The 72,089-nt window shown below is 32.1% G+C and overlaps 2 protein-coding genes across 6 annotated transcripts; both read right to left on the bottom strand.

Moving 5' to 3' along the window:
* Nucleotides 1-3,030: 3,030 nt before the first annotated feature.
* On the bottom strand, nucleotides 3,031-25,357 carry LOC148617485 (uncharacterized). The gene is made up of 7 exons (XM_088585199.1): nucleotides 25,217-25,357; nucleotides 17,819-17,936; nucleotides 16,572-16,707; nucleotides 15,175-15,255; nucleotides 12,541-12,585; nucleotides 10,266-10,298; nucleotides 3,031-6,778 (listed from the first exon to the last, which is right to left on the bottom strand). The coding sequence occupies exons 3-7, from the start codon at nucleotides 16,678-16,680 to the stop codon at nucleotides 6,342-6,344; spliced, it is 705 nt and encodes a 234-aa protein (XP_088441325.1). The 5' UTR covers nucleotides 16,681-16,707; nucleotides 17,819-17,936; nucleotides 25,217-25,357; the 3' UTR covers nucleotides 3,031-6,341.
* A 4,994-nt stretch (nucleotides 25,358-30,351) lies between these two features.
* Nucleotides 30,352-70,773, bottom strand: LOC148617484 (uncharacterized). Of its 5 annotated transcripts, none has more exons than XR_015922514.1 (12): nucleotides 70,679-70,758; nucleotides 59,537-60,558; nucleotides 58,796-58,907; nucleotides 57,802-57,949; nucleotides 56,220-56,294; nucleotides 50,783-50,998; nucleotides 46,354-46,589; nucleotides 44,103-44,340; nucleotides 42,999-43,034; nucleotides 42,222-42,245; nucleotides 32,176-36,999; nucleotides 30,352-31,704 (listed from the first exon to the last, which is right to left on the bottom strand). XR_015922514.1 is itself a non-coding variant. In XM_088585196.1 (12 exons), exons 5-12 carry the CDS (start codon nucleotides 57,890-57,892, stop codon nucleotides 36,557-36,559), a joined length of 1,359 nt encoding a protein of 452 aa, XP_088441322.1. In that variant the 5' UTR covers nucleotides 57,893-57,949; nucleotides 58,796-58,907; nucleotides 59,537-60,443; nucleotides 60,479-60,558; nucleotides 70,679-70,758; the 3' UTR covers nucleotides 30,352-36,556. The 5 variants fall into 5 exon arrangements, 4 of the variants coding, with proteins under 4 accessions (XP_088441322.1, XP_088441321.1, XP_088441324.1 ...); XM_088585196.1 differs by having other exon boundaries at nucleotides 30,352-36,999; nucleotides 59,537-60,443; nucleotides 60,479-60,558; XM_088585195.1 differs by having other exon boundaries at nucleotides 30,352-36,999; nucleotides 60,403-60,558.
* Between the last annotated feature and the right edge of the window lie 1,316 nt (nucleotides 70,774-72,089).

Raw genomic sequence — 72,089 nt, 5'->3', positions numbered from 1 at the left:
AGATGTTAGAGAAATTAGGTTTTTAGCAGAGTTATCTGCCCTTTGAAATGTTCATTTTCAGTGCATTTCAATTAAATTTATAACTCAACGCACCAACATGATTTGTATAGAAATATTGTCTTTTTTCATTGATTCTGATGTTGCAAATAGTCAAATTACACTATCAAAATGGTGTTTTTTTTCCATACCGTGTTTCACCTACTGCATGCCTGATTCTTACAGCGACAGACATTTAATTATTCCTCAAATTGTCCTTTATGTTTCCCTGCTGTCTGACGGTAACTATCACACATGAGACATATACTTTGTTCAAAAGCATTTAAAAATTCAAAATTTCTACAACAGATCATGGTTGAAAGTGGTCACATCATTAACAAAGATCAGTAAGTATTGTCAAAGGTGTGTAAATAGTAAGCTGTACAATCGAATTTTGTGTGAATGAACAATTGCACTATAAAATATCCACGTTGGTACTCGAGTTTTAATACGTATGAATCTAATCCCTTTTGTTGGGATACGGCACTGCATGGAGATATTTTTTTTGTTTTGACCACCGGGTAAAAAATATCTCCAGCGCCGAATCCCAAAAGAGATTAGTTTGAATCAACCCAACAATTTAGTTGGCTATTTATATTAGACTTATAGTTCAGAAGTAGGAAGACTTATTCATTTCAAATTCACAGGATATTGCTGTGTAGTACAATGTACTTGATATGTGAACGACTAGCTAGGTCGAGAGAAAAAGTGCATATGCACTGAAGATTGAAAAACTAAATACTGAAAAAAAATTATGTACACAGGTGTAAAATGGGATTTACCAAGAAGTGCAGGGATCAGTGTATATTAGATACATAGATATAATATAAAGTCCCTGAAAAGTGTATATAAAGCTCCTGCATGGATTGACTCCATCGTTATTCTTGGTATGCTGTCAAAGTTAACTCTAAAACTACTCCTACAATGTAAGCGGTTGGAATTCCGTTCCTCCATATATACCCCCATTTTAGGATGGCACCAAGTAAAAAATAGCTTGCCAGACAACCTCCAGCACTGCTGGAGTAACTCTAAAACAAGACCAATTATTCTTGCGGTCTTGACTATCCTAACGGATCTCCCACGACCGCCCCTTAAGTATTCTGTAAGTAAATATGTTAGTATGACATAAGACAGAAGAACTCAGAGTATGTCCTACTAGTGGCTGGACTACTCTGTTGACGCTCTGCTCTACTCCCAGACCCAATGTATCTGGGAGTACGCCAACGTGTAAAGTGCAGACCAATTACCCGACTGGTGGTTAATACGGTCTTGACTATACTTGCGGATCTCGCATGCACGATCGCCCCTTGCGGGATTGTGTTAGTAGTGGGAGGTAGCGAAGCCCAGCCTTCGGGGTACCTGACCGAAGAACTCAGTCAGGGTATATCATACTAGCGGCTGGGCTGCTCTGTTGATGCTCTGGCCGACTCCCAGACCCCACGTGGATCCGAGAGCATTTCCCCACTCTAACTATTTGGGAGTATGTCAACGTGTAGAGCGCAGACCAATCATGACGAATGATAGTATATACCTAAACACAGTGGGCATGTTTATAGACCAAAGATTAAATAAATTAATTTAATAGATAATAGTAAAAATATGGATATATTTTCTGGTTACCTATATGGAAACCAACAAGGCCATGTTCAGATTAGAAATAAAATGCTTTGTGGACTGCAGCTAGATACGCACACACAGGTCAAACCGGAAATACGGACTAAAATGGAAACTTGATACAGCACTGAATTCGATTCTTATTAAATATTAGACACACCATATATAAAAATAAAAAAGAAGCTTACACAAAACAAGATATGCACACTTTTCATAAAAATTGCTTGAAGGGTTTTGAAGTTATTGTACAATTGTGGGAAATCCCACCTTTTTCTGAATAAAGTTAAAAAAAACTGACGATCAGAAATTCATAACAATTAAAGATCGAGGAAGCTACCACCAATAGTGATAAACTTATTTCTAATGTTTCATGAAAATGGGTGCAACAACTAATGAGTTATAGTTAGAAAATGAAATCCCTTCTTAAAATCAATGAAGCCCCATAATTCTAAACATAAGATTTGAAATTTACGAAAATTGAAAAGGAGCTTACATCAATATAAAGTAGAAATACTGTGAGCAAGCTAACAAAGAAAATATCCCTTCTTCAAAAGCAGCGAAATATATATATATATATATATATATATATATATATATATATATATATATATATATATATATATATATATATGTATATGTATATGTATATAATCTGTTAGTTTATTATATCCCTTTGGAGTCTCCCAACAGTCCTTTATGAAGTTTTAACATGTAAAACGCTTTAGTTTTATCCTCCCCTTTGGAATGTTCTTATAGTAACTATGTTTTTTTTCATGCACAACTACATATGAGGCCGAACCTTCAAGTGAAGTTTCAACATAATCCCTTCAGCAGTTTAGAGGAGTTGCACTGATGATGTTTTAACATGATAAAAGCTTAAATTGGATTATCCCCTTTTGAGTGCTCCAGCAGTACGCAGGGTATCAAACCTTCCTGTAAAAGTTCATCAAAATCCATTGAGTGGTTTAGGAAGAGTTGGGCTGACAAAAATGTAGACAGATAAGTAGAAAGGACAGACAGTGGATGGGGTTATTCCTATATACCTCTTTGTTTGCAGGGTATAATAACAATTTAACAACATTTCAATGATATTGCTGCAAGAGTTTTACAGTATAACAGGTAGTCTATTTACATAAAATCCCAACACTTTTGTAAGAAAAAAGTTCCATAACTCAAAATCAAAAAAGGGGATATTTTTAAAAATCAAAAGGGTGTTTTTGAGTAAATGAACAAAATGTGAACGACTGACAAACTGACGGAAACCAATATACCATTATACATTCTGCCTACCACAGAAAACAGGCATATAAAAAATGACTGCTGCATAGTGAGGCTATTGCTACTCAAGAAACTAGGCATAAATATATTTCGATAACACGATGATGACTATAGTTATAATTATGTAAAGCATAACATCTAAAAATGATAAAAAATATATATAACATATACTGACTTTTCAAACAAAATATTTGTAGGATTAACCTCATGATTATTCACAATACAGAAAAGTCAGGGATTGTAGAGCTTTCAGAAAAAAAAATATGACTACTTGACAGAATAAAGTGTAGTAACCATATCCAAAATGCATGAAATTCCTTTAATTTTGTTTTAAATTCCTCACGGTCCAGCTTGATTCATCTGCAAAGGTCAAACCAGATTTTGACCAGATAGAAGTGTTCACAGCCCTTTAAATCTTGCAGTGAAATGTAAGAAATAAGTTGAAAAAAATACTCATTTCTGACCACTTTTTGGCCCTCATATCTAAAAGTTAAGGCCAATAACCCTTTACATATATCAAAACCTTCCTGTTGTGGTATGGAAGATAGTAGCATAATTCCATGGAGATTCATACATTTTTCCTTAAGTAATTCCCAGAAAACCAGAAAAAAAATGTTTGTTTTTGGCCTCAATTCCTTCATGAATAAAACAATCAACCCATAAAATCAATCCAAGCATTGCTTTGGTGGTATGGAACCTTGTGATACAATTTCAAAGAGATCCATACACATGCATTTAAGTTAAGTAAAATGCTTGCTTCTGGTTCCTTTTTCAATCTTTATTCATAGACTTTACGGATTATAATCTAAACCATCAAAACCTTCTTTTTGTGGTATGGAAACTTATAGTACAATTTTATGAAGATCCATAAACTTTTACTCTTGCAATTGCTTGCATAGAATCTAAAAAAAACTAAATGGCCCTTTATGGCCACTAATTCCAAAACGTTTCAGAAAGTACCCGGAAAACAAAAAATAAATCCGAGTTTGGCCTTTGTGGTACTGAACATTGTGATACAACACCTTAAAGATCTATATGCTTATACTTGAGCAATATAGTTAACTTTAATGAATTCTTGTTTTGGCCCCTAATTCCCAAATGGTTGGGACCTGAACCTCCAAAATTAATACTAACCTACTTTTGTAACTTGGCACAAAATTATGCATGACCCAGCAACTAATATTCAAGATAAATAAACAAAACAAAGCATCGACACAGATGACAATGTGGAAGACAACAGCACCATACTATTCTACAACTGTAAATGTAAATTGTAGCATCACAATGGCACAATAAATTATTAAGAACATACATGTATAAGGAAAACTTAATGGGTACAATACAAATAGCACATTGCAAAAAAATTATTATAGAGATTTTGACCATTCCTTTTTAAATTGTTCTATTCTTTAATTTTCATATCATTTCATTTCATAAAATAGCTGATGTCACAAATTTTAAAATTTAATCTTTATATAATATTTTATGTTTCATATTTAGCTTTTGGCTTTATCAGGCTTTATCTAGCTTTAAAAACTAGTCCTTCCCTCTGTCCCTCAACAATTTTTCTGAACACAACATTCAAAACTATATATATGTATATGTATATGGCTACAATTCTGTATACTTCTTTTTAACCATATATATTTACTTTAAAATTGCAGATAATGCTTCTATCACTGTGAAAAATCAATCCCAATAAAATGCTTTGCAAGGATAATGCAGCTTGATATGACCACATAAATAGAGCCTTGTACAATTGAGGCAACTATAGACACACCATTCAAGCTTGATACAGCTCTGAATTTTGATTGCAATTAAATATTTGATACAGGAAAATCAATCCCAGCTTTCCTTTGGTGCAATGGCACTTTGTTGTACAATTTCAAAGAGTATGGCACCTTCTGGTGCAATTTTAAAGAGATCCCTACACTTTTATCACAAGTAACTTTCTGGACACCAAATGTATATGGATGACTACAATGACCATGATACCAATTTACGAACATATGTTAAACTACAGAAGTATTTGGTACAAAGCCAAAATTTTGGGTTTTTTTGTTGTTGCTATAAGATACAGATGTAAAAGGAATAACAAAGGATAACCAATATATAAAAATCATCGTTATTACCATCACAGTCAAATTATAATGCATATCTTACATCATGAATCTATAAATAGTCATATCTGTTACATGTACCTAAAAATAAGCATTGTTAATAAGACTATAAAATGCAGCAAGGCCTTCCTGACTTATTCAATATTCTATAACAAACAAATACTTATAGTATCACACAAAATAAATCAAGTTCCATATTCCAGCCTTAAACATTTGTCAGGTTTTTTTTATCATACAAACATCCAAAAGTTTTCACTAATTAATTCAGAAATATGGCTGGAAAGTGACCAAAAAGTACAAAATTGACAGAATATCTGGAATTCGGTAAACTTCAAGCAATTCTTTAGTCCTTACAATGCAAAAATTATCACAAGTCTCTATGTTTTCTCATGTGTTAAAGATCCAGGTCTCCCAACTCACATACAAATCTTTTAACATTATATGATTAAATTACAATTGTATTTTTAGACCCTTTATCACCCTTTTGGTATACAATTATTTTTTGAATTTAGATATTCCCATACATTCTAATGCTGCAGCTGAATGGTAACTCCTTGAAACTTGTGTACAGCATATCAACATTTTCAATATATATGATTGGTATTTTTGTATTTAAATTAACAATACATAGTAAAGACAATAAAAGATAGAGAGTAATCTGTTTTAGCTGCCTCAAATCATCAGTAATCTGCTACCTGATTATGTTACATTACATGAGACTTCAGAAGAGCAGAAGATTCCAATACTTGCTAGATCAGAACTTTACCTGCTGGACTTATAACATTTAATCAATCTACTGGTAATTAAAATTAGACCTATCAATTGTTCTATTCAGTGAGTGCATCACATAATTGAAAAGTATAATTTTAATTCACCCTTTTGTGGTAAGTTGATGAGCACGCTCATTATAGACTTCAGCGAGGTAGGGCTTGGGTAGAACAAAAGAATTTTCCTTGCAGAATTGAATATTGAGCAGGCTCTGAGCATGCTTATCGACAATCCCACAATTAGAACAAATGGATCTACTAGATTGACATTTAATAAACAGTGTATTTTATGCTTTGATTATTTTGGTTATTTCTATTATTAAATATTTATATCTTGAATGCATAGTAACTTTGCCAACTATCTTCAAAAGAGTCTTAAAGTACACAAAGAAATCTCAGGCCACTAAATAAGAGCTCAACTGGCTTTGGTGACACATACAAATATGCAACTAATTTTCGAATAATGAATAAATGGATGTTTATCATGAAAAATGATGTAATTGTATGAAGGCAATATCTACATGTATTAAAAAAGCAAATACATTCTCCGCCCATTTGTAATAAGTTTCTGAAATTTTTTACAAAAACCATCTCTGTTCCCCTCTAGGTATTCAAAATACTTTAATGCTTCTAGTCCGCAGAGTGATTGCAAATTCACTCCACATTCCACTTCAACAGGTATGAGGCGATTATACTTTTCCTCTTCAGTAATAGTTTCTTTTAAATGAATGTCCTTAAAAAACAGTTCTAGTCTATCATTTTTTAAATTGTTGGTCATGAAAACCAACAGGAATCTGGATTGTTCAAAGATCTGCTCTGAACCTCCAAAAATAGATTGTCCTGGTGAAACCATCTCATCTCTTGATTGGAACTTTAACTTCAAATCAGGAAACTCTCTTTCCATGTTTGCGATAAATTGTAAAACTATTGCATTGTCTTCAGATGCATGTAAAATTACACCGTCTGAAAAAAAGATTCTTGTAAATACTTGAAGAAAAAGGTATTTTTCCAATTATATGTTTAGTGCATGGTCAATTAAAACAACAAAAAACTAGAGGCTACCAAGAGCCCAAATAACTCACCTGGTTTAATAGCATTTAAGAGTAATCAAGGGAACCAAGTTTCTAGCGAAAATCAAAAGAATGTAACCAAGGGACAAAGACCAAACATGGAAAACAGACATACACACAACAAAGAACATAAAATAACAAAAATAATATGTACAAAGCAACAAAAATAAATGACTCCACTATAAAACTCAGGGAGCATAGACATGGTGCACTGATAGGGTAAGCGTCCTATGCTTTTTTAGAAACACCCGCTGTGCTGCTCATAAAAAGTCAATGCAGGGGTAAAAAGTTGAATACGTGCAAAACCTAAAAATGGGTCAAGCACATTTGACTAAATTTGCACAGATGATATTTGTCATTATACTGAACATTTAAACATTAATTATCATTTTACTTATGTTAACAAAATAATATGCTAAAAGTGCAAAAAATCATTAAAAAATGCAATCAACAGATTTTTTTCCAAATTTGCACTAATCATAGATCTTTGCATACTTTTACATATATATTTTTTTGAAATTACCTTACTGCTATTGTTTAGTTAAAAACAGGCCAACACAGAGAAAATGACACTTTCTGGGACCATAATTCCAAGAGGTGTCAACAGATTTTTCTGAAATTGGCACAAAAAATATATATTGAAATACTTAACATTCAATCAATTCACAATTATAATCAATCTGACAAGAGGCAAAAACTGCCAAAAGAGTTAAATTAGCAAAAAAGGCAATAAATATTTATAATTATAATTGAAATTTTCAGGAAAAATAAATCTTTTTGAGCCAAAGAACCTCAGATTTCTTCTATCTGTTATGGGTTTTGAGATATAAACAAAATTATAAGGTTATACCCCTATGTTCTATTTTTTGTAACGGCAACCATGTTTTCTTGGCAAGGGAACACACATTTTCGCGAGAAGATAATGCCAAGGATGATTGTCACCAAGTTTTATCAAATTCTATTCAGTGGTTTCAGAGGAAAAGATTTTTAAAGAAAAGTTAACAAAGGAAGATGACAGACAACAACGACTACAACAAAGATGACAATGAAAGCCAAGTGATAATAAAAGTTCACATGGCCTTTTAGTACCCAATTAAATATATTCAGATCACTATGTGTGTCGTAAGTCTCCTTCTAGTTTCATTTTCCTTTCTGAAATTTACGATGCAGAATGTTTTGAAACCCGAAGAATGGTTTGTATTTTATTGTTTACTTCCAAGATCTAGAAACAATGCATTACAATGCAGTCTTCTACTATAATTATTTGTTTGGAATGTTTCCAAAATGTCTTATCCCAGATTGGCTAATGAAATTATTATTTTTCTTATAAGGTTTTTAAGCTGGTCTTCCGAATTGACACCTTTTGTTTTTTTAATAATTAAATATGTCTGACAATATGGACAAAGGGGATATTGGTGTGGAAACAAATAATGAAGTGTTGGATTGAGCAATAGAATAAAACACATGGTTAAAGATTGTTGTCAAAACATAGTCTTTCAAAATTAAAGTAATAAATTCAATACAGTTAGAACACTGTTTGACATTCTGGTAAAAAAAACCTCTGATTTATACTAATTCAGGTTAAGATTTTACCTTCAGTGGCAGATCCAGGATCCCCCCTTAGAAAATTAAAATTTTTAAAAATTATTGAAAAATTGTTCAAGATACCCACAGAATGCAGGATTTGAGGTAATTTATTTAAATATTTCTTGGGGGAGCATGCCCCCAAACCCCCTAGCAAATTTGGATCAATTCATGATCCTCACCATTGAAATCATCACAATTTTTCTTTGCTCCCCCCCCCTTACCTGAAACTATGGATCCACCACTGACCTTTAGACACTTTGGGAATAACCCTCAATTTGTAATTAGATGTTCTGGGAATTAAAGGTCTATTGGGGTAAAATTTACATTTAGACATTCTGGAATTAGACATTTTGGGCTATAACAATATATACCCATATTATGTAATATGGGGCTTAACCAATTATTGTAATGGTGTTTGAACCAATAAATATTTAGTATCAGTATTTCTGTTCTATGCTTTTCTCAAGGAGTTACATATAAAAATCTTTTGCTTTTCTTAACATTTTTTTAATGAAGGACTAGATATTTGTCAATTATATTGTTGATGTTTTGCTTTTAATAATGAACTCAATGCTATGTTAATGACGAATCAAATGTGCATTTGAATGGTAGTCAAGGACTCACTCTCATGAAACCACGAGATTTACATACCCTATAAATACACTCTTTATGTTTCTGTCCAAAACACACTTACCTACTACTGGATAAAGAGGGATTTTAAATTAGGTGTAAGGCCAAGGTTGTATTTACAATATCGGCACATATGACTCCAGCAGCAGATTGCCTAGTACTGGCAAACTTGTTCTTTGAGTGAACAGTTCAAAATATTAACAAAATACATATAAAATAGCAAGCACTGTGAGTTATCATAAGTATTGAGTGGTACCCACTTGCAATACTTAAAATGTTTACCCCTTAAATGGGATTATCCTTTTGCAAGGGTCTGTTGATAATAATCTTGCTACATGCATACTACTTATGAAGCCAAACCTTCATTTAAAGTTTCATCTTAGTCTACTGAAAGTTTTGCTATGACAAATTTTAACTCCTTTGAAAGTATTTTTTAATTGGATTAACTCCCTTTGCAAAAATTTAAGAATGATTATCTAACTGCATTAACATCTATATATGCCCAAGCATCCAACAATGATATGTGTGAAAATGCTTTTTATTCATGGGTTTCAATTTTTGTGGTTTGTTCAAACGTCATTAATTACTGGATGTAATTTGCAAATTAATGAATTTTAGTTAAGTCTTTTAAAAATTTAGACAGAAATTTTACATTTCTTTGTGAATTTGAATTCAAAGTTTACTGAAGAATACTACTATCTTGCTTCATGCATATCTATAGGTACATACAATACCAAACCTCAAAAAGTTACAAGAAATATCTACCTCAATTTCACAAAGACTTTAAGAAGAAGACCATGGCTGCTATATTTCAATAGCAAAAACAAGTTTTAAAAAATGTTAAAAGTCAAAGGACATCTAGTGACAAGGTTTAAACCAATTAATTTGAAAACACATGTAGATATAGCTCTGTAGCTGCTTCATTACATATTTTTATCACCATATCAATAGAATAAGCATCTTTCTCATCATTTTTTTATTGGTAGTAATAAATGCCAAGGTGATTCCAATATACCACCCACTTGTTGTGTATAATAATAGTCCCGATAATGGGAACCAAAAATTTCTAAGAATCAAAACAAACAGTACACATATCACTTTTTAATGTTTTTGCAAGATTTGAACTGAGAACCAAGAAACTTAAAATAGCCTAATTATCTCACCAATGATTGGTTCTGTCACATCAAAATCTACTTCTGAAAAACAAAAACAAGCATTCTGAGAGTATTGCAAAATAATACATAGTCCCATACCGGCTGTTTATATATTGACCCAAATACTACCTTGGATCATCAAGTATAAATGACAAACTGAGGAAATGGCCATGATTTTGAATAGAAGAAGGGATATGGACAAAGACAAGAAAGATGTTCGAATCCATTTAACAGGTGCAGATTTGCAAAGTTTGTTGCACAGACAATTGGACAAATTAGGTTTCAAATTACGGTTGACTGATTTCTCAAAAAAAGAACTCAATATCTAAGTCTTAAAAAAAGTGTAAAACTGAAATTTTGGTATAGCACGTAAAACTGAAAGTTGGTGCCTTTGGAAAAAATCAGCACAGCTGAACAAAATGTAAACTTGATCTGTAACTCATCAGGGTAGACTAACATAGAAAAAAATTAGCTCAATATCTGCAAGCCTTCAGAAAAAAGATTTGGAAAACTTAAATATCAGACAATTTTTCAAAGTTCAAGGGCCATAACTCATAAACTTGATCTGTAACTCATCAAGGTAGACTCGCATACCAAAAAATCAGCTCAATATCTGCATGGTTTAGAAATAAAGTGCGAAAAACTTTTTCCAGACAAACAAATGGATGGACAGACAGAAGGAACGCAAATCTTAAATCCTCTTCCGCTTAAGCCTGTAGGGGTCTAAAAAGTTAAATGTACATTCTACTACTTGCATTGGAGTCCAAAGAAGGGGCCTCATCCCATCATGTGATATCTCAAATATCTAGCTGTCAAAGACCAAATCATAGAGAAAAAGGTTTTATAATTTGTGAAATTAGAATATTGCAAAATATCAACTCATACTATTAATTTCAGAGGCTTGTTTGTAAAGATGTTGAAATTACTGTAAACGTAATTCGGTCAAGTGAACATATTCATGGGTATCAATTTTCGCAGTTTCAAAAAATGATTAGCGTGATAAAGTAATAAAAATAAATTTTGCATGTACTATTTTTCATGGTTTTCTGTCCACTGCGAAAACAGCAAAAATTAGTACAATATATAACATAAGTTGATATTTTGTGATATTCAACTTTCACTCATTATGAAACCTATATATGTATATTAACTGATCTTCAGGCTAAAAAGAGCATTTTTATACTGAAATGTTTATCAGAATCACAAGCAGTATGGTTGTTCACTTAATCAATAAACTCAACAGCTTAGATTGAATAGGCATGGAATATTTGCACACATGCAACAAACATTTCAATCAATCAAATTACCATGTTTGTAGTCTCAAAGCCTTTGTAGTGTATAATTTGAGAGTCAGTGATTAAACTCTACAAGATAAAGTGCTGCACAGTCTCCCAAAAATATCCCTGTCCTAACCAAGCTTGTCTTTGTACTTCAAATGAATACTATGATAAAATATGCTCAAATAGACCAAAAAACATGCCTGCACAGTATGTGTGTGTTCTGACATAGCAGTAATAGACCAACAGAGAATTCACTCATTTTTTGTATGAAAAAAGTCCTGTAGCTTGAAAAATTAAAATTGGAAAGTAGCTCACATTGATAAAAAAGAAACATTCCCAAAAGTTTCATGAAAATTAGTTTAAGTATTAATGATCTGAATGATGAAAGTATGGACAGACAGGAAATGGTATACCACAATACATGTACATCTTGCCTAGAAAAACAGTTAATGCTTTTCAGAAATATATGTGGCATAATACATGAATTCAAACTTGTCATTTTGCTCCGAATAACCCCAGATTTGTCTCCGAAAAACCTTTCTATGTCAATGAAAAAACAATGTAGTTTTAATTTGTGAGGACATTAACCTTTAAGTTGAATGAGAATTCAGTACGAAAACAACAGGAAAATGTATCATTTTTGTCAATGGCGTCCACAAGTGTAAATACATCTATTGAAGTAGACATTTATATGTCAATGACGTCCACAAGTGTAAATACATCTATTGAAGTAGACATTTATATGTCAATGGCGTCCACAAGTGTAAATACATCTATTGAAGTAGACATTTATATGTCAATGGCGTCCGCAAGTGTAAATACGTCTACTGAAGTAGACATTTATATGTCAATGACGTCCGCAAGTGTAAATACGTCTACTGAAGTAGACATTTATATGTCAATGGCGTCCACAAGTGTAAATACGTCTATTGAAGTACACATTTATATGTCAATGGCGTCCACAAGTGTAAATACATCTATTGAAGTAGACATTTATATCATACCTAAGTCATTTGAACATAAACTATTTCTCTCTTTCTTGCTAATAACTGAAATATAAGAAAAACTAAATGTATTCTGATTAATAAATTTGTTTAAAAATTGTATTAATATGTGCATTATGCAATAAACTAACAGATAATAGAAGAAAATTTCTATGCCATAAGTAGAATAACTACAAACGCTCACACAAAAAATGTCCCTATGACAGTTATGTCAAGAAGGTATGCAAATTATTCCTTGTATTCCATTTGACACTAACAGTTTAAATACAAATTTAAATTTGACATTTTGATGTAAGATGCATAAAAGGTTTCACATGTTGTTGTACTAGGCATGCACCTACTCATTGGTATCAGACACCACCCAAAATCACTAATGTATGCCTTATCTATAAAATAAACACAGACCAAAATGGAAATCAATCAATCTATTTGGAGATGTGATTTTTTTTTTTACAAATTTCAAACAGACAAAGGGATTCCAATATACTGCCCACTTGTTGAATAGGTGTATAATTAACACAGAATAGTCATGATAAGGCTAGTGGGAGCCATAAATTTCTACGAAACAAATATCAAAATAGTTGCATGTTTTATCATGCTAGGTATACCCACACTCTAACAGGAAAGAGTAATCAAGGAAACCAAGATTCTAGTGGAAATCAAAAAAATGTAATCAAGGGACAACATGGAAAACAGACAAACACAACAAAGAACATAAAATAACCAAAATAACACATACAAAGCAACAAAAGCAAACGAGCAACTCGGACTCCACTAAAAACTAGAGGCATGGACCAGGTGCACAGGTAGGGTAAGTTGATATAGGAAGTTAATAATACAAATCAACTGAAACTTATTATTTATGCCCTACCAATATAAAGCCACATTCAATTTTTAAAATCAATCTGTTCAGTTAGAGTCAAGATTTTTGTGACAAAAAGTTTCTCTGTCAATTCATTTAGTGAAAAAAAAAGGTTAAGTTCAACAAAAACAGGACTTTGATATTGGACAGCAACCCAATCCCATACAATTTATGTCCCATCCACCAAATTTTAAATCAATCCAACCATTAGGACTGCGATAATTGTAACAAAATTTTAACTTATATGAGGGGACTTCAAAACTGCCGGCCAGATTAAGATAAGTTTTTGGTTTATAAAGGGTTCAATTTAGTCAAGTTTCACTGTATAACATCAAAGCAGAATAACCACAACATTGAACATTTGGTATCAGTCTTGTATTACATATTCCTGAGCGGGTGTACGTCACAACATAAAAAATATAGTGCACTTCTTTTTTGCCTTATCCTGTTTTTGTTTCTTGGCAAACAACTATCATTTTTCATCACAAGTACAGGGTAAATATCAATCGATGACACAAAAAAATTGTTTTTGAGAAAAAAAGTATTTTCATGAAAAATAATGCTTCAGAAAAGGGGTCTATTTTATGAACTCAAAATTAAAGTGAAAGTAGAAAAAGTCTATTTTTAGTTTTACCTGTCCTGGTGTACCAAAGTTCGTGCCTTTTTTTTCTAAAATGGACCTAAAAATTATTTTTGACATTTCCTTAATTGAAAACATGGTCAAGAGTTAGATTAAAACTCCTTGTCTATTTTTAAAAAAATCATGAAAATTTAAGGTATACAATAGAAGCCTATGGGGCAAAGAATACAAGACTGAGACCATTTTTTAAAAAAATATGTAAATTGATTCAATAAAACTTTCACTTATGTAGCATTTCTAAGGACATGTGAAAAAATAATTTCCTGCAAAGAAAATAGGGTGAGTCCACGAAGATCGGACAGAAAAGTAGTCTTGAACTATAAATAGCCATTTTCCCTACTTTCACTTTCGTTTGCACTCACCAAACCAACCTTTTCAGTGGAACATTTTTATGATATTATATTAGATTTTCTTTTAGTGCATTTTCTTTTTGCCTCTCTACAAACTAATGTTTTGTCAAAAGATTTTAACAGTGACTTATAAAATGGAGTGAACCTTACACTGTAAGATGAAGAACTTTTTAAAAAGAAAATCTATGTTTGTTTGTTTGTTGGGGTTTATCATCCAACAAACAAACAAACATAGATTTTCTTTTAAAAAAGTTCTTTGTCTTACAGTGTGATGTTTGCTCTATTTTATAAGTCACTGTTCATATCTTTTGACAAAACATTAGTTTGTAGAGAGGCAAAAAGAAAATGCGCTATATTTTTATAGCATCCATGTTTTGACGTACACCCGCTCAGGGATATGCAATATGATACTGGTACCTGATATTACAAGCACAATTATCTCCCCTGGTACATAATACAAGCACAATTGTCTCCCCTGGTAACGTCAAATGCACTTTCCAATGTGGAGGTTGCCACAGGGAATTCAATTTCTTTTTGACAGCAAGCAGGTGTTTATAAGTTCACAAACATAATAGAAGCTGACCTTCATTTGGTAACCAAGAAATATCCATTCTGACAATGTAAATATTGTGTTGTTGGATTACTATATGAAACACCTATACCAAGCCTTAAACCAAATGTAAGCATTTTCAAAGAAAAGTGGAACAATCTTTTCAGATGAAGAGACAATATAACTACTCTGTCTGAGCAGTGGTAAAGTAAAATATATAAATTGTGCAAACCTGGTTTTATATTATCTTCTTTTCCTGCAAATCCATCGCCATTACCTAATGCTTCATTTCTGTTGTTATTTCTGTTTTTCACTGCAGAAGAAACTTGATTTAAACAATGAACATCAATGCCCCTTAAAAAATCAAGACTCTGCCACAGAGTTACTGCAAACCCGATGCAAACTTGCAGCCATCTTGATGTAATAAATTTTTTATGAAATTTCTCGAAACCAATCCACTAAGGTTAATGTGGCAAATAATTTGTACCATATATATAAATGCATGTGAGCATCTTAATAATTTCTGTGAATATGGAGTATTCTTTGGACCTGCATGCATTTGAATATCTTAGCAATGCATATACCTTCAGACTGGCTTCATTATATAAAATATAAAAAAAAATTACTTAAATGAAAAGTATTCCTTGGATACAATTATATTCAGCCTTAAAATTTCCAACAGTTTTCCTTATTGCAAGAAAACATGTCTACCTCCAAATCACAAATGATTTGTACAACATCTTTAGATTGCATTAAATCAGCTTTTTAGGTCACATGATTTGGTTTTCAGTTTCTGGCCCATTTCTGTCACACTTTTAGACAAAATGCCTTAATACATTAATTTCTCTGGCACTTGTATGGCTCTTTTAATAGGCATTGTAAAAATCTGTACCACAAGTTTGCCAGTAGTGGCACAGTCCTGCACACTAAAAAAATCTGGCACATTTATATAGTTGCTGTAAATGATACGCTGCAATTTTTTCATTTTCATTAGGAGCTGTAATGAGCTAAAATCATGTGTACTAAATATCCATCTTCAAATTGAAAACTTATTGTATTATTCCCATAGTATGATAATGTAAATTTTGTTATTCTTTACTGGCAATGATCAGGGGTGATTCCATAGATTTTTAAAAGGGGGTGGTGGGAGTTTCCAAAGTGGTTAAAAAAGTGTTTGTTCAATCAACCAGAACCGAAGAAAAATAAGTTATCAAAATGACTGTAGAGGTACAAATATATTAATTTTAAGGTACAATAGTTTTTGGATAAATAAGCATAAAAAATAGTAACCCTTTAATTTAGTTTTTACATCACAAAACACTTGATTATTTCATAATGGTAAAAACATTTTACAGACATATAATGGTACCATACTGTCGTCATCAGTTTGCTCAAAGTGAACATAGTTCAACATGCTACGGTTTTACCATGCTGCAATCAACAAAGCTCTTAATTTTTCAAAACAGTGAAAAATTGATAACCCAAAATATATTCATTTCACAGACTCAAAAAAAAAAAATTGACATCAGTGAATAATTATGTTTATAGTACTCTAACTTGGTTAAAATTGATCCCCCAATTTAAGCAAAACATTAATTTTCATAAGTTATACTTCAATTCACAAAGTACCTGTCTGTTTTTTCAGAATGTACCATGTTCCAATACCACCAGCTCCAGCACTTACACATGCAACCAGACCTACACCTATCACAAGCTCTTTGCTCAAAGCTTTTCCCATTCTGTTCCAATGTAATTACTTTGGTCCCTGAAAATGAAACTGATATTTCTCAGGTAGGTATAAGGAATTTATAAGACAATAGTTCAAGTTCCATAAAATTATATTTTGTGTTGCCATTTTGACAATTGTAAATGGTGTAGTGTCTTTTTCAGAAAACATTTATTTTTGTTTGGGTTAAGTCGTTTTTGTTTAACACAAAAATATGGCAGTTACTTTATTCAGAGGGTAGACTAAATTTTTTAGTGAATAACGGGGCTGGATACTGATGTATAACAAATATACCGCTTTACCTGTAAGCAGTTTCATTCAGACAACCTCAACAGTTCATACAAAAATAGGCCTAAAATAGGGCAATGGTCATTGAACATGCCATCATTTAGATTTGGAATTTATTTGGGGATTTAGAATACAAGATAACATGTACTTGTAAAACTAACCCCTACTGAGGAGGTAAGTCATGACATCATATGACTAAGGGGGTTTGTTATGATATCATATGACTAAGGCAATAAGTCATGACATCATATGACTATGGGGGTTTGTTATGACATCATATGACTAAGGCAATAAGTCCTGACATCACATGACTAAGGCAATAAGTCATGACATCATATGACTTAGGCAATAAGTCATTACATCATATGACTAAGGGGGTTAGTGTATCTTTTTGCCTTTACTGCCTTTAATATATGTTTAACTAACCTAATCCCTTAGCAATGAAGGCATGACTATCCCCTTAGTTTGGGCTATTTATTTAAATCATATTTTATATATTATATAGATACATGTAGCAGTGATTTATCAAATGTTTCCTGTTTAAAAAATTTAGATAATTCATACTGTGAAATAATTTCCATTATTTCACCTTCAGGCTTTATCCCACCAAATTAGATCACAACAGGAATACCAATCTGGTGATCATAAGATTTAAAATTCATGTTGGAAATAGCAATAAATTATGGAGCAATTTAACTTGTCTCTGAACTTGTAGCAAAAGTTCCCCAAACTCATTAAATCTAGGTGTACCTCGGCACTTGAGACCATATTCACTTTTACCAATTAAATATCATATCATAAACTCTTTCAACAGTGGAAATAAAAGAAATTCTGGGTAAAAAAAATTAAGAACAAGACTTACCTTGGATGCAATCTACACATGAATGTGTCTTATTTTGTCAGCTGGTATATATCTAACTCTGAGACACATATAAATATTTTCATATTCTTGTGTATCTAGACTTTAACTTTCTGTAACTCTGGAATTAAAAGATTTTAATTTAGCCAATGAAGTGCAGTATAAGATGGTAATTAACTACTTAAATTTTTTTTTTTATTTGTATATCACAAAGACCAAAATCTGATTTATTGTTATTTTTAATTTAAACATTGCTTGCAAAATATATGCTGTATTTTCTACATATATTGAATCAACGACTTTCCTACTCCTAACAATCTCCTTCATCAGCATCTATATAAAAAACGAAGTAGACTTGTTTTACAAATCATGTAAATAGGTTTGGGGTGAGGGATTTTAGGGGGTCTACTTATTGTATTAGTATAGGTTTATACAGTCAAAATTTCATATTTGTATCTATATTTGCGTTACTATTTATGTTTTAGTCACTGATATATTTGCTCCCATTCAAAGCCAGTGATAATAAATGCACATGACTTTTTAACCAATGAATGGTTATTAAATTTCTGCAGGAGTTTTTTTTCATTTAACAATTCCAAGGTTACTACAGATTTCACGGGAGAAACTGATTATCCTTATGCCTATTCTTGATCTGAATTATTCCTCTAATCTATAATATAAAATTAATATTTTAAAATGCTTAGTATAGCTGAAGTTCACATGCTAAAAATTTTTAATTTTACTGCTTTGACAGGGTATGACATTAAAGGTTGTCCTGTAGCCCGGAACAAGTGAAACTACAGACAAGTAAAAGTTAAGTTATACTTGCCCTGAGGACAACCAATTTTCATTCATTTTTCAACATTCATTTACTAATTTTCAAATTGGGACAGTGAAATTTTCATGCAGCAACTTGCCTTATAGGACAAGGTTCATAAAATGTTTATGTCATACCCTGCTTGAGTGGAGAAATAAAACTGAAGAATAATCTCTCTCTATATAATATATAATATGAAAGTACTCTAATCAGTGCATACCAATTTTCGTGAATTAGGGAAGATATAAAAGTTTGTAGATTCTTAAATTTGTGGTATTGAGGTTTTTACTATACACATCAATAGGAATCTGCCTTTCATTGGGAACAAAATTTTTTTGTTTGCACAACCGACAAAAACCATGAAAATTGGTACCCCACAAACAATAGTACTTTCACAGTATAAAATTATCAGTAACTGAAGCATAGAAAGTAACCCAAATATTTCAATTACCTTTGCGTAAACTAGTCCATGGGCTGGGAGGGTCCACCGTGCACCCCCCACTCATCAACTTTATGGTGATTTTTAGGTACCTTTGTACCTCCCATTACCAAATCAATTTGTTGCCAAAGAATATTCCCCGGCTTCTTTTTCAGTATAAGCCTATATTTGTACCCCTCTGGGTCAAAAAGCCAAGATTTTTGTGACTCAATTGTTTGAGAGTCTTAGCCTTCCTGGGATAGCATGTGTAAATAACCTAAACAAATATTGGTATCATCGTATAGCTCGATGTCTCAGGTTTACAATAGTACCAAGAAAGTTGTGGTAACACTTAGGCTTTTGCAGTAAAATGTGAAAAATGTACCCCAACCCTGCCAAAAAATCGCTTAAATTGACATATTTTTCAATGTCAAAACCCCTAGAGTATTAATGCTTCAGTAAAAAATTACTTATTTGGTATTTTCTATCTAGTATTATCACAATTTACACTTCTGGGGTTCTTTTGATGAAATGAAAAGAATTTTTGTATCACGCTAGAATTCTAACAGATAGGCTTCTGGAACACGGTTATGTGGCTACAAGATTGAAGTCATCATTACAGAAGTTTTATGGTCATCATCATTAACTCGTGGATCATTATGGTGTATCCATCTGTGCCATGAAAACTGATTTGTTCAACGTGTCATAGTTTTCCTTTCCTCTTTTGTCTACCACAGACTTGATTTTTTTATGAGCAACTCGGCCGGTGTTTCTAGAAGAGCAGAGGACGCTTACCCTACCAGTGCACCTGGTCCATGCTCCCAGTTTTTTAATGGAGTCTGAGTTGCTCATTTGTTTTTGTTACTTAGTATGTATGATTTTAGTTACTTTATGTTCTTTTTTGTGTATGTGTATGTGTGTTTTCCATGTCTTGTCTTTGTGCCTGGATTACATTCTTTTGATTACTGCTATAACCTTGGTTCCCTTGATTACTCTTTAAATCCTTCAAAATCTTTCTTTTGTTGGGTAGACTCAATTAGTAAAGTTTCAAAGATAACCATACTCTTTTACTTGTGCTATTGTCCAGAAACCAGGATTTATTTGGCAAGATTTGGTCCCTAATTCCTTTATGTTTATCATCCCCAAAATCAATCCATAGCCTGACATAGGTAGCAAGGTAGTCTGAAACCTTATGATACAATTTCATAGAGATTCATACACATAATTATACATACAGGTTATATCAATTTTGAACTGCAAGAGAATTTTTTCCAGATTGTCCTCATTATTGCTTGAACTATCCGGCTTTCCAAAGTTTAAAAAAAAATCATCCTTTAACACATGAAACATGTTCATTGTATCAACTTTCTCTACGTAGATATAAGAAAGTTTATGTTAGGTTTAGAATGTGTTAAAATGTTTTTACATCTAATATATTTTCATTAAGAAATCTTCTCCCATTCTAAGGTGTACATCCAAGTATGTGGTTTCAATATTTGAAATTTCATACATGAATTGAAATAAAAGAGCTTTGCAGAGCACAGCATGATATGACCACAGCATGTTAAACTTTGTTTATTTGGGGCGTGGACACAATATTAGTTTTTGTTACACTTCAGAATGGTAATTACAGTTCATTATGGACACAACAAGTGGTTTGGACACGATATAGTGCAAATTTTATTAAAGAACCTTAGTGAGCACTCACAAATCCCACATGTCCCCATTTGGATACTCAAGTAAGTTTGTTTGTAAGAGAAATACATCTAAAAAAGGAATAAGAGTGTTTTTTAGGCTTTAGACCTTTATCTTCTAACTTAATTCTGTTACTCAGAATGGTTTTTTCAAACTCCAGACTGTGATTTCTTTGGGTTTTAGTTAATCAAGAGTAAATATCATTGTAGCGGAATGAAAGTTAAACTTGACCAGTAACTTATCATGGTGAAATTATATACCAAAAATCGTGTCAATATCTGCAAGCGTTTAGAAAAAAAGTCTGGAAAACTGATGATGGACTGACGGACTGATGGACAGACTGACAGACCAGTCAAAAACATTATACCCTTCGCAACTTAGTTGCGTGGGGTATAAAAATTTAATTAAAGGTGAAAAGATCTGCTGTAAAGAAGCCTCAGATCCATGTGAATAAAAAACATGAGGCACTAATTTTCATAAGGAATCCATTAGAAAAGATATTTCGTAATCATACCAAAAATGAATAACATGCTTTACAGGGCTTGATACGACTCCAGGTTTCGAACCCTGAACAGTCAAATTAATGAAATCCTTAACTTTTACTAAATTTATTGCATGGATTATTGGATACATGGGAAATGCTAGTTTCAAGCCCTTTTAGTTCCTAATTTAAAAAAGGTTCATATCTTAACCTAAAAAAGTAAATCCAATCATCCTTTGGTGGTATGGCACCTTGTAATCCAATTTCATAGAGATCCATTCATAAATAGTCCAATTATTGTCTTGAAATCATGAAAATGCTGGTTTCTGGTTCTAAAGTTAGATTACTTGTATTATTACGTTTTTTTTAAAGTGTCTATGGCAAGCCGTTGTAGAATTTATTACTTACTTATTAATATTAATAAATTAATTATTGATATCAATAAATTGTCATTAATTGAAATCAATAAGTTTAGTATATTCACACGTTAACAAAAAAATATATATATCAATAAATGATTTATCAACATGTTAATAATTAATAATTGATATCAATAAATTGTGTGATCAACACGTTAATAAATATTTATTAACACATTATTAAATCGTTTATTGATTTAAATAAATAGACAAATTATTATTGGTGGCTAAATCATGATCTGAAAAGTGTTTGTAATTGCTTATTTTAATGGATATTACCTGGCAGGCATAATCCGGTAATCTCGGAAAGATTTTCGCAGAGCGAAGCGACTTTATAAAAAGTATGGTTCATGTTTGTTCAGAACCCGATTGAAAATGGCGGAAACTCACTATAAAAAAGTTATGGATGAGAATATTGCCAGATTGAATAGGGAGATGCAAGCAAAGATGAAGCATCTGAGACTGAATAAACCGAAGGATTTCTGGAAAATTTTCCGCCGTAGAAGTGGAAGAGAGAATACTAATATTCCACTTGATGATTTATTTGAATTTTTTAAGGAACTTAATAGAAATAAAACTGATAGTCAACATGATTATATTATCGATAATGATATTGATATAGAAAATAATATGATTTTAAATGATATAATTACCAAAGACGAAATATGTAAAGCAGTGCAGTCTGCTAAAAATAATAAGTCATCTGGCGATGACGGTGTTATAAATGAATACATTGCTGCGTCTTTTAATGATTTGAGTGATATACTTGTATTGTTATTTAATTTGATCTTTGATACAGGTCACGTGCCTGAGGCATGGTTGACGGGTATAGTAATACCTATCTATAAGAACAAAGGGGATAAGTTGGATCCAAAGAATTATAGACCAGTTACTTTATTGTCATGTCTTGGTAAAATTTTTACTTCTATACTAAATACTAGAATGAACAAATTTATTGAAGATTTATCTTTATTACATGAAAATCAGGCTGGATTCAGAAGTGGCTACGCCACAACTGATCATATTTTTTCTTTATATGCTCTTTTCGAACTTATATCGATGAGAAGAAAGAAACTTCATTGTGCTTTTATCGATTTTGAAAAAGCCTTTGATTCTATTCACAGAAACTCTTTATTTTATAAATTGATTGGTAATAGTATAAGCGGAAAATTTTTGTGTATTATTCAGAATATGTATGATAATGTGAAATCATATATTAGACATAATAATGAATGTTCAGATATTTTCAAGTGCGAAATAGGGGTTAGACAAGGTGAAAATCTATCACCTGTCTTGTTTTCTTTATACTTAAATGATTTACAATCATATCTAGAATCCTGTAACGTGAAAGGTCTAGAATCTATCGAAAGAGATATTGAAAATGAGTTGATGATGTATGTCAAGATATTGTTATTGTTATATGCTGATGATTCTATTCTGTTATCTGAGTCTGGAGCAGATTTACAATTGATGTTAAATAACTTCTCAGACTATTGTGAGATATGGAAATTGAAGATAAATGTTGGTAAAATGAAAATTCTTATCTTTGGAAAAGGTAGACAAAGAGATGACGAAAAGTTTTATTTAAATGGCGAAGAATTAGAAAAAGTTACAAGCTATAAATACTTGGGCGTTTTCTTTGCTAGAAGTGGTTCTTTTCTTACCACTAGAAAGTTTTTAAAAGAACAAGCTATTAAAGCTATGTACAGCTTAATACAGAATTGTCGTAGAAATAATATATCTATTGAATGTCAACTAGAGATGTTTGACAGAGCTATATTACCTATATTACTTTATGGGTCAGAAATTTGGGGTTTTGAGAATATTGACTTATTAGAGCAAGTGCATCTGCGCTTTTGCAAGACTATACCCAGATTGAAGCTTTCTACACCAAATATTATTATATATGGGGAATTGGGAAGATTTCCACTATCATTGGCAGTTAAGATACGTATGGTTAAGTTTTGGTGCCGATTAGAGAGTAGAGAAGATAACAAATTCTCTTCAATTCTGTATAAGTTACTGTATATCAATTTTGCTAACTATGGATTTAATAGTAAATGGATAGTTTTTATGAAAAATATTTTTGATAGTTGTGGTATGTCAAATGTTTGGACATCACCAAATCAATTCAATCCAGAATGGATTGCAAAAAGTGTTGAATTGAGATTGAAAGATCAATTTAAACAAGATTGGTTTTCAGAAATTTCAAATTCATCAAAGTGTTATTGTTATAAGATATTCAAGACTGAATTATGTTTTGAAAATTATTTTTCAATTTTACCTCCTTATTTTATGCATTTATTATGTAGATTTAGATATGGGTCACATCGTTTGCCTGTCGAAACGGGTAGGTGGAGAAATACACCTAGAAATGAACGTTTGTGTACTTTATGTGAAAGTCATGACATTGGAGATGAATTTCATTACATTTTTGAGTGCAACTTCTTCAATGAAGAAAGAAGAAAATTTCTTTCAAATCACTTTCATACAAGGGTTAATGTATTAAAATATAACCAGTTGTTTAATTCTAAAGATGTTATTGTATTAACAAACTTGGCAAAATTTGTAAAAATAATTATGTCCAAGGTCGTACCTCCTGGTTAGATTATTTATACTCTGTATACACATGCATTGTAAATGTTTATGTAAAATATGTGAATTTTCTCTGTACTTTATGTATGAGAAATAAAGTATTCACTAAGGTATAAGATTTAATAACATGTTAATCAATATTTATTAACATCTCAATGATTTGTTAAATTTATTGATATCAATAAATGATTTATTAACATGTTTATAAATATTTATCAACATGTTACTAATTCATCTACTTATTGATATCAATAAATCATTTATGAACATTTTGATAAATATTTATTAATATCAATAAATGGGGAATAAATTCCAGGATGGCTTGCCATACTATTAAGTTCTGCAATGCATGCAACATTTGTTGCTTTGCTCTGTACCCCTGAAATTTCTTTGATGATAAACTTAATGTGTAAATGTTCAGATGGGTCTGTGTCTTTAAAATTACATTTAATAGGAGAGTTTGCAAATCTCATTAGTGGTGTCATATTCACTAATTTGCATATCATTAAGTATCAAATTGGTTGGCAAATAAACAACTAAATAAACAATTGACAATTTCATGATTACAATCAAAACTTTATAACTTTGTTATTTTATATCAAATTTTAGTTTTGTTAAATGTTTCATTTAGATAAAATAATTTATATTTTGTATGTGTTTTTGTAACTCTTTTACTTGAAAATAATTTTGAAATGATACTATGTATATAATTATTTAAAAAAGACTTATGCTCATATAGATCTTAAGTCTAACCACTGAATATTTATTTGAAACTTCCAATGAAGAAAACCAGAAGATTTTTTTCAATTATCTTAAAAAATGAAAAAGTTATGTCGATTTAAAATAGATGCCCCAATGCCACTCAATGCATTTTTTTTTTGCCAACCATGACAAGTGTTAAAGTGATGACATCACGAAGATCTCTCCTATTCCACATACTTTAATTAACGATTTATAGGCTAAAAAGAGCGAATACCTTCTGTATAATGACAGTTGTAAATAGCTTTATCATCTACTGTATTATGTGTTTATCTTTGGCTACATGCTAAAAGTTCAGAAGTTATTTCACCAGGGGTATTTTACGAATAAAAACCTACTTTCGTTTTCAACATTGACAATTCACCCCTTAGTGTCGTCCTAACTTCGACAGATCTATCAATAATTGAAGTACTCTTATTATCAATGACAACAAAAACAGGGACGTAGCCAGGTTTTCTGAATGGATTGCGAACTGATCACTGATAAGCAATTTTACTTAGTTATCTGGTATGATTTCTCTTTAATTACAGGCTAAGATGTAAATCAAAGTTGGTTTTTTTCAAGAGGCGTGCGCGATCGCATCCGTCCCCTGGTTGCGGCCTCGAAAAGAGATGATTTTGATTTTCCTATTGTTAATTTTCAAATTCTAGTAGATAGTGATATTCTTGAAACACAGTTCTGTGGTATTTATATTTCGCAACTGTGAAACTAATTTAATAATAATAATAATAAAAACTTAACAGAGCTTTTAAAAGGGACCGTTCAATATTTCTCAAAATACTTGGTCGATGATTTTTTTTCCCAGCAGATTAATTGATCAATTGCAATCAGCAAATAATAAAAAATAATAACACAAAACTACAGGCCCAGTTAATTGTCAAAGCAGATTTTTTAAGGCCACCCAGTTATTGCCAAGACGTAGAAGTTGCATAAAGGTTACAGACCACCAATTCAACCAATGAGCATTTGGAACGTACGCAAAAATAGTCCTACGCAGAAATTACCCCTGTTCCTCATAGTGCTGTGAAAAAAGTTCTCATCTTATTTAAAAAATTTAAACAGTTTCTGAAAGGAAAAACATTTCTGTACATTTTATAGGTGCATTTTGCTTCTTGTGATGTGAAGCCTAATCTCCATAATGATTTTTAAATATACCCCTATCTTGTGAAAACACTGGGATTTCCCATGCTATTTATAGACCCTTCACTTCAGGTGACCAGTACTGCACTGCAAGTCTGCTAACCCCACATGCCATTCTGAGGATTGTGAGCTGACATATGTAGAATCATGCTGATATATAGTCCTCTGCAGGTTAAAGTTAAGGTAAAGTCCAGAGAAGCCATTGAATGTTGTGAAATTAGCATAGAAGCCTATGGGAAGTGGAATTAGTGGTTTTTAGCCTAAACAGTCACTTGTTGTTGACTTGGTTTTGGTGTTCCTCACGAGCACGTGTTCAATTCCAAAAAATGCCAATGTGAAAAAAAAATTATCCCAGTATACAGCAATCTGATCAATATTGAACAGTAACTAAGGATTGCTTCATGTTACAACGTGTACACAAACTTAAAAGATGGATGTATTGAAGAGTAATCAAGGAACCAAGATTCTAGGGAAAATCAAAAGAATGTAATCAAGGGACGAAGACCAGACATGGAAAACAGACAAACACAATAAAGAACATAAAATAACCAAAATAATACATACAAAGCAACAAAGTAATTCGCAAAATTCGCAAGTCAGACTCCACTAAAAATTGGAAGCATGAACTAGATGTACTGGTAGGGTAAGCGTCCTCTGCTATCCTAGAAACACGCACCGTGTTGCTCTTAAAAAGTCAAGTCTGTGGTGAGGAAAGAAAAACTATGACAAATTGAACAATTAAGTTTTCATGGTGCAGTGAATACAACGTAACGATCAACGAGTTCATGATGACGACCATGAAACTTCTGTAGTGAAGACAACTATCTTGTAGCAACATAAACCTGTAAGAATATTTAATTCTATAGCGCGATAAAAAAAAGTTTGGGTAGTTAGAGCAAGCTCTGGCATAACGTCGGAGTTGTGATATGAAAACTCAATACGCAGGTGCTGAAGGGAAGTTGCCACAGACGAAAAGAAAGTTGACAATACCATAAATGATTGAGATCTAAGAAGAAAAAAATATACTGCGCTTTTATCGATTTTGAAAAAAGCATTCGATATGGTGTGGAGACATGATCTCTTCTTCAAACTATTAATTAATGAGGTTAATGGCAAAATGTATAATGTTATATTCAATATGTATTATCAAATCATGTATTTTTATAACAATTGTTTATCGGATTACTTTAAATGTGAAGTTGGAGTAATACATGGAGAAAACTTGTCACCTTTTCAATTTTTCTGAATGATTTGGAAGATTTTCTTTTGACAAAAAAACATTTTTGGATTACAAACACGATTTACGGTGACCTTAGTATATACCCAATAGAAATTGATATGAAGTTAATTAAGGTGTATTGCATTTTGGAGAAGACTTGTATCGGGTAAACTGACAAAAATCTCATGCATATTATAAAGTCTCTGACAATACGGAATGAAAAGTCATCGTGTTTGTCATATAGTTTGGTCAATAGTTTGTCTTTATCATCGACCTCTAGGTGTATAGGTCAAGATATGAGGCTGACTTCACGGTGTTTAATTTGTAGTATCTTTCATCTCAAGTTCTTGGAGATGCGATGTAGAACATCGCCGAAACTAGGACTGTTTAACGATACTACGTCATGCATCGACATAGCGGAAAGTTGGATTCAAGGATACAGCTAAAAGATACATTTTCTTTTGGATCAGATCAGCTATAAAGTCAGCCTCATAAGTGTGAAGGAATAGGCCAGCAAGTAGAGGAGCATATTTTCTTCCGACCGTTTGTTGAAAAATGCGTCCACCACACTGAACAAATATGTTGTCGGTAAAAAAATTTGAAAACATCTTTTTCAGTATATTTGGAAGATGATTTTGAATTTATTTGATGATTTTTTTCAATTTTTTTCCTTGAAAATGGATAAAATGATCGATTTCCACCGTGCAAAAATGTTTAGATTACCCAAAATATTTGCAAAAATATAAAATGTAAAATCATGCGAAAAAAATTAAATTTGTCTACGGATGCAGATCTTTTTTTTCGGTTTAAAACCTTCAATTCGACGTATGGATGCTCTTTCGGGACATGATTTGAAATTTGGTGATCTTGACCGAAAAAAAATTGTGATTTTTAACTTGATGATTTCTTAATTTTTTTCCTTGAAAATGGATAAAATGGATAAAATGATCGATTTCCACCGTGCAAAAATGTTTAGATTACCCAAAATATCTGCAAAATAATAAATTGTAAAATCATGCGAAAAAAATTTAAATTTGTCTACGGATGCAGATCTTTTTTTTTTTCGGTTTAAAACCTTCAATTCGACGTATGGATGCTCTTTCGGGACATCATTTGAAATTTTGGGATTATGACCGAAAAAAATTGTGCTTTTCTATTTGACGATTTTTTCAATTTTTTTCCCTTGAAAATGGATAAAATAATCGATTTCCACCGTGCAAAAATGTTTAGAATACCCAAAATATCTGCAAAATAATAAATTGTAAAATCATGCGAAAAAAAAATTTTGGATTACAAACAGTTTCCTGTGAAGTAGAAAGAGAATTAGAAGTATACTTGAAAATATTTGTTCTTTTATATGCCGACGATACCGCTCTCTTAGCCGAATCACCAGAGGATCTTCAAGCTCAATTAAATGCCTTTCGGGAATATCGTGAAACATGGAAATTGACCGTAAATGCAAATAAAACAAAAGTCACGGTTTTTGGCAAAGACTTAAAATTCTCTTATGGAACCGCTGATATTGAAATTGTTAAAGAATTCAATTATCTTGGTATTGTCTTAACCAAAACATGTAATTTTGGTATGGCAAAAAACATTTGGCCGATAAAACTCTTAGAGCTATGTACATGTATGAGCTTCTTAAATTGATATGAAGTGAATTAAGGTGTATTGCATTTTGGAGAAGACTTGTATAGGGTAAACTGACAAAAATCTCATGCATATTATAAAGTCTCTGACAATACGGAATGAAAAGTCATCGTGTTTGTCATATAGTTTGGTCAATAGTTTGTCTTTATCATCGACCTCTAGGTGTATAGGTCAAGATATGAGGCTGACTTCACGGTGTTTAATTTGTAGTATCTTTCATCTCAAGTTCTTGGAGATGCGATGTAGAACATCGCCGAAACTAGGACTGTTTAACGATACTACGTCATGCATCGACATAGCGGAAAGTTGGATTCAAGGATACAGCTAAGAGATACATTTTCTTTTGGATCAGATCATCTATAAAGTCAGCCTCATAAGTGTGAAGAAATTGGTCAGCAAGTAGAGGAGCATATTTTCTTCCGACCGTTTGTTGAAAAATGCGTCCACCAAACTGAACAAATATGTTGTCGGGAAAAAAATTTGAAAATATCTTTTTCAGTATATTTGGAAGATGATTTTGAATTTATTTTTTTTTACAATATTTGAGGAATCTCTACGAAGAACCACAGGCCCTTGAGACCATGATTTTTTTATTTAGTGTTTTTTATCACAAAAAATATTATTAAATCATTTTGAGTTATTATATGTGTTCTCACTCTCAGACATATCCGCTTGCTATTAAATGCTGTTTATACCATGCCCAGTTTTTTGTCTATAATGTTTTTGAGTCGAAATTAGCACCTGCATGCAGTGCAATCAAATTACAGATTGCAAATTATAACACTCCATTCTGTATATGATTGGTAATATATTTGCAAATAGTTTTCTATATTTTACAAACCAGATGAGTAGATTTGAAATTCCTCTATCATTTTATCATTTGCATATTTAAAATTAATCTGTTATCATTAGTTTTGCTGTGAGCTCTATATGTACTTCATGGCTGAAACTTTTTGAGTATCTCTTATCCAAAACTGAATCCAGTTTTTCTGTTCATAAAGTTGTACAGAATTCTCCAACTCATAATAGGAATTAATTTTCACATTTATTGCTATTTGTTTAATGTAAGAATTCCTTGTAATGAAAACCTTGTAATGAGTGGAGTCAGATGAGTAAAATATGAGTTTCCCTTTGAGCCATGGGATATATCTCAACATGTACTCAAAAGTAATTTATAAGAGAAAAAACCCTTGTTTTATTGTCTGTAAACAAATTTATTGCATATGGGAGAGTTGGCCAATCTCATTGGTGATGTCATATTCTCTAATTTGCATATCATTAAGTGTCAAATGGGTTGGCAAATAAACAACTAAATAAACAATTGACCATTTCATGATCAGAACCCAATTTTCAAAACTTTATTACTATGTTATTTTATATCCAATTTTGGTTCTGTAAAATAATTCATATTTAGAATGTGAATTTATAACTCTTTTACTTGAAAAATAAATTTGTAGTGATATTTATATGTAAAACTCTGTTTTCGTATAAAATTCCAATTAAAATCTTATGCACATATAGTCTAATTACAAAATATTTATTTTAAAATTCCATGGATACAAAGAATTTAATTAGCAAATTTGGGAACCAAAAGAATTTTTCAATTATCTTTAAAAATGAAAAAGTTATGGTGATTTAAAGTTGATGCCCCATACCACATTACAGATTTTTTGCCAACCAAATCCAAATCACAGGTAAGTGATGACATCATGAAGAACTCTCCTATTAATTTTAGATGAAAACTTTTTTGACAAATTAAAAATTGGATTACTTATTGGTATCTAGATTTTACACCAGTCTGATGCATTTGTTACATTTCATCATTTCTTTTTTGTTTCTAAATTAAATGACCATCATCTGAAATATCTTAGTTAATTGAACTATTAACATGGAGATTTAAACTTTCTATCATTTCATATACATGTATATTTCAATCTAAGTGTCCAATTCAGGTGATGGGTATTCAGTCAAGGGAAGACCACTCTATTCCAAGAAGTTAACTTTATCACTGGAGAAATTACATGTATTTACATAAAATTTTATTTCAGACAAAATTTTGTGATGTAACTATGATGTCATCTACATTTTTTATGATATGCTTGTTGAATTTTGATACTAAAATTAAATTATAGGAAATGAATGCCACATTTTTTTGGTCTACTTGAAATATTTTCTATCCATGTAATTCATTGTGCACCACATGATTGAGGTTATTTCTTCACAGACCAAAAAATTTAATAGTCATTCCTTAAATATTCACATACATTTGTATATACTCAATATTTACATGTAAAAATAATACTGAAATATTACATTAAAATAACACCATTAAGATTAGTCTTCAAACAATGTATGAAAATATATCTAAAAATGTCATAAAAATTAGACTAAAACAGCCTCAATTAAACACACAATAATTCCTGTCCCCTTTTCAATGGGAACTTCCCCATGAAGAAAAGTATTGTACCAAAAATTTATAAAAAAAAACTTTAAAGGTGTTTTTGAGTTAATATACAGCACAAACAGAATGATGGATAGTAGTACACTATAATATGTTCATCAAAGAATTGAATATATAAATAAACCAACCAGAATCTAAAATAAACATGTACATAAAAAAGATTACAATAAATAACTGGAAATACTGAATAACTGTGACCAAGCTCACAATGAGAATATCCCTTGCTTCAAATAGACTTATGGTCTCAGTATCATATTAATTTTCCCATAGACTTCTATAGTGAAGTGCATATTTTTAGGATTTTTTAAAAAATATGTAAATTGATTCAATAAAACTTTCACTTATGTAGCATTTCTAAGGACATGTGAAAAAATAATTTCCCGCAAAGAAAATAGGGTGAGTCCACGAAGATCGGACAGAAAAGTAGTCTCGAACTATAAATAGCCATTTTCCCTACTTTCACTTTCGTTTTGCACTCACCAAACCAACCTTTTCAGTGGAACATTTTTATGATATTATGTTAGATTTTCTTTTAAAAAAGTTCTTCATCTTACAGTGTGATGTTTGCTCTATTTTATAAGTCATTGTTCATATCTTTTGACAAAATATTAGTTTGTAGAGAGGCAGAAAGAAAATGCACTATATTTTTATAGCATCCATGTTTTGACGTACACCTGCTCAGGGATATGCAATACGATACTGGTACCTTATGTTAAACGCTTGTTGGATTATCTCCCATTGGAGTAATCCAAAAGTAATTATAATCCTTCATGCACATCTACCATGCTATAAAAATTTTGTTCAAATCCTGTAAGCAATCTAGGAGGAGTTGAGCTAAATTATATCCCTGTGGAGTCCTCCAATAGTAAGTATATCCCTTCATGGACATCTACATATGATACTTAACCTTCCTATACAATTTCATCAAAATCCCTTGAGTGGTTTAGGAGGAATTGCACTTGCAAGACATGTGAATAGATGGATGGACAGATGGATGGACAGACAGATGAGGTGATTCCTATATACTCCCAAACTTGTGGGAAATAACTAAGCAAAAGTGTATTTGGTGTCATCCAATGCACATAATATTCTCTTGTCTGTGACAAAAGTGTCGTGGAAGGCGAGACTAAGGTATTGCTTTTATTACCACACAAAATGTCTTATTTATTTACCGGTATTATATACTGACTATACATTATGTGCATAATACCAAAAGTAACTCTGACATACAACTTTCAAAATAATAGTACATTTGTAATTACTAAGACTGCATGGATTAAATTTTATTACCAAAAAATTTAGGATGGCCAATTCCTAGTGCCATTTGAAATATGGATATGGTAAATTAAACATTTTTAAGTTGGAAATAGCATAACATTGATAACAAATTTTAACACATCAACAGATTCAAACAACAATAAATTGCAAGCAAATTAAAGCTCACTAAATAATACCCCTGCATTGTACAAGACACTTCCATTTTATTTCTTCTGAGTCCTCCCATAAATTTTGCAACTGTTGAATTGTTGAAATGTTTTAATTTATGAAAAATGTTATGAGGTAATCTCAAAGCTACCATAGTTCAGTATTACATGTCAAATTATTTACTTATTAGTAACTAGTTGTTTCAATACTATAAGTACAAATTCACATTTTAATAAAAACATATTATACATCAATGGGAGTTTGCATATGTTCTACATACATGTAAGTATTGGGCCTTGGCCATTTATGTTGATGTGTTTGTGCCAATAAAGTATATAAAAATGTTAAGTATCTAATTTAGTTTAAAAACTATATTAAATGAGAAATGTCTCTCTTTAAAAGCTTAATACCTATGGAAAGTATTTTTCTAAACTACAAGTTCTACAGTTTTCATTTCCTTTCTAAAATACCCTTTTTTTTTTATAAAACATGGAATAAGATCATCCAATTACTTTGAGAAATAATGGAATGTTCACTTTTTATTTTTACAGGTTTTTTTTATATTTTCAAGAGAAGCAGTGATATAACTAGAGAGGATCATTTCTGTATAATTTTCCTTTCTATAGAAAACATTTGTATACATGATCTTTTATATAACAACAATTATGATAATATCATTTCATCATCTAAAAGAAAATCTCTCCTAAAAGGAAACATAAATACCAAACTAAACTAGAAATACTGTAAGCAAGCTCACAAAGAAAATACCCCCACTTCAAATAGACTCAAATGCAAAACCTTTTATTTGGATTTATCTCCTTTGGAGTCACCCAACAGTAATTATATTCCTTTATGCACATCTACATATTATATCAAACCTCCATATAAAATAACATGGAAATTCCTTGAGTGGTTTACTGGGAGTTGTGCTTAAAAAAAAACATGTAAAGCCATTAATATGAATTATTTCCCTTTTGAGTCCTTAGACAGTAATTATGTTCCTTCATGCATAACTACATATGATGCAAAACCTTCCTATAAAATTACATAAAAATCCTTTGAGTGAAAGAGCAATTGTTCTTCAAAGGTTTTAACATGAAAAACCCTTGATTTGGATTATCTACTTTTGAAGTCCTCCCACAGTAATTATAATCCTTCATGCACATCTACACATCATACCCAAACTTCCTATAAAATTTCTTCAAAATCCCTTAAGCAATTTAGGAGGAGTTGTGCTTTCAAAATTTTAACATGTAAAACTATTCATTTGGATGATCTGCCTTGGAGTCTGCCAACAATATTTATATTACTTCATGCATATCTACATATGATACTCAACCTTCCTATAAAATCTCATCAAAGTCCCTTGAATCGTCAAGCAGGAGTTGCACTTACAAGGAATGTGGACAGACAGACTGGGAAATTCCTATTTGTTTTCGTGGGGTACAATTACACTTCACAGGGTGCAACCTGATATGACCAGAGTGGGTGAACCCTGGACAGTTTGAGCAAGTATGAACACACCTTTCAAACTTGATACAGCTTTAAAATTTGATTTGGAAAAGACATTTGACCAGAACCAAATTAGCTCTTTTTGGCCCCTAATTCCTAAATGGTTCCAGGCACAACCTTCAATTCCAACCTTTCTTTTGAGGTTTGGCACTTTGTGGTGCAATTTTAAAGAGATCTATTCCTTTTCCTCAAAGCATCATTCAGAAATCAGAAAAAAATACTTGTTTGTGGCCCCAAACTCTTAATTGGCTCAAGTCACAAGCCCCAAAAATCAATCCCAGTCTTCTTTTTGTGGTATGACACCATGTAATACAATTTAGAAAACATATATTTACTCACAGTCAAAGTTGTTGCCCATATGTCAGGAAAACACTTATTTGTGACACCTTTTTGGTCACTCATCCCTAAAGAGTTGGAAATCAATCCCTGTATATATGTATGACCATAGTGGTATCGAATACTGTGGAACAATATCCAAGATATCCATATGCTATATTTCAATTCTTTGGAAAACTTTTTTTGACCACTTTTTGGGCCCATTTCTCCAAAACAATTGGGGCCAAAACCCCCAAAATAATTACAAACCTTTCTTTTGATGTTTGAAAATATGTTGTAAATTTTTTTATTCCAATTATCGCACCAAAACCAAGGGTCTATAGGCGACGACAATGGAGATACTGCCATACCATATACAATTGCAATTTTTTGTAGTCATGTAAAAATTAAATTTTTGACATTGATTTGAAATTAAATGCGAACTGGTATAACAGTTATTAATTGAAAGTTCATTAATGATTTGTATACAAAGTACCAGTACATGTACTAATGTGAAAAAATTGTTTCTCTTCAACACTTTTGGCCCCATACTAACTTGTCTATATACATGTACATGATTACATAATCACCTAAAAAAATCTCACATCATCAAAACTGCTGCCAATTTTCAATAAAAATGGATTTCTACTGTAGTAAAAAAATTTTCATGAAAAAGCCAGCTGCCAGATGGAAGACCACAAAAGATATACACTACAATATTTTCAGATGTTTTTGTTATTACCAGATATACCATGCAGAAATAATGACAAAATTACAAAATGCAAGTTTCAGTTATTGTGTATTTAAGTCAATGGCATCTTTTTGCATTAGTAAAATTAAGAATATTTCTAAATTTACAGTATCAAAAATAAATCTAGAATTGATCCATATGTACCAGTACATGAACCTAAACTTAAAGGTGAAAAAATCAATATGAGTGAACTAAAGGGCCCAGTGACTGTGTGGTTGGCACCCTGGATGTCAAGGTGTCAAAGAGCAGTTCCAAATGGAAGAAATATTAAGGGAATTTCATATTTTTAATGGAATAAATCTTATAAAATATTCATTCCAAAAGACAAGTTTATTTTGGATTTGTCTATAATTCACTTACTACAGGAACTCTATTACACAGAGTCACATAAAACTTCATGCTATAGCTACTACTAATCACTCTAGTGGTCTTATGGTTACATGCTCGCCTGGAGTGGGGGATCCACTGACCACTCTAGTGGTCTCATGGTTACATGCTCGCCTGGAGTGGGGGATCCACTGACCACTCTAGTGGTCTCATGGTTACATGCTCGCCTGGAGTGGGGGATCCACTGACCACTCTAGTGGTCTCATGGTTACATGCTCGCCTGGAGTGGGGGATCCACTGACCACTCTAGTGGTCTTATGGTTACATGCTCGCCTGGAGTGGGGGATCCACTGACCACTCTAGTGGTCTCATGGTTACATGCTCGCCTGGAGTGGGGGATCCACTGACATCCCATTCATACTGAAGACTTTTAAAATGGCAGTCACTGATTCTTCATTAAGCACATAGTTCTAAGGGGCAGAGTTACAGGGTCAGCTCAGAGACAGAATAGTGTGGGTGGCATGCCTACCTGTAGACTGTTGATTCTGTGAGCACAGTAAAGATCCAGCTCAGTGTTTTGGACTAGTACAAAGCAGGATGTGTTTGATTAATTAATCTTTCTCATCATGAAATACATGAAATACCTGTCATAGGTCATTAAACCATAACCAATCAATCAATCTTACTAATACTAGTGAATATAATAAATTTATATAAGGAAAATGAATATGAATTTGAAGTCCCAACTATTTCCTACTTACATTGTCAAAAAATTGTTCCTTCCATGTGTTATGATATTTTTAAAAATTTTGCAATACGATTCATCTCCTTTCCTTGCAAGGTAGGAGTTATATTTAAGAGGATTAGTCGTTGCAAGTATAGATATTTCTACTTCAGGATCTACTTGAACAGGAATCAAGCGTTCATTCTTTTCATCTTCCATTATGGTTTCACGGAGTAGAATATTATGCAAGAAATTTTCCATCTTAGCCTTTTCAAAGTTTTTCGTCATGAAAACGAACAAATATCTACAGGTTTCAAATACTTTTTCAGTACTGGCAAAACATCCTCTCCCTGGTATTGCAAGTTCTTCAAAAAGTCTTAGTTTCAACTTCAAATGTTGAAATTCTTTCTCCATATTGTTAACAAATTCTTTAACCATGTCTGTGTCTTCTACAGCATGCAATATAACACCATCAACTGGAAAAAAAATCCAAATGTCATGAAACAAATGTTGATACAAATGGAATTTTGTACAACTTTGTTGTTTAAGGCATGTGTTCATGGATTTCTTCCTGAAATGACAAATTTCTATGCCAAGATGACCTATGGCAGAAAAATGAATGTGAATGGATCTTACATGGCACACAACATTATCTTCTATGGGCATTTTGAAGGCATTTTATTCCTGTTACCTTTGAAATACTACATCATAGACAATTTTTACAAAAGCATTAAAAATGTCACAGCAATTGGTAATTAAGTATTGTAATGTGACAATGACAGTTCTGACAAATTATGATGATGTTCTCCCTGGTAAATGGCCTATAAAACCATCACTTCCATTCATACCTATTGTAACTCGGAGATTTCTTCTTAGGTATGCTGCACTTATAAATAAAATGCTTTGCCAAGTGCAGCATGATACTACCAGTTAGTTGATCTCTGTTCATTTGAGGCATGTGCTTTTGAAACACTCAAACAAAGGAACTTACAGTTCATTATGAACACAACAACAAGTTTTGATACAATATTGCACTATATTTTGATAGTAAATTAAGTATTAATTTACACTTTTAGTGTGCTTTCATGGATCAATTTGCATTATCTCAAAAACAGTTAAAGATAAAGTAAATTTGCAAGCATACCTCTTTCACTCCTAGTGATGGGGAAAAATGACCATATGTGATCTAGGTCTAGATGTGTGTTATATGGATGTGATATAGGGTATGTGTGTTATAAGTCTATGGATGTGATATAGGGTATGTGTGTTATAAGTCTATGGATGTGATATATGGTATGTGAGGTAAACAATATAGGGTTTAAACCATTACTTAAATCAAACAAACAATAAATGTACATTTTATTCTAAATATTAAGGAATACAAAGTATAGATATATATTGCATGAGACAAAATCTAGGGTAATTCTGGTGTAATAACCACTACTTAAGGCATTATGTGTTATATTATACTGAATACATTTGCAGCTAAAATTTAGAAAACAATTTCTGGTCAAAAGGCTCCCAGGAGTCTGAATGGTTCACCTGGTTATCATTTTGCCTTTCAAGGGCAATAACTCTAACAAGGAGTTGTCCAACAATTTTGACTCAGAAGACATTGGTAGGACATATCATAAGGATCCTTTCATCAATTGAAAGTTTCTTTTTATCTGTCATATTTTTCAAGATATTGGCTGAAAACTGCTAATAGCATAATTGTTCACCTTTCAAGGAGAACTACTCTTACAAGGAGTCGTCCAAAAACTTTGATCCCTGCAGACTTTTGCTGGACTAATCATAAGGATCATTTCAGCAATTGAAAGTTTCTTTCTATCATAATTTTCAAGATATTGGCTGAAAACTAAAAAAAAAAAAACATTACTTTTCACCTTTCAAGGACAATAACTCTAATAAAGATTCTTCCAAAAAATTTGATTCAATGCAAACTTTTGTAGGCCTTATACATGTAATAAGGATGATTTAGACAATTGAAAGAATTTGGGTAAACATAATAATGACTTCAGAGATATGTGCGAAAAACTTCTGCCTGATCCCTATGTACTATTTTTAGTATTAAAAGGCTGCCATTTTTCTCAACAGATAAACAATCTTCACAATTGTTCTATGCAGAATACCCTAAGGAACATTCCTTCTAAGTTTGGTTCAAATTGGTCAAGTAGTTTTAGAGGAGAAGATTTTTCAAAGTAATAACATTAAAAACAGCCCAAAAACACCGAAAAAGGGCAATAACTTCAACAAGGCTTAAACAAATAAAATGAAAATTTGATTGAATGAAAAATGGATAGATCTCATCATGCTCAACACTTTAACCCTTGTCAGAATTGTGCAAAACTTTAGTGTTTAGGAGATATATGTATGTAAGACCCCTATGTTCTTTTTTTTTTTAGTAACAGTGATGTTTTTCGAAAGATCAAAAATTGTCATGACCTTTCCATGCAGAATACCCAAATAAACATTCATACCAAGTTTGGTACAATGTGGTCAAGTTGTTTCAGAAGAGAAATTTTTGAAAAAAATAATATTAAAAATAGCAAAAAAAAAAAAAGGTCAAAAGGGCAATAACTCCAACATGGCCAGGTGAGCTAATAACTACAGGCTCTAGAGAGCCTGAATTGCTCACTTGGTCAATAACAGTCTTTTTAGCTTTCTAAAACTGGATTCTTGACCTTACTGTATTATTGTCACAAGAATCATTTATTCAACAGAGAGCGTCTTAGTTATCATATAATAAAACAAATTTCTCAAAGTCATTTTCTGACACTTCAAGGGCAATAGCTCCAACATTGGTTGACAGATTTTTATGAAAATTTTGGCATAGGTTGGTCTCACCATGCTGATCAATTTTACCCAGTCAGATTTAGCTCAACCCATTTGTGTACAAGTTATTTCCAAAAATCTTCCATTTGATCTTTCTGTAAATTTTGGCATGGGTCAGTCAAATCAAGCTGAACAATTTTACTCCATGGCAGATTTTAAATGAACCCAACTCCTCTCGAGTAATACAAGCAAAATTTTGTAATTTGACCCCAAAGTCTGTTTTAGTAAGAGCGGCTATGTTTTATCCAAGACCATAAATCCCCACGCACAAATTGTGAAAGATGTCCTAAATAACATTTAGGCTTAATTTTGTTTAAATCCATCCAGTTGTTTCATAGGACAAGATTTCCGCCAGATGAGATTAATATGATTTATAGATGAGGCTAAGAATTAAGGTAAAATGTAAGGCTTTGTTATATCTTGGTCATTTTAATTAATTTTTTTAAATGAAGTACAATATTTCAAAATACCAGTAGCCTACTTATATCAAATACCAAAATATACATTTATATACATACATATGGTTAGAATCGACTTCATTGTAAAATGTCTCTAGAATTTCATCTTTTCATAATTAAATTTATGACCAAGATATCAACCTATTCAATCACAGACGTCTTCACGGTTGCTAATCACCTAATATTCTATGCAACTGATTTAAATACTTGTACAAACTCTGTCTTACTTTTGTACACTATATTTATATTATTTACTGTATTTATGTATCTCTATACCATTATTTATATGTAGTTTAAAAGAATAAAGATATATATAAAGCAGTGTAGCAAATAAAGTCATCACATTCTGAGACGTTTGCATAATATTGATTTGTTGTGACATGCATTATTAATTTGATCCTCTATCCTACATAATAACACCTAAATGAACTGTCCCGTACTACCATACATTGTGTACTAAGTTACTGCCCTAGATTAATCCTATATGGAGGAATGACTCAGCCTGCAAAAGCTATATTTTTATATAGCCTAGCCGAATGGTCTAGGGTGCTGGACTTTGTGCAGGCGGTGTTGCCATAGATATCATAGCGGTGCGAGTTTGAGTCTCTTGGAGGGAATGACCAAAAATTTGCATAGATTACTGCTTACATTCAATATCTGAAATGGCATGAATGTGATATGCTCTAAAATCGGGTGACTTCCGCTAGAATCTTGATTCCCTTGATGTGATAACTTTTTCGTAACTATGATGACCTGAATGTTTCTCAATCAAAACAACTGGTTACCAGGAAGTGCGGATAATGTTTTCATTCAAGTTTCCCTTGAATTTGAGTGATTTTGGGTCGCTCATGATATTGACCAGGGAACCAGATTAAACGAATAAATATCATCAGGGCCACAATATATATATAAACATCTCAGAATGTGACGACTCTATTCACTACACTGCTCCATCGGATTGAATTGATACAGGGAAGATATGTAAACGTATAGAAAGGTCTGAAAAATTCCCAACGATGTTAAAACTGCCAAATTTGCAATGCAAATTTTTGGTCGTTCCCTCCATGGGACTCAAACTTGTACCGCTGTGACATCTATGGCAACACTGCCTGCACAAAGTCCAGCACCCTAGACCACTCGGCCAGCTAGGCTATATAAAAATATAACTTTCCCTGGCCGGGTCATTCCTCCATGTAGGATTAATCTAGGGCAGTAACTAAGTACACAATGTATGGTAGTACGGGACAAGGTTGTGTAGTAATATATGATTATGCAAAGCCTGTGTGAATGTAAAGTACTGAAATTATGAGTGCAACAATATTAGTGACTTAAAAGGGAGCCCTAAAACAGAAATTCAAAATAAATAAATGGTTGATTCAGAAAATTGAAAAGTTAGAATATGAAAACAAACCAAAAACTAAAATGTAAATACATAGTTAACTGTAGAGAATCTCCCAGAAGTTTAATTTTGAACTCTTTGGATCTTAATGTAGATCAGTATTAGAATAAAAAGAAAAAAAAAACAATTCAAAAAATTTAACAAGGTCAAGATTTTAAACTAAACTTTGATATTAGTAAGAAATAGGCAATTAATACTTATTTAAAAGAAAATGTTTATTTTTGGCCTCTAGTTTTAAGTGAATTGGACCATGAACCAAAAAATCAATTTAAGCTTTCCTTTATAGTATGTGTAGTAAAATTCTTTCAAAAAAGATGTAATGGTTTTTGAGATATTCAGAAAAATTGCTGTCTGATCCCTATGTTCTGTTTTAAGCAGCGGGGGATGTTTTTTCACAGATCTAAAATCCAAAAGTAGGTTATGTACAGGATATTTGAAGGAATATTCATGCTTTTTTTTAAAAAAAAAAAAAATCTCTCTGAATAAGAAAAAAACTGCTAACAGAAATTACTTCTCCATCTCTCTATTCTTTAAATCATAAAAATTAAATGAAGTTTGCAGTAATAAGGTTGGCCTTTTTCATCCTTTCTTAATTGGAAAATTTTGGAATGACCACACAAAACTTTGAACTTGTAGTGAAAGTGGTTAATCATAAAAAAGTATGTAAAGAAAAAGACTAAGTCATAAACATTTTAAAATTAGTTTACTTTTGAACAGAAACACCATATCCTTCACTTCAACTACAAATATCATTGGTTTGATTTTTTAGCATAATATGGTAGGACTTAAAAACTTTGCTCAAAACAAAAAATATAAAATACTTCCCCCCCTTTGTAGGTCCCCAATTAAAGAATAAAACACACCATAATATCGCAGGATGTCTTAGTAAGCTTTTGAAAATCTTAAACCAATGAAAATTCATTTTTAAAAGTCGTTACATGAGTGTTTTTTTGTAATTCTACTCACTTTTCTAACATTTAGCCTTTTATTTGAACAAATAGCTTACCTGAAACTTCTGCATGATCAGTTTCTGAAATTAACATATAAGTACATAAATAACAGCTATCATTTTATGATATTTTCAAATAAGAAAACTTTGACTAATTCCTTATATCTATTTATTGTACTAGTGGCTCTGACACATTAACCAGTAACTATTACTCATTGGCTGAAAGTTTCATAAAAATGCACCACACAGTTTAGGAGGAGTATAAGATACAATGGTTGGATGGTTGACATGATAGAATGAAATGCTAGTTACTAAATACTGAACCACTTTCAAGAAGAGGTATAATAATTAGTTTCCTGATAATGATTTTCAGGAGAATATTTTTGAAAAAATGGACAGGGTTTAACTCAAAACATTAATAACTTGAATTTAAGAAGTAACAAACGCTAATGACAAGGAAAATTCTTGAATTATAAATGACATTTGTCATTTTTAACAAGCAACTCAAAGCCATATGTCCCTCGTTGCCGGAAAAAAAAGTGAAGTGCAAAATTCCCAGTAAAGTTTGTATAATGGCTGCTAAATATGATCAACTACAAGTGGTAATTAACAATCCTACAAAATTTGAACAAAATCTGTCAAGCAGTTTTCAAGCAGTTGTGTCATTGTTTGAATGGACTGACGGATGGACACAGGTATTTCTGTGTCCCCATTCGTATAGTGGTAGGATATAAAAAGAAGCTATCTTTAGATATTTCACTTCTAATTCAAGGTAGGACAAGTTAATAAAATCCAGGCTACCTATGAAATCAATAAAAAAAGGCCAGTACATACCCAAATCATCATCATCTGTGGTTGTAAAGTTTTCATCTTAAACAAAGATAAAGAATAAAAATTACTATTTTATCATACCTCCTATCAAAATTAAATAATAAACTGAAATTGTTCTTTCATATGCATGTACACCAATAATGACATCTGAGAGGATTCTCACTTTTTATAGTGTTAAATCAAGAATTTTAATAGTAGAAATCATTGTTGTACCTAGTTATTTTACACAGATTTCATGTAAATGTGTTGCATGTGGAGAATGTGTAAGATTACCCAGAATGCAACTCATAGACAATGCACATGGGTTGTTCCAGTGGTTAAATTCTTCATCACTTCAACTTTTGAAATAGTTAGATGGGGCATGACTAGCCTCATCAATTTTTTTTTATTAATTCTTAGGATATCACCCATTTTCCCACTTACTTCAAAAGGAGTTAGGCAAAAACTCCCAAAACTATAGCCCCCCCCTCCCCCCAACCCCATGTCCCTAGAAAAGAATTGTTAAACTTTAAGTAGGCAAGTTTTTATTCAAGTTGTGGTAAGTCAACAAAAGTAAATGGATGCCAACAATGACAACAGGATGATACCATTATATGAAAGAATTTTTTTTTCAGTTGTATAAAAAAAGCATCACATAATGTTGGTGTAATAAGAGACTGTCTTTGTAGAAACCAGGCAGATTGTTTGATACGTGTGGCACAAAAAACATTTTGTCCCACCTATTCTTTTGTTTTTATGCATTGTTACATCAGAGAGAACATATAATTTGGATAAGTGGATGACTAATATATGTTCCATGTTTCCAGACAAATCAACTAAATTATACCCAAGTCAAAGAGTTATTTCCCTTAAACCACAAATTGCAGTGCTTTCTATGTAATTGGTTAATTCTCACCAATGCAGTAAATTACAAACAATAATGTAATCTTAATTGGATGTCTTCCATAAGCACTAATTTGCCATGGGCCAGACACTGCCGGGACCAGACACTGCTGGGGCCAGACACTGCCTGGGCCAGACACTGCCTGGGCCAGACACTGCCGGGGTCTTCCACAGACATCCATTTAATTACAGCTTATAATCATTCAGAATAATATATACAAATACCTCCATTTTTAGAAATACTATTTTCAACTGCAACAAGTCGGGTGTCCTGGTCATCAACTTGTTTTTTTATTGTCTGAATATCTTGGTTTTGAGCTTCTACATCCTGCCTTAAAGCATCAACTTCTAATTTCATTAATTTGATTTCATTGATCATAATATTTTTGTCATCCTGACTAAGTTTCTGATTTAACAAAAGCTGCACATCATCCTTTAGAGATCTATCGAGTCGACAAATAACCTATGAATACACATAGTCATACAGAATCAGAGTGTGTATTAGAGGTTAGCAGGATATTCAAGTTAACATAATGTATTAATGGTGCAAAAAATAAAAGTCCGATACCTCTGAAACAATCAATAAAAAAAAAAGGTTCCTTTACATGAAGACAAATATAGTACAAACAAAACAAAGAGAATTAAAATAATAATATAAAAAAAAAACAGTATAAACAATCACATTGTTTTGGGAACATAAAAAACATGTCATATACTAGACGTTCACAGGAGCCTTAATTGCTCAGCTGGTTCATTTTTGGCCTTTCAAGTGCAGTTACTCTAACAAGGAGTTGTCCTACAACTTTTACTCAATAAAGACTTTTGCAGATCTTATAATATGGATCAACTGAAAAGTTCTGATTACAGTTTTCAGGGAATATGCTAAAAACTACAAAAAAAAAAACACAGTTTCAAGGGCAATAACTCTAACAAAGATTCATCCTACAACTTGGACCCAATGGAGACTTTCGTATGCCCTTTTGTCAACATCAATTCACCAATTGTTCAACCAAAGTTTTTTTTTCTATTCATCATGGTTTTCAAGATATTTGATAAAAACTGTAAAAAAGGTGCATTTATTGCCTTTCATGGCAAATGAGTTCAAGGACAGGTATGTCATACATACATCATCCCCCTATAATTAGGAGAAAAAACATCTTTGTATGAAATATCATTTTTTCACAATTTCTACCTCCAAAACTTTTCATGCCTCACTTTGCATTTATTTTTATTTACACCCCCTTACCTGAAATTTTGGAACTACCCCTGTAAGGACAGTCAATTTTTATTTAATGGAGAATACTGCAGAATCAATTGACTTGAGCCCAAAATATAATTATACATACATTTTGTTCTTGTTTTATTTCATAAAATGTGATATTGCATAGAAAATTACCCAATTATACCAAAACCAATAAGCACATGTATCCAAATGATCTTTAAGTGTTAATTCATACAAATTCAAATTCAAATTATTTATTGTTCAAACACGTTTTCATTAAATGATCATGACACAATAATAACATAATAACATAATGCACATACATTTGTATAAACAAAGCATTGCTATCATTTACATGTATAATGTTGTGGACGACAGTGACCAACCAGAAAATTATAATGTTATACTTTGAATGAAAGATTGGCAGTTGTTGATATAACCAATTGTTACCTTGAGTATTGGGAGTGAGTAAGAGTTAAAAATCAAACTTGTGTTGTTTTCTGTTAGTGAGTTGAAGTGGTTTATTCATTTTTTAATTTTAGTTTAATTTTAATTTAGTTTAATTTCTATAGTTAATGTAGGCGGGACAGTGTATGAAGAAATGGGTTTCATCTTCAATTTTATTTAATTGACATAATTTGCAAACAAGTTCATTAGCTGGAATGTTTTTGTATCTTCCTCTCTCTATTGAAAGAGTGTGGGTACTAATTCGGTATTTGCAAATTATAGATCTGTCTGATTTGTATAATGTATCAATGTATCAACATAAGATGGTTTTTTGTTAACCTTATAGATTTTATTAAAAAACAGAAGTTTGTTATTATTTCTCAATGTACAGAGTTGATTTTGAATACTTTGATCAATGTTCAAATGGTTCACTATTTTTGAAATTACAATACATATACAAAATAGCTCAACACTACCATTTGCTTTTGAGAATACTACAAAAATTGTTAACATATGGACAGGTGTACATACAGGAAACAGGGATGTGGGGATCTGATAATACTGTAAAGAGCAAGCTAATGGGTATAAAAAACACATAAATAATCAGTGAATTCAAGGGAGAAGTAAATGGTGAGGAATGACGACAAAGGATGCAAAGTAAGGGCATTTAACTTAAGAGAGTATCTTTCTTTCTTTTTATTTTGACGAAAATTCTAGAAAAAACTCTAAATGTTTTTGAAGTACTTCATGACAGACCTTGAACATTTAAACATAATATATTTATCAAAAGATAAATAAAAAAATTACCGTATTTAAATCAATCCACAGACTTCCAAATTCTGTATCTGATATCTCTAGTTCTGTGTTATGTGCGACATAATTTCTGTATTCCCGTACTCTTTCTATATCATCCTCCTCCCTAATATCATTTGGCGAAGGTTTCTTTCCCCAGCCTTGGGTAGGTTCTTTACCAGATACAGTATTTCTGAACAGCTTGTACAACAAACTGAAGTCAAATTTGCTCAACTGGACTTGGTTTGCAGCTGAAATAAGACAGCAATAGTTTAAGGGTTGGTGTTTATTAATTGAAAGTCCCTACAGGACCTAAATACCTGGAGCTCAATTCTCCACCAACAGGACCTAAATACCTGGAGCTCAATTCTCCACCTACAGGACCTAAATACCTTATCTGGAGCTCAATTCTCCACCTACAGGACCTAAATACCTGGAGCTCCATTCTCCACCTACAGGACCTAAATACCTTATCTGGAGCTCAATTCTCCACCTACAGGACCTAAATACCTTATCTGGAGCTCAATTCTCCACCTACAGGACCTAAATACCTGGAGCTCCATTCTCCACCTACAGGACCTAAATACCTTATCTGGAGCTCAATTCTCCACCTACAGGACCTAAATACCTTATCTGGAGCTCAATTCTCCACCTACAGGACCTAAATACCTGGAGCTCCATTCTCCACCTACAGGACCTAAATACCTTATCTGGAGCTCAATTCTCCACCTACAGGACCTAAATACCTTATCTGGAGCTCAATTCTCCACCTACAGGACCTAAATACCTGGAGCTCAATTCTCCACCTACAGGACCTAAATACCTTATCTGGAGCTCAATTCTCCACCTACAGGACCTAAATACCTTATCTGGAGCTCAATTCTCCACCTTATGAATATTTGAGGTGAAAAATAAACAAGCAAATCCCTGCCACCGCAAAAACAGTTGATATACAAAAGTCCCATAACTCCTGTAAAATTTGAAGAACTAAAATCATCATATACAGATGGTGACTAATAATTCTACAATATTTGAATGAAATCTGTCCAGTGGTTTAGGCAGAGTTATTTTTGGCCCCTAACTTTAAAACTATTGGGGCTATAACCCCCAAAATCAATACCACTATTTCCTTTCCTGGTTTGCAATCTTATAATATTATATATAATAGTATAATATTTTAAAAAGATCAACCAATACCCACATTATGGTATGAAAACAATGTCTGTAGACAACACTACCACAACAATGACCACAGCTTCATACTAATCTATGACCGCAAATTTTTTTGCAGTCATATAACAAGAGGCTCCCGGGGGCCCGAATCGCTCACCTGGTTAAAGTTTGTCTTTCAAGGGCAATAAATTTAACAAGGAGTTGTCCAACAATTTTGACTCAAGAAGACTTTGGAAGGACTATCATAAAGATAATTTCAATAATTGAAAGTTTCTTTTCTATCTATTATAGTTTTCAAGATATTGGCTGAAAACTGAAAAAAAAACCAAAAAAAAGAGGCTCTAAAAGAGCCTGAATCGCTCACCTGACAACTCATACCCTATCAAGTAAGTAAAGGTATCATGCTTTGTTACAATGTTTGACAAAAAACTGCTAAAAAAAAAGAGCATTTATTGATGAATGCTGTAAGTTTAAAAGCATTGTAAAATAATGGACATACTTTCCAAATGTTTTTAGAGCCTCAAGAAAAAATTTGGGCAGGGGTCCCCCAATGCTCTGTTATTCCACCAGGTTTGAGGGGGCATTAGCCCAGTATAGATTTACTGAAAAAGAATATAATGAAGTTAAACCATGGCTTTTGAACATTTTCATCATCACCATTCATATCAGGAGACTATGTTTACTATATAACCAACTATCATTGAAATCAAAGCAATAATAAAAATTAGCGGAAAAATGGCCACCAAGAACAATCTTTCATCATCACCATTCAACTTAAAACACCTAGTTTCCAAAAGATGGAATCTGAGCAACTGGTGAAAATGGTTGTAAAATGGCTGCTTCAAAAAACATTTTATACTCCCTGTCAACTCAGAATATCATGCTTATCTTATGGGTAGTTATTGTTTTAATTATTCTTCTATAATTGAGGGAAAGAAAGCAAAAAAAGCATTTTGACCCCTCTGTTCTAAACAGCCATGTTTTTTTTTCACTGATGAGAAATTTAGTTACTTTATGTTCTTTGTTGTGTATGTCTGTTTTCATGTCTGGTCTTTGTCCCTGGATTGCATTCTTTTGATAACTGCTATAACCTTGATTCCCTTGATAACTCTTTCAATGATCAGTTTATGGAGGAAACCCTAAAAAAATTATGCCAACTTTCATTAAATTTTGTTACAATTGGTTTCAGAGAGTTGTACACAATAAAACAACAAAAAAATCTTTTTCAGGGGTCCTAAATCCTACAGCAGGCAACAAATCATTTTGAAAATTTTCTACTGATGATGAACAATATTACTCTACATCAAAATTTGGCTAAATTCATCCATTTTTGAGTTTATTAGTTATTTGCAAAAAACTGCTGTCTGACCCCTTTGTTCGATCCCTACATCAGTTCTATGCAGTCATCGTTAACAATTTTTCAAAACTCTTCTCTGACACTACTCGACCAATTGGAACCAAACTTGGTATAGAGGTTCCTTGAGGTATCCTGCACAGAAATGATGTGGAGATTTTTGATCGATCGAAAAACATGGCCACCGCCACTAAAAATAAAACATAGGGGTCAGACAGACGTTTTTTGCATAAATCTCCAAAACCGTTAGGTTTAGCTAAATTCTGACTGGGTATAAGTGTTCAGCATGATGAGCTAGGATTCTGAGCACTATTTATTTGCCTTTTACAAACAAGCTTAGTGCTGCTGCAGGCCTATTCTTTTGACACCCGGACCTGCACGGGGCCACTAAAAATGAAAATGTTTCTTTCTGGTCCCTTTTTTGGCCCCATAACCCCTAAAATAAATCCCAGCGTTCCATTGGTGGTGTGACATCTTATGAAACAATTCAAAGTGATTCATTCATATTTACTAAAGTTATTGTCTGGACATCAGGAAAATGATTGACTTTGGCTCTGCATTTATAAACATTTCAAGTCACAACCCCCAAAATCAATTCCAGCCTTCCTTTTGTGGAATGGCACTTCATGGTACCATTTATAAAGATCTATATGGTAAAGTTTAAGTATGATAAATTTCTGCAAAGTGTAGAGACAAAGATTGGCAAACATGGAACTTCCCAGTGGAGATTTGTAGGAGAGGATTTCCTGCAGCCATTATTGCAAATGTTTTCTGCACTAGGAGTGACTGGGTGGAGAAGATCAGTACAAAGATTGGGACAAGCAGCAGAATACTCATCTTACTGAATTTTGTTCAAGAGGGACCACAGAAGCTAGAAACCCAATCCTGAAAGCATACCAAGAAAGGGTCAAAATGCACTAAAAATGGCCTTATCAGAGGACATCTGAGGTGTCACAGCAATACCACCAGTACTGTACTGATATATACATGTAAGAGATATACAACCACAAATTTTATTGCAGCTGTTTAAGATACTGCTATGAAAGGTGACTTAACCAAGAGAAAAAAACAACAAATAAGCAACTTATTTGAGATGTGCCTATAGAATGAAGATGGGCACAGATGCACCTGCCATCTGTAAAGTATGAAGAAAAAATACCAGATATTACTGTGGAAATACTATTGTTCATGGGGTATCAATTTTTTGTGGTTTTCGTGGGTGAACTAGACCAAAAAATTTCCCAACAAAAAATAAATTCCCACAGATGTGTTTACTGAAACCTTCAGAACCAAGAATTCAAGAATCCATGAACTTGTGTATCTTCCCTAATCCATGAAAATTGATATCCATGAATTAAAGTACTTTTACAGTATGTGTTGCACTAAACAAAAATCTAAGACAATACAATCAATCATACTGAAGATAATAATAATCTGAAAGCTTTTCCATGAATTTTCAGTTTCAATTTCATTAGATTGCCAAGCTTTTAGCACTTAAAATTAACAAACCCTTTTTTATGTGTGTAACCTTAAATAATTCTGTCTTTGACTTTTATAATCACTACATGTATAATTATTATTATTATTAATATTATTACAATTTTTCTATAGCGCTGAATCTTAAACAATGTTACACAAAGGGCTTTGCAATACAATATTAAAATAACAAGGTAAACTAAAACATGTCTGAATACCCCGAAACAAATGATAAGTGAAAAGTGCTGCTAATTTTTCTTTTCCAGTAATTTTTAATACATAGTACCGCAAAATATTCAACATGTATGTTGTTGTAATGTTCTGTCAAACAGTGATCAAATTATACAAAAACTTCATAATGATTCCAGAAACAATTCAGTTAATTTACATTATTATTCATTTAAAGGTGTATGTAAAATCTGACCTTTCTAAAACCTTTACCTGGGAAGAGAATATTCCATTGTTCCGATGTACATCTTGCAGGATGTTTACCCTTTGGGTCTAGAATCCTTTTGTAATTGTTTAGATGATTGCCTAGAGTTGGTTCTGGAACTAGTCTACAGAAATAATGTCGAACAGACTTTGGTGCAATCTTCTGACATAAAAGGTAAAAGCGCAGGAAATTTTCCTCTTCTTTCCCCAGATACCCTGTCTGTTCTGAAATCACAATAATATAGTCTCAAGTTTGATTTAAGAACTTAATTACTTTAAATGCTCCCAGTTTTATGTGGAGTCCAAGTTGCTCATTTACTTTTGCTACTTTGTTCGTATTATTTTGGTTATTTTATGTTTTACGCTGTATGTGTTTTCCAAGTCTGGTCTTTGTCCCTGGATTACATTTTGTACATTCTTTTGATTTTCGCTAGAATCTTTGTTCCTTTGATTACTCCTTTAAACATATACTGTAAAGTGGTTAATTTTCCCAGCGTGACAACATGGCATATTTCAGTGATCTGTCTTGATAGTCATCAAAATAAATTCCACAAAATATTTACTATGGGCTTTAGTATTTAGTACAGCACTTTAAAGTACGTCTACTGTATCTTGAAACGCAAAATCTTTCATATACCTTTTTTAGTTATAATGAAAAATGTATACGTTTTCACTGAAATTTCATGATACACAATTTTTTTGGCAGAATGATTGAAGAGTTTACAAATGCAAAATTAAAACTAAAGGTTAAAATAAGTAAAAAATGCATGACCGATATGATTTTTTGAAAAATTAATAAAATATTGATAAATAAACAAATTTACTTTCACCTCTGTTTTGTCTCTGTAGACTTCAATGTTAATAATTAGTAGCATGGCATGTTTGATGGGTTGTAGCACAGTGTGTATGATTGTACACTCTGTTGATCATTTAAACTAAAGGTTTAAAGAGTTCCATATAATTACATTTTTCCTGTGATCCACTGAACCACCTGAGCCAAGTAGGGACAGAGATATAGGTAATGATAGTGATAATAATAACTTTTGAGTGACCACAGCCACCCACTGAGCCACCTGAGCCATGTAGACTGTTTGTCAAGGGTATTGAAAAGCTGTTTAACCTAATTAATATTCGAAACATGGACACCTCTGGTTTCACAGGAGTTGATCTAAGAAAACTGGCCAATCAGTAGCCCATTATGGTCATAATCCATTGGTATCCACATTTTATCACGTGTATATATTTTCCCTCTCATTAATAGTGTCATTTCTGGTGACCATTGGCTTGGTAAAAGCATAGATATAGGCCAAAATATGTGAGAAATTTGAGCGGCGGCAGCCACTCACTTAGTCACCTAAGCCACGTAACTGTAACACTTGCGAGTGGTCAAGGCAAGGTTTTAAGACATAGTGCGATTGCTTTTTGCCTTTTTTCAAACTAATGTTTTGTCAAAAGATATGAACAATGACTTATAAAATATAGCAAACATAGCACTATAAGATGACAAACTTTTTGTTAAGAAAATTTAACATTTTAACATAAAAATGTTCCACTGAAAGGTTGGTTTGACGAGTGCAAAACGATAGTAAAAGTAGAGAAAATGGCTATTTATAGTTCAAGACTACTTTTCTGTCCAATCTTTGTGGACTAACCCTACTTTTTTTAAGGAAATTATTTTTTGACATGTCCTTAGAAATGCTACATAAGTGAAAGTTTTATTGAATCAATTTACATATTTTAAAAAAAAATCCTAAAAATATGCACTTCACTATAGAAGTCTATGGAACTTTTAATGCAATACTGAGACCTTATGTATCCTCATCCTTAGACTAAACTAAATGGTTTGGAAAATATAAGCAAAACACTTCTGACTGACCCCTATGTTCTATTTTTAGTAATGGCTGCAATGTTTTATGACATATTAAAAATCTTAACATCAGTTCTATGAAGACTACCCTAAGGAACATTCATAGTTCTAACTGGTCCAGTAGTAGAAGAGGAGAATTTTTTTTTTAAAGTACTATTAAAAATAGTGAAAAAAACATCGAAAAGGGCAATAACTCTAACATAGCTAAACAAATTTACAGAAAATATTAACCATAGATTTACTCACATGTCAGAATTCTGCTAATCTTAATGGATTTGGAGATACATGCATATGTGAAAAAACTTTTGTCTGACCCCTATTTTCTATTTTTTGTTAAGGCAGTCATGTTTTTTGATAAATCAAAAATCTCCATATTAGTTCTAGGCAGAATATATTAAGGAACATTCATACCAAGTTAAGTTCTAATTGGTCCGGAAGGGAAGTTTGGAAAACATGTTAAACATGACAAACAATGAGTGATGGCAATAGCTCACATGGTCCTTCTGCCAGGTAAGCTAATAACAAGATTGAAGAAGACATTGAGATCATTAAACCTATCAAGTTTCAAAACACTGGCACCTGTGATTTGAGAGAAGTTGATCTCTGATAATTGGACCATCAGAAGCTATGATAGCCTCTGGCAGCCATCTTGTTAGATCAAATGGAACCAAAATTATATATTTTGTAGAAGCTCTTCTGACAAATTGGTTGAGGGGTTTCCATGTTAACAATTAACAGATGATGGACGACAGACACAAAGTGATGCGATAAGCTTACTTGGACCTTTTGTCCTTGTGAGCTAAAAACAGATAATCCATACAACTAACAAAATGATATCATATTCCCAAATAAAAACTTCATCCAACACAGCATGATATGGCCAAAGCTAGTTGAATTCTGTTCACTTTGTGCAAGAGTAGACACAACATTAGTTTTTGACACACCAAACATTGGGACTTATAGTTCATTATAGACAACAACAACTCAACTTAAGTACAAAGTTCTGCTTCAGGGTGCATTAAAAGATCACTTTGTACCTCATTATCTCAAAAACAGTAAATTTGCTAAACATTCTTTCTAAAGTTCTTATATTTAGGCAGGGATATCCATTAAAAAAAAATTCAAAATCACACTGAAAATTAAAGAGACGATTTTTTGGGCCTGGCCCCTTTTGCCCCTTATACATGTAACTTGAAAACCTTAAAAGATGTCTGAACTCTTATTGAAATACAGGCAGGGATTTTCATTAGGAATCTAATAATAAAGAGCAATGCTTTAAGTGCATGATACACCTGTTGCCCTTTTAACTTGTCCTTATGCTTTTAATGAATTTATATGATCAACTAGAAATACTGTAAACCCTGTCAAATACCCTCCCCCCCACAAAAAAAAAAGTAAATAAAAAATGCACAAAAAAATTTGGCACAATCAAGGCTACCTCAAGTTTGTTGTCTTGATTTTTCACCCACACATTTCTATCTTGTTAAAAACACACTTTTCTGACAAGGTTACCAAGTACCTTTTATATTTATTAGTTGATCACCATAACAAATGGTCTATTTACAATAAACAATTTCTCAAGGAATAAAATTTCCTTGGCCATTTCAGGTTTATTTTAAAGAGTAAAACTTCATAACATGGAAACGTAAAATTTGACATTTATACAAATCGGAAGGGAGCTTATTTCAATAGATATGAACCATTCACCAAAATTTCATTAAAGTTATTGAAAGTGTTCTTGAGTAATTGTGCCAAAACTTGAAAATCCCCCTTTTTTTAAGTATAAAAATTCATAACACAGAAACGAAAAAATCCGCAATTTATAAAAATCAAAAGGGAGCTTACATCAATAGATATGAACAATGCACATCTAACTTTCATAAAAGTTAGTGAAAGTGTTTTTGAGTTATTGTCTGAAAATCTGAAAATCCCCCTTTTTTTAAGTAAAAAAAATTATAACAGGGAAACGAAAAAATCGGCAATTTATAAAAATCAAAAGGGAGCTTACATCAATAGATATGTACAATTCAACAAAGTTTCATTAAAGTTGGTGAAAGTTTTTGAGTTACTGCCTGAAAACTTGAAAATCCCCCCTTTTTTTAAGGAAAAAATTTCTTAACACAGAAATGAAAAATCGAAAATTTATAGAAATCGAAAGGGAGCTTACGTCAATAGATATGAACAATTCACCGAAGTTTCATTAAAGTAGGTGAAAGCGTTTTAGAGTTATTGTCTGAGTGTGGACGACTGACTGACAATGGTATATCATAATATGTCCAGTATTAGACTGTCGTATAAAAATAAAAATTAAAAATAAGCCCAAAAAATAAAAGAGACAATTTTTTTGGGTGCTGCCCCCTTTGGCCCCTTATAACTCAAAAACCGTAAGAAATATCAGAAATCGGTTTGAAAAATGCAGGAGGTGATTTTCATGAGGAGTTTCAAAGTCACACAAGAAATAAAGTTTTTTTGGCCCCCATAGACTGACAATGCTAAATGCATTTTAAAATATGTTAATTATTCTGAATAAACTAATAAAAAAAATTTCAAAATTGAATGAAAAGTAAACCTTCATCAATCATAAATCAACACCAATTTTACCTCTTTTTGCCCCTTTTAGTAGAACAGTAGGGGCCACTGACCTTTTTTTATATAGCAAGCTTTCTCAAGCAGCAAGTAACAATATATCAAACTATCATGACATTTGGTTGACTTCAACTTAAGTTATTGCACAGAAAACAAAAATTAACGCCAATTACAACAGCAATGCTGACAACAACCACAGTAACACCAACAACAACATCATAGCAATTTGTTTGCATTCATATAAAAAAGAAATAAGCATAATGGTCCTTACTTATAGCAAGATCCTGCAAAAGATAACAAACTCTATGCATTCTAAAAAATATTTTGTGTTGACTTCAAATGTCTACAGTAGACAACAATGAAGACAGAATGATACCTTTATTTGCAGTCAAATAAAAATCTCATACAATGGTTCAATTCAGCATAAGGAAGACCTACAATGATCTAAGACTTTGAATTTGGAATCCAATTGAAACTGGCCTAGATATAAGCCTTTTATGCAGCATTTCACAAAATGCTTGTTTTTGTCCCTTATCCCTAGGACCAATCCTAACATGCTTTATGACCTTTGATTCCTGTAGGGGTCAATTACCCCAAATCAATCCAACTTCCTTCTGTTGTTATCAAAGTTATCTTTCAGAACCAGAAAAATGTTTGATTTTTTACATTTTGGGCCCATAAACTCTAAACTATTTCAGTAATATTCCTCAAAATCAATCCTAACCCTCCATTCACTTATGCTTAAGTTATTGTTCTACAATTGTCAACAATTCCATAGCAACTGCAATTTATTTTAGGGTTGATTACAAAATATTAGTCACTTGAAATGTGTTAAGAAAATTGCAGTTTGCTCTGCCCCATCCTGCAAACTGTTCTGAGCAGAAATGAAAGCTATGCAGGTGAAGAAATGGTTTTTTAAACATGCGCCATCAATCCTAGATTTTTACAAAGTCTGAGATAAAAACAATTATTGTATAATGACTGTATGCATACCTGGCCTTATTATATTTTTTTGTTGTATATCGTCCTTTGAACTTCCATCTTCACTTCCTTTTCCATTGTTTGTACCTAAAAAAAAATTACGATTCTTTTAATGAGGACAGAATATGCTATAAGTACATCAATGGTACTGTCAAATGTAAACATCATTTGCAGTAAAGCTGGAATTCCTGTGATAAGTTACAATACACGTGATACAGTTCTGCCTAAATATCAGGCAGAAGGATATACATCTCCAATTCAATTATTTAACCCTATGTAGCATAGATGTTTTCAAAGAGTAATCAAGGAAACCAAGATTCCAGCAGAAATCAAAAGAATGTAATCCAAGGACAAAGACCAGACATGGAAAACAGACACACAACAAAGAACATAAAATAACCAAAATAATACATACAAAGCAACAAAAGTAAATTCGCAACTCTAAAACTAAAAAAAATTATTTGTTTATCATCAGAAATTGCACTCCTTAATTTAGGTAGTTTTTAGATCGTGTTACCTCCCTTTCCCGAGACGGGATACTTAAAATACCCATTTTGAAACACATTTTCTTCAATACTTGAAAGCAAAATTTACTTCTCATTAAATTGAATATTTCAATACATTTATATTGTACTCAAAGAAATTTTCTTTAAAAACTAAGAAATTCACTTCATTTAAAGAAGATATCAGCAATAATAATTTTCAGCTTGGGGAAGTTGAGCTCAGGCTTGGGATACCCAAAATACCGACTCCCCATTTCGGTACTTTTGAAAACTGAAAATCGAATGAAAATCAAATATTCGAAATTTTTTTAAAAATCATCGATTCTATCCTAGCCATCATATTATTTTGTACAAATCAGTTTTCATGGCGCAGATGGATACACCGTAACGATCCACGAGTTCATGATGATGACCATAAGACTTTTGTAGTGATGACTTCAATCTTGTAGCAACAAAACCCTGTTCAAGAGGCCTAATTGTAAGAATTCTAGCTTGAAACAAAAAGTCTGCATAGTTACAAAACCTTTCAAAAGATAAATTAAACAATCCATGAAATGTGAGTTTCCCTTTGAATTCTGTATATTATGAGATAATTTTGAATAAGTTATACATAGAATAGCATAAACATTTTTGTGAGAAAATTTCCCATACTTTTTCATTATACAATGTATCATTTAACAGATGTACCCTGTCTGGGTTGTTTTTTGGTAACATCTCAAGTGTGGAAAGTTGAGGGTTCACTCCCATGCTTAGTAATTCCAAAGACTTAAATTGATAGTCACTACTTTTCCGATAAGAATCAAAGATGTGGGCATACAGAATCTTACAGCATGAGCAGCTGATCATCAAAACAAAGGTGAATACATGTAAGCTATTAAAGTTACCAAAATCATATAATTTTTTGCAGTGTACTAACTTTTCCTATGGATGCATAAGTATGAAAAATAGTGCCCCCTAAATTAGCTTTTTACATTATAAAAATATAATTGTCTTTTTTTCATATCTACAAAATATGAATGAATATGTTCATAGTATTCCTGAGTTTAATTAAAATGCGTCCATGTTTTTGAGCAAACATCAATGTCAGTTACCTTTTTTTTGATTCCGTAAGTACAAAGCACTTCCAATCACAGCAACTACACCTACACCTACCACTTTCTCTTTGCTCCAACTTGTTCCCATTTGACTGTTCCAATCTTATACAACTAATAGAATTCAGATACTTTCAATATTTTATTCCTTGAAAAAATAAACAACATAATTGGTCGCAGGTGAAGGAATTTATGAAAATGACCTATTTTTTTTATTATAAGGCTGAAGTATGTCAATGATGAATTTGAAAATGTTCAGGATTTTATTGAATATGTTATACAAAAGGTCTACTGGTAATACCTTTCTCTTAGGACTGTAATAATCTTATCATGATAATTGTCGATTATAACTGCCCAGAAAAAATTGTTACTATCTAAAAATAAATATTATATTAAATATTATATACATAATCCATCAAACTAGCTACGTTTTTAATAGTTTGGTTTTGATTTTAATCAAACAGTGAAACCAAAGCCTTAATAATTCAAAAACCTGTCTAAACAAGACACTTTTTAAAGTCCTGTAATATCAATATGAATCTTGGTTAACAGAACAATAGTCTAAACAGAACCAATTTATAAGTTCAAAAGTGGTTGGGTTTTGACCAGTTTAATTATATATTGTACACATACTTTACTTCTAGTAATGCTTAAAACAACTATTTTTAAAAATTTTATTCAATCAAACTTCCATCAATTGATCAAAGAAAATTTCATTTATGTGAAAGTACATCAATATGATGATATCCTACTAAATCCTACACAGTAAACATAGTAACAGGAATGGAAAATAGCACAGTATTGTAGTACTTCATTTTGCATTTTTTTTTCAAATCAGTCTTAAAAAAAAGAATAAAGAATAACAAATTCTAACACAAGGAAGTCAAAACAGGAATGTATTGGTGAAAACACTACATTCATATTTCAAATGTCCCCTTTAGTTGGGATTGTACCCAACAATTTAAAAGAACAATTAAAATCCTTGTAAGCCTACCTTTAAAAAAAAGGACTCCATTTTCAATGTCATGTTACACTGCATCAATTGTTCAGCAGTATTCATCTGCAATTTGATTCCTCTTCAAGTATCCTGATACAAAGTATATAATCTGAAAAAAAGATGTACATCAATGTACAGTTCAACTGCATGGTCTGCAATTTGTGTACCAAAACTTTTTATAAACATAGCTAAGAGATAGATTTATTGAATCAGTAAGGGTTTTGATAATACATTTTTTGTAGCAGGCTTAGCAAAATAGAGCAATTTAGGGGAGATCCCGGGCGCCATGGACAGGATATGTTCTAAATTTTAGTAGCTGTTTTTTCACATTATTTTCTGACAAAGTCATGATCTATAGGGGAGAATAAAATATAGATTCTCCATCAAGAACGAGGGGTGTAAAAAACATATATTTCTCCACTAGAGATGGTCAATTGTAGATTTCAATGTGTGAGCTGTAGTGAGCATGTTATTTATTTTAATTTAACCATGTAAAGTGTGGAGTTTGTATATTGTTTATTTATTATTAAGAAAACTCAGCCGCAGATTACTGTGCAACAGGAGTAAATGCATATAAATATACATATAAATATTACACAATATCAATCACATACATGTACAATGACAAAACAATGAATCATTACATCAACATACAAATGATGAATCAATTTAACACTTTTTTTTTAATGAAAATTGATAAATTTAGCAATTCTTTCAAATTACAAAATTTTAACATACCATACATGTTTTCTCTATTAGGATACCTAATATAATAACTTGGAATAAATTTTCTTCTGATATCTAAAACTATATTGTTATTGCATTCAAATAAATAATGATATTCGTCCCCAAGACCAGATCCACATACTGTACACAATCTTTCGTCCCTTGGTATATTCCGCCATCTCCCAGTTTCGATAGGAAATTTAATATTACAAACCCTTAATTTATAAATATGTACCCGTTGCCCCGATTTTAGTTTTAAAAGATAAAGTTCCGATTGAAATTCGTGTTTAAAATTAGAGTAATATTCCCCCCTAGATGAATTGTTCATATCAGTGAACCATCTTTGGATAAACTGGTCTTGGAGACACTGTTTAATATTCATCTTTAAAAAGTTAAAGTTGATATTTTCTTGAATATTCCATATTTCACTATAACCACAATCATAATATATATAGTTTAGATCAAGTAAAGGCTGCAGAAGAATTGTTTTTATACAACCAAAAAGAAAATGTGGTCGAATAATGGTATGGCACTGTTGTTGTCGTCAGCATCATCATCCGTAGACACTTCCATTTCCACTCAATAACTTCAGTATAACAATTGAATAGATCTTTATGAAATTATACCTTAAGGTGCCATAATATAATAGGAAATTTAGGATTTAGGACCTAAAACATATGTACCAACTGTGCTATCTTGAAATAGATTATTCCAAAAAAAAAGTATAAGGTAAATCACAGGTATTTGTTACTATAAAAATATTTTTCATATCCTGATCTATACAACCAGTAATGTAGTGAAATTGGCAAGGTATTTAGCCATCCTTAATCAGCTGTCCTAGGAATGAACCACAACCCTCAGTCGGTTAGAGTGCTGACCTAGGAATGAACCACAACCCTCAGTCGGTTAGAGTGCTGACCTAGGAATGAATCACAACCCTCAGTCGGTGCTGACCATAAAACAAAAGGTCTTGGCTTTGATTTCCACCTTATGATTTTTCACAGTTAAAGAAGTAGCAGGGAAGTTTTGGAGCTCTGAAAATATATTTTTAAATCCACATTAATCTTGCATAAAATGATTATGGTGACCCACCCAAAATTTCCAGCTTAAAATAATAAACTAAATAATACCAAAATAATTGACATATCTTTTCAGTAAAGAATATTTGCAACATGATGAGAAAAATTACTTTTCCTCGAGGGTGTGCATACCGTTAAAAATAAAACTTGTTCCCACTACTATGAAATGTCCAAGAAAAACCAAAGAAGTAGGAACTGTAACATTTGGCAATATTAGTTATGCCAGTAGATTGTAATCATGTTTAGTGCAAATTAACGATCTAATAAATAAGAAAATATACCTATATGTAATCTACCCTTCAACTGTGATGGCTGTGTACAGCTTCAAATTAAATGAATAAGGCTTATATGTTGAGAAACACAGACAAAAGTTTGAGGAATGTGACAATAAGTTTAAGGATTTAGATTTACTTTGAGAAAAGGGTTGAGAGCACCCTTGAGTTGTTTAGGGATAAGGAAGTGAGAAAATGCAATATCATTGTCCACTCCTTTTTTCAAAAACAAAGGCAGTAAGCTGGAAATTATAGACCAGTTAGTTTGACCTCAATTCTTACAAGTAAGAAAAGATAATACAGAAATATATCATTAATCATCTTTCTACAAACAGTTTAATATCAGATTCACAACATGGATTTAGTTTTGGTAGATCATGTATTTTACAATTGCTGGATGTAATAGAGGACTGGTCAAATTTCATCGAAAAATAGAGGAAATTGGGATACCCTATGTCTTGACTTTACAAAAGCATTTGAAAGCACGCCTCATAAGTGTTTATTTAAGAAATTGAATTTATATGGTACTCAATGATCTATTTAAGAATTAATGACAATTTTTTTTACTTATCTGAAGTTATCGTAGACATCAAGAAACTGTTAAAGGGACTAAATCTGAATGGAGAGATTTTTAAATGGATTTCCTGAGGGAAGTGTCCTTGGCCAACTTAGTTTTATCATTCATATAAATGATTTACCAGACACTGTAGAAAGTATTGTTAAAATCTTCGTGGATGACACTAAAATTTATGCTCCAACTACTCAATCTGATGTTTTTCCTCTTTTGTCTACCCTGGACTTGACTTGTTGTGAGCAACTCGGCAGGTGATTTAGAAAAGCAGAGGACACTTACCCTACCAGTGCAGCTGTTCCATGCTCCCAGTTTTTAGTGGAGTCTGAGTTGCTCATTTTGACATTTACTTTTGTTTTGTTGTATGTATTATTTTGGTGGGTTATGTTATGTTCTTTGTTGTTTGTGCTTTCCATGTCTGGTCTTAAATTTGTCCCTGGATTACATTCTTCTGAATTCCTCTAGAAACTTGGTTCCCTTGATTACTCTTTTATTCAGTTATATTTGATGCTTGGAAACAGTTATATGCCTGTAGGACAGCTAGAGTTCTCTCCCTCAAAAATTTTGACATTTACCTGTATCATTCATGCTTGTTTATTTTCATAATTTCAAAAAAAGAAGAATACCCAGGATACCTATTCATCCTTTTTCTAAAATTAGGAAATTGCAAAGGCTTAATGAAATGCTTCAAAATGTTGTTGATTGATTAATTATATGAATTAAGTCTGGAACAGATAATTTCTAGTTAACATCCCATGGGTGTAACTACCATGTGAACATGGGCACAATAAACCTACTAAAGGCATTTATCTAAATTGCTTCATTCAAGACTAAAGGTGTCTCTCAACTTAGTAAGTACCTAAACATCTGAAAGAAAATTAGGATAAAATTACATTTTTTTCAAAATAAGTGATAAAAGTTATACAGCTTATAGCTACATATTTTGTACAACTGAAGAGTCTTTCATCATTATTAACAATTTTTCAAAACTCTTCTCCAGTGAAAAAACTGGGCCAATTTAACGAAACTTGGTATGAATGTTTCATAGGGTGTCCCACATAGAACACATGTTGGGATTTTCCATCCTTCGAAAAACATGACCACTGTTTATAAAAACGTACATAAGGGTCAAACAGAAGTTTTTTGCATAAATCTCCAAAACTGTTAGGTTTAGCAAAAATCTGTCCATGGAAATGTGTTAAGCATAATGAGATCTATCAGTGGTCAAATTTTCATGTAAATGTGTTAATATTTTTTGATTTATGTTTTTCTTTTTTTAACATGAAAGCTTGTGGTACTCTAGTCTCAAAAGTCAAAAACTATCAATATCAGACATGGAACTTCAAAGAAACTGCCTTTCTTACATTATGCCCCTCAGTGATATTTTCCCTAAACTGCTTAAAATGACAATTTTAGCTAACCTATCATACCAATTTGAAGTCTACAATAATTCAAAATACTGTAGTAGTAAATAGCATTGATGAAAACAGACATTTAAATGATGCCCATTTCATCTCTGTGTGATTCTCAGTCAGTGTGCTGTATTACCATTTGAGCACTTTGAATATCCCAAACAGTGATGTTAGGTATTGCAGGAATGACTTCAAGTTTCGAGTCAGTTTTATTCATACAAATCTTGTTGCTATGTTGTTTTTCAATATATTGTAGAATGCACCTTTGAAATATAGCCAGATTACCAATGCTCCTACACTGATTTTATAAGCAAATTGAAATTACATTGTAAGACCAGGAAAGGCAATTCTCATAAAAATATGCATTTCTCTGAAACAAGTCATACAAATTCGCTTATGGTCTCACTAACCACTTCCAACATTCCCATTACTTTACATGTTAAAAAAGTTGCTTTCAAAGTTTCACTGTGAATTCCCAGGAAAAATGACATCTCAGTGTTGCAGACCATTGCGAAGCTTGGAAACAAAGGCTTTCAAAATCATTATGCTAATGATGTAATGATTACCGAAATTTTCACAAAATAAACTCGAATAAATATTACTGAAAATCCACATTTTTATCTTTTCTGCTGATAGCAAGGAGGCAAATTATTCACACATGTTAACAATATATATTCATACACTTTTGTAATTAATTACAAATATGAATTTGAAGTACACATTCTAAGCCATGTTGGAGTTATTACCCTTCTTCGACATCTTTTAGCTATTTTTAATGTTATTTAACTTTTAAAAAAATTCTCCTCAGAAACAACTGGGCAGAATTTAATGAAAATTGATATGATTGTTCCTTAGCTATGAGCACTAGGAACTTTTAACCAAGAAAAAACATGATCGCTTTTACAACTAGAGGCTCAAGAGTTCCTGAATCGCTCACCTGCTTATTTGCTTATTTGAAAAACTTGAGGAATGAGACAGCCTAAGTTAAAATCATCTAAAATTATTCCTAGCATTTTCATGACCTGAACCAGAATTTTGCTAAAGGCAAAATTTTTTGAATTTTTTTCAAAAACCTATCTTATGACCCCTAAGTTCCATTTTTAGTATAGGCAGCCATATCTACTCATGGCTTAAAAATCACAACAGTCATTTTGAGCACAATACACGAAAGAACTATTATGCTTATTTTCATTCAATGATCTTAAATGGTTTTAGAGAAGATTTTCAGAGTTGTACATGTGAAAAAAAAACAACAAAAAACTGTTTCAGGGGTTGTAACTCCTAAATTAGTCAATGAATGGTTTTGAAAATTTCGGCATAGGTCCTTTTCATGATGCTTAACAATTTTATCCACGCCAGAAATTTGCTAAAGGCAAAACGGTTTTTGAGTTATTTGCAAAAAACTGCCATCTGACCCCTATGTTCTATTTTTAGTAACAGCGGCCATGTTTTTTCATGGATCAAAAATCCCAACTGTCATTTTGTGCAGAACACCCTAAGGAAATCATGCCAAGTTTAAAACCTGTCAGTCCAGTGGTTTCTGAGGAGAAGATTTTTTAAAATTTGTCCACGACGACGATGACGACGGACGCCATGTGATGCATAAGCTCGGCCAGGTGAGCTGAAAATGGAATGTTGCAAGTCATACCAGGTAAGCAATTCCGCCTCTTTAGAGGGTACATATTGAAATATGTAACCAATACCCATACCCAAACACTCTTTTGCTGATGTCTTTATTATTACATGATATTTCCAGCTGATATTTTGTACACATGTACAAAATGAATAATATGATGGCTAGGCTAGAATAAATGATTTTTAAAAAGGTTTTTTTTTCGAAAATTTGATTTGTTTTTTTTTATTTTCATTTTCAAAAGTACTCAAATTCACATACCAAAAATCAAAGTGCGGTATTTTTGTTATTTGTAGTTTTGTTATATGTTTCTCATTAGAACACCATAATATTATTAAAATATTCAGGGCAATATATTTTAAGTCCAACATATATTCTATTAATGAGAATTTCCATTGTTTGCTGGTACCAGGATTTGTGCAATGGTACAGTATAGAAACTCTCGGATTTTTTTTTTTTTGGGGGGGGGGGGAAGGGGTGATATTCGGTGGTGGATATTTTTTTACCACCACCAATGGAGGTCATTTCAAAAAAACAAAAGCACCCCCAGTGCCGAATAGCAATAGTCCTTTTACCTTTTTGTTTTTTTAAAAGACTTTATTATGACTTTTTATTTTATATATATATATATATAACATGAGACAAAACTAAAAAAATTGGATTTGTTTATCATCAGAAATTGCACTCCTTAATTTAGGTAGTTTTTAGACCACGTTACCTCCCTTTCTCGATACGGGATACCTAAAATAACCACTATCTCGAGACGGGATACCTAAAATACCCATTTTGAAACTCATTTTCTTTGATACTTGAAAGCAAAATTTATTATTCATTAAATTGAATATTTCAATACATTTACATTGTATTCATAAGACATTTCTTTAAAAAACTCTAAGAAATTCACCGCATTTTAAAGAAGATATCGGCAATAATCATTTTCAGCTTGGGGAAGTTGAGCTTGAGCTCAGGATACCCAAAATACCTACTCCCCATTTCGGTACTTTTGAAAATAAAAAAAAAAAATCATACTTTTGAATTTTTTTTAAAAATCATTGATTCTATCCTAGCCATCATATTATTTTGTACAAATCAGTTTTCATGGCGCAGATGGATACACTGTAATGATCCACAAGTTCATGATGATGACCATAAAACTTCTGTAGTGATGACTTCAATCTTGTAGCAACATAACCATGTTCCAGAAGCCCTGAAGAAATCCACAAAAGCTTTTAAAGAGTATTTGGGTACTGGGAAAAGTTGATACAGGTACGGGTCACACATTTGAAGTCATTTCGGTGTTAATCCCTTTTGGGATTTGGCAATGGAGATATTTTTTGTTTTGACCACCACTGATGTGGTCAAAACAAAATATATGTCCAGCACCTAATCCCAAAAGGGATTAATTTCGATGTGTACCAGCTTAATACTGAACATGCATGCAGGCTGATGAGTTGTGAGGCAACTTAAGAGGCTCTCTCTTAGAAAACCATGCAAAATCGTCCAAAAGTGATTTCAGCAATTACTAATAATTTAAAGTGCATTGGGTAGGACCCCATGTGAAACGAAAAAATGCAAAATATTTTTCCTGTAAAATCCAAGATGGCCAAGATATGGCCACCATTTTGTTTTCTGAGACTTTACTATGATGACAATTTTCAGGTAAAAAACATGCAAAATTAAGACATCATTTATTTAGAAAGTTTTAAATATATGATAAATGAACTTAATTTACTAGATAAAGTATAATTAGCCTCTTCTAAAACTACAGGCAGATTGTTATAATCAGTGACCAAAAATCTATCAATAGGTTTTAAAATTTGGAAATTTGCCAAATTTTAAAAATTCCTTATTTTAGCTACATTTCAACTTCTTCTTATTGCCGAAGTAACGCTTTTAAATTTATTTTTTTTATGGAAACATGATGATGCATCCTCATTTAAAGTGTCTTTGCAAGTAAGAAAAATTTAGAAAAAGTTTTGCAAATTCATACTTTATGCTAATAACATAAGTAACTGACATATAATAGCAAAACATAAGCTGGGGAGGTATTCTGCCTGCATGTTTTAACAGAAAAGAAATAATGCATAAATGTATACATCTACCATAAAATCAAAAGCATTCATCATCATTAAGAATATTTTCCACATAAAGGCAGTATTAAATGGCACATTCTTAAAACTGACAATGAATATTTAACAATACACAGGGATTTAGCCAGGATTTTTAACCCATTAGTCACTTTTGCGTAAGACTAAATCTCAATATTGTTTTTTCTTTTCGTGTCGCAAATTTATCAGCATGCATGTATATACATATACTTATAACAACTATATTATAAATAATAACATGTTTATTTCTATTTCAACACTGGTATATAAATAACAGATAATTCATATTAATAAAAAATATATAACAACATACAGTTTCTACATTAGCAACTATTCATGAATAAAAAATGCAAAAAAATACTGTGTCATACATATCATTGTGTAAAAATCTAAAAATTATATACATCAGCTTCTATTGTTGGCATGTGTCTATGAATGTAAAGCACTGTTTACTTGATCAGTAATGCATAGACCTCTTGTCCTTAGCCATGCACCACAAAGTGAAAGCTATCTTAAAATCAAAGGAACCCATATCAGAACTGAACTGCCCATTTATGATCAGTTGATGTGCTTCTGTATATTATCTTTTAGGAATGCGTTGCTTCCGATAGAAAATGTATTGGTAAGTCCAGCATCTTGGCAGTCACGGCAGTACATCGCCCCATCTATGTAGTATATGCAAGGAAATATCTTTGACCACTCTGGTTTAAATTTTGACTTTAATAGTCGATCACTGCGACTATTTGTAGTAGTTGACTTATTTTTAGACTTTTGACCTTAAGGTACGTTGTCATGTGACGACGAACTAAAATAGTTTGTAATGGCGGACATAGTTGCGATTCGAACTGTGATTGAAAAATCCAAACATCTTTCCATTTTAAATACATACGATGACACTTTGAGTACTTTGAGAACGTGTCACAGCGCTCAACAAACAAATCATTACCGTTAATTAATTTGTTTGTCGGGATAATTAGCCTCAACCAGGTGATCAAGCAAGGTGTGATCAAAGGTGATGCAATCAAAACATTGGTCATGATTGTTTATTGTAAAACCCTAATTGGCTTGGGAAAGGTAATAAAGTTGTCAATTATAGGGTCATGGGAACATCAGAGGCTTTTTTTACCGATATTTTTTTGAAATATCAAGTGACGAATCGTGCACGAGAAAAATTCGCCACTTTCGAAAATCATTCGTCAATGGCGAAAATGGCGAGCGCTAGCTAAATCACTGAATATATCATGTGTATCCTTTAAGGGGAGATAATTTCTTAAGAATGGATTATAGGAATACAGCAGATTTGGATTTACATGAACAAGCTGCACAATGTGTGTCTCCCACTGACAACTTACTTAACTTCTTTATAATTAAAATATTCATGCCAATATCTCTCTGTGAAGAGAGATTCACTTTTCATTTCCATATTATGACATACATGTACAGTGTACATGTACATTTGTGTAATACTGTTTGAAAGTCTTACTTGCAGACATACATGTACACACACACATATATATATATTTCAAACACATGATCATTTTGTACATTTGTATTTTTTAACAAGGCTGGTAATGTCTTGCCCAGTTTGTTTCAAAATTCCCATCGTAAGTTTCAGAATTCAAAGTCTGGATTTATCCATTCTGTTCTTTTTCAATTGGAAGCTCTTAGCGTTTCAATCCTTTCTGCTCCCTTACACTCTCCAAGAAAACTCATTTGCCTGCAATAGAAATGGACAAGCTCATTATTTTACATCTTTGTTTAAAAAATCTATTTCTCTTTTTATTGGCATCTTTTCAATTTTAAGCAATGCCCTTTAATAAATAAATTATATTACTCAGAATTTCAATGAATACTAGGAATCACCATTACATGTATGTACATGTACAAGTTTAACAAGTATGAAACCTCATGAACATTTATTATTGATGAAGTGAATGAGATGAGTAACTGAAATTCTTCAATCACCTCCTTACATTTCTTCATGCTTGTACGTGTAATTCAAACTCATTTCCTTGCGAATGACATGTTTAAGATAATTAAAATCATTAAGGATCTGATTCATTTCAACATAAAATATAAAATAATATGGACATTTATATGTCCAACGTATCTACTTGCTAATTTGTATCTACAACAATGAAAGTGAAAAAAAAAAAAACAAACAAAAAAAACCAAATGAAATAAACAAGCAAACAAAACCCCCAAAAAAACATTTGAATGTGAATACTGGTTTACCCTACACAGAAAAATAAACATACATGCACTGTTACATTTTATAAGAAACTCCGTATATAAATATCACAGTTATTCAACGTTTTACAAAGTAATTTTATGAATATGTTTTGATAATTTTTGTCTTATTTTCAAGAAACCAAAGCAGGGAACAAGCTTTGCAAGGACCTGGCAGTCAATACTGCTGAAAATTATATTGGCCCCTAAAAGGAAAAACATCTTTCATGAATCAGTTTTAAAATACATTAACAAATGCAAAATATATGGTCGGTATTTTTCTGTGTTTGCTGTAGGTTATATTTAATCCTTTTTGGCCATTGGGCGACCAAATCAGAAAAAACAGCCACAGACACTGAAAACTGAAAAGGGTTTAGGTTATACTGTATTCACCACATTGGGAATCAGGCTTATTCCATGCCTATTCAGTACATTGTACCATACATTGTACATTTTAGTACATGTGCCACTACAAAATGTACACATGTTCTTTTTTTAGTAGTAATTAAAATAAATGTTTTGGGCTATAAAATTTCTTATTTTTTATAAAATAATTATTATATCAGTACATTCGTCTTACCTGTCTTTATTGAATCCATTACAGGCGTTAAGACTTTCTGTGATTCTGTTCACATATTTCACATATCAATACACCATTTTGGTCTATCCTTCACACACATATATCGCAACATTAAAAAAAATATTGTGCTGTGTTCTCTCAAGGCCTTTTAAGCATTGCTATAATTCATGCTAAATGTCAGTCTGGGTTGGGCTCAGAGCTAAATTTTTGAATGGTTAAAAATACCTCTTTTTCAAGTGCATAAAAAGTTATGAAAATGTAAACAATCCCAGTTTGACATTTTACAAATAGGTAACTTATAGCAACACTGATCTTTTAAAAGTAAATATAGTTAATTGTAAGCGTTACTTGGTTATGACATACTTCCAAGTTACCCATATCAAAACAGAAGAAAAAACCCCTATAGTATTCATTAACTTGGCAGCATGCCAATTTTCAAAATAAAGGTTACAGACCACCAATTCAACCAATGAGCATTTGGAACGTACGCAAAAATAGTCCTAGGCAGAAATTACCCGTTCCTGAACATAGTGCTGTGAAAAAAGTTCTCATCTTATTTTAAAAATTTAAACAGTTTCTGAAAGGAAAAACATTTCTGTACATTTTATAGGTGCATTTTGCTTCTTGTGATGTGAAGCCTAATCTCCATAATGGTTTCTAAATATACCCCTATCTTGTGAAAACACTGGAATTTCCCATGCTATTTATAGACCCTTCACATCCGATGACCAATACTGCACTGCAAGTCTGCTAACCCCACATGCCATTCTGAGGATTGTGAGCTGACATATGTAGAATCATGCTGATATATAGTCCTCTGCAGGTTAAAGTTAAGATAAAGTCCTGAGAAGCCATTGAATATTGTGAAATTAGCATAGAAGCTTATGGGAAGTGGAATTAGTGGTTTCTAGCCTGAACTATAAAACTGATTTTCTTTGACTCAAAAGAGCCTTGTTTTTACATTTTTTCAAAATTATTTTGTATTTAACATTCTAACACTTTCATTTTTTTAACAATGAAAATAGTCTACATTAAATTATGAGAAATGGTGGAAAATCAAAAAAATATGTAAATACTTGAAAAATGACTGTTACTACAAATATAACAATGTTTGACAAGAATAATTGCATTTTGGGGAATCTTAACTTAATACCTTCCAACCCCAAGTTGGGCCAACACAAATTTTCAGTCAATGCAAAAATTGCTTTTGGACAAAAAATGAGATTTTGCATGGTTATCTCCAACACAGCCTCTTAATCAGTTAACCTACTATAATATCCAAGGAAATGAAGTCGTACTCGTACATCACATTACCGTATGACATAAGTCGGAAAGTTGTAACTTTCGTTTCTGCAAGGATAATTCGTCCCTTTGTCAATGTTCTCCCTTCTTGTCACGTTCTTCTAAGTCGTCACTTAGTTTTGACATTAAGAATACTCATTGACAAAAAAATCGTGTACACTTGTCAATCATTAGTTTCTTGATTTAGGGAGGAACCTTATAATCAAATTTTTTATCATGCCTTTATTGTGAGAAAAAAATTAGACCTTGCGTTTTTTTTTTATTTTTGATGTACGCAAAACAAATAAAAATCGGAGGGGTTAATTTTAATTAGACTGTCTGCTGCCCTACAAAGCTCCTTAATTTATGAAAAAAATATAAACAAAAAATATTAGGACAATGATAGACCCTGCCTCCCCTTACAAAAATATTGCTCTCTGGGGAATATTTGCCGCAAATATACGACAACTTTACCACTAATTTGCTGCAAATATTTGCCGCGAGTTTACCTTGCAAATGGAGTTTGCCGCAAAATTGCGGAAAATACGCGATAGACAAAAATGGGGTTCAGATATTTTGGTGAACATAAATACTACAAAATGTGTTGTAATGCAAATGAGATTCGCTGCAAGTTCGTGGCAAACACTGATATATGAGTGGCGGTGTCGCATAATTCTGGGTTCTCCATAAGCCTAGGTCCGGTCGGATACAGAATATCAACATTTTGGGTCCTGGGGACCCAGAATGTTAACATTTTGTATCCGCCTGTCTATAATTTTGTATCCCCCGTATAAGTCTGGGTCCGGCCTCAGCGTAAACCGGTAATTATTAAAATATGATTTTTTGTATATTTTTGATTTATTTATTTACCATCTATTTTCATGCATGTTTGTAGTTCTTTGTATGTATGTACATGTATGTATGCATATATGCATTTTTAGGGTATGGCCCTACATTGATCCCTTATAGAATTGAAATGCTAAATGCTACTTTAAATCTGTTAAATAATCTAAACGAAAAATTATTTACAAACAAATTTTTAAAAATATATTAAAAAGAAATAAACCTGAATTCTACATTGTAAATAAACACCCATTTTATATGGAACGCCTAAACTGTCAGATACACATTTATATATGTTTTGAAGTTTGTAAATACGATGGAAAAGTACCGGGGTGACACGTCATCATAATATTTTTGTCCACCTCGATCACACAAAGAAATCACTGCACGCAAATAAAAGAAAGGTGCACACATATAGTATTTAAGATCTACATATAACGTAAAGACGAAACGACCTCATGTAATAATTAAAGAAAGCACTGCGCGTTAAGTTAGATAAATCCGCATAACGTGAATGTATGCTAACATATCGTAATCATAAAAAGACAAAGGAGTAA

The sequence above is a fragment of the Perna viridis genome, chromosome 5 (genome assembly GCF_037379345.1).
Source record: "Perna viridis isolate PV_CMFRI_1.1 ecotype Kerala chromosome 5, ASM3737934v1, whole genome shotgun sequence".
Lineage (NCBI taxonomy): Eukaryota > Metazoa > Mollusca > Bivalvia > Mytilida > Mytilidae > Perna > Perna viridis.
The sequence above is the reverse complement of the archived record's forward strand: the minus strand, read 5'-3'. Positions and strand labels throughout refer to the sequence as shown.

Bases quoted from the DNA above. Each gene is read 5' to 3' on its own strand.
- LOC148617485 (XM_088585199.1), bottom strand. From the start codon at position 16,680: ATGGGAAAAGCTTTGAGCAAAGAGCTTGTGATAGGTGTAGGTCTGGTT. The intron at 15,256-16,571 runs GTACTTTGTGAA...TTTCTTCTGCAG, and splicing joins CATTCTGAAAAAACAGACAG to TGAAAAACAGAAATAACAAC. The intron at 12,586-15,174 runs GTTTGCACAATT...CTTATATTTCAG, and splicing joins AGAAGATAATATAAAACCAG to TTATTAGCAAGAAAGAGAGA.
- LOC148617484 (XM_088585197.1), bottom strand. From the start codon at position 57,892: ATGGGAACAAGTTGGAGCAAAGAGAAAGTGGTAGGTGTAGGTGTAGTT. The intron at 46,590-50,782 runs GTAAAGGTTTTA...GTCTTATTTCAG, and splicing joins ATGGAATATTCTCTTCCCAG to CTGCAAACCAAGTCCAGTTG. The intron at 42,246-42,998 runs GTATGTACTGGC...TGTTAATTTCAG, and splicing joins CACAGATGATGATGATTTGG to AAACTGATCATGCAGAAGTT.